A 66,785-nucleotide genomic window follows, 5' to 3' on the forward strand; every position below is an offset into this window, starting at 1 on the left:
GGGTGAACTTTGTTTCAAATGGAAAGTCACTCTCAACATGATACAGTGTCACGACATGCTTACATTGCAAAAGTGCATTAAAACATACACTCATCTTGACTCATGAAGTTTAAAATATAGCTGACTCATTGCACAAAACTAACCTCCTACACATTTAATGAAGTGCATTGTTCAAACTTAAGTTTTTTTTACTTTAGGGTCAATGAATTATGAATAAACTAAATTGAAATGAGGTAGATACAGTATGTCCTCCTGTTTTTGTTTAGCCTGTCTCATGTTGAGCATCTGTTTCTTGCTGCTTTTGCTCTAGTTGCAAGTTTTGAGGAAGTAGCTTAATTTGTTTAAAACTATTAAACGTCATTATTCATATATTCATATCCTTCTTTTCAGAAGTAGAATAATGTTATCACTTTACTTTCCACAAGCATTTAACTATCTATGCACCCAACACTGATAATAAAATAAACATTGGTTACTCTGAAAGCACTTAAATATGATAAGTTACTATCAGGAACCAGGAGAAGTTGTATTTAGGAATTTTAATGGAGATTTTCTTATTGTCAACAACTCGCATAAAAAGACTAAAATCAACAATGAAGTGATCTACTTATGTGTTATTATGTGTTTGTTCAAATTCCTCAGCCACAGAGAGGCTTGAGAAGTCTGAAAGTGTTGGGCAACAGAAAAAAGCTTTGTTGGCTTTGGTGTGTATGACCATGTGGAGTATGACCAGCCTTATTCCATAAGGGGATGTATCATGCACATTTCCAGGTCTATATTTATATTCTGGGGCTCTACTGGAATAACTTGATGACATGATTTACAGTTTTAAAAAACTCCTTATTTATCTTATACTGACCCTTTATGCAAGCCCCTCAGTACAGCCTCTGTCTGAAACAGGCCGTTTTAGCTCCTGTCTCTTTAAGGCCCGCCTCCCAAAGAGCCCACTCTGCTCTGATTGGCCAGTTCTTGGAAGCTGCCAATCATGAGACATCGGCTGGGTCCAGAGGCTACATCAACAAACTACAGTAGTAGGATTTCACTACTTTTTCTCATTCTTTACTTGAAATGTCAACTTCTTGGGATTTATTTGCAGATTTTAGTTCAGCTTTTAACACAATACAACCATACCTGCTTGTCTAGAAATTAAAGAACATGCAAGTTAATCCTTTTTTAATCAAATGCTACACAAATCACACTGTACACAAACAATTGCAGAAGCAAATAATAATGTTATTAAATTTTCAGATGACACAGTTAATTTAAGCCTGCTGAGGGTAGATGACTGCCCCTCTGTATACCACAATGAGATATCCACTTTTAACAGCCACCACCTTATTCTAAATACTAATAAAACAAAAGAAATGGTTTTTGATCCAAGGGAGGTGAGAGTCCATGAGCCTGAGATTGTTGGCGACAGAGAAATTCAACACATGCTCCTTTAAGTATCTGGACATACTAATGGACAATAATTTAAAGAGGAATTTTCACGTTGAGTATCTGTATCTATCAAAGAATTCACTTTCTCCGCCGACTCAGACTGTTTGGTGGTTTTGGGTACTGAGATCATGTTTACATTCTACAATGCAGTGCTGGAAACCATTATCAGGTATGGCATGGCATCATGGAACGGTCCAGCTGAAAACTAGAATGGCCAACGTAGTGAAGACTGCTATGAAGGCGATAGGGAGGAGGGAGAGAACGGTGGTCAGACAAGCACAAAGGATTTTGAAAGACTCGTCACATATCTTATTCCCTGAATACAAATTATTACCTTCAGGTAGACGTTGTAGAGCCAGCAGATGTAAAAGTTTCCTTCGTCTCAACTTCTATTGCACTTCTCAATAAACAACCAGCTCAAGTAGTGACTTTTTAATGCATTGTGTGATTGTAGTTGGATGCAGTACTTTTTTGCACCAGTGCACCACTGCATTGTCTCGTCATTGAGGTATGTTTTTGTCCATGTATTGTATTGTCATGTATTGCTTGATTGCAGCTCTGCGTAGCACTTTTCCCCAAGACAAATTTCCTTCGGGACATTAAAGTTTATCTCATCTCATCTTCTCATCTTCTCAAATATATCCGTATATGTTCAAGTCAAAATCCCATCCAAAATATGTGAGTGGACGAGGCTGTTTATGGGCATCCTCAAGACGAGTTGACACCAACTCATTGGCAAGGTAGAAAAACAACTTTGAAAGCGAAGCGTTCAGAGCAGGTTGAAGCCGTGGCTTTTGACTTGTAGGGAGCATTTCTGTACACATTAACCTCAATAAGTATGGTAATAATGTAATAATACATCATCAATTGTATGTTTACTAACATTCTTTGGTATTAAAAAACGTGACGCCCCACTAGATGGGGCCTCACATTTAGAAATGAAAGAAGCCCTGTTCTGTATAACTTTTGTTTCCTTCCTGCGATGCAATGTGTCTGAAACTACTTCTTAAAAGACAAATGACATGGTGAATATACTTTTCCTATACTTTTATTCTACTACGTTTATTTTTAATTAAATGGATTTATTTACAGTTTACAAATATTGTACTCTCTCCTTCATTTCATTTATTTATAGTTACTGATTACTTTTCAGAAGATACACTCAAAACAAATGAGTTTATAAAATATGATGCAGTCTATACTTTTATAAATGAAACTACCAAACGATATACATTTGTAGAGTTAAATAAAGTAAATAATAAATATAAAATGCATAAGATATACATAAGATATAGTAAAAAATAAGTGAAGCAGAAATAAAGTATGACTCCTTTTGGGTTTCTTTTTGGAAATTTACCATATTTTTAGTTGATCTTACTACTATTTTTTGTAAGGCACTTTGTGACATCAGTATGACAAAAGTAGTGCTTTAGTAACAGATGTGTAATAATACTAGTAGTAGTCTTTCATGGTTGTAGTTACAACATGAATGACATCTCTGTTTCTTAAAGACTCAGGCTGCATGTCAACATTTTGTCATGCACGTCATCTGAAGTGGTGTAAGAGAGATTGAGACTGAAACGCGGAGTCTCTTCAGCGTCACGGTGCGGCCCTTTTTTCACTTTGACACAGCTTGTTTCCTGCACAGCCTTCAGTCGCTCTACACCACTAACAACATGGCCATATCCAGAAAAGACAGCTTCCTCTGGGGGAAAGGTACGCTTTTATTCCTTCATTTTTAATCATTACTTTACATTATTACAGGATAATCAGGACAATAATTACATTTGTAGGTTACAAACTTTTCAGCGATGTTCCTGTTTTTGCTTTCAGAAATGTTTTATTTAAAACCTACAATTAATTAAGACATATTTTATAGTTCTGTTATTCAACTTTGGTGTCATTTGCGATATGTGATTCAAGATGGATTGTTTATCCAACGTTGAAAGATACTTGCTATACTGTTAATGTTCTCTTCACAAATAAGGAGGAATTGTCCTTCAATGGCCATGAGGTGGGCAAAGTCTTACTGATTGTAAAGAGGAAGAAAAGCAGCTATTTTTATCCCTGTTCTTTTCTCACACACTGACCACTTCTCTAACTGAGCGAAGGTTATAGTTGTGATGCATGCTGGTCTGTGAGAGCTTAGGCATGAGGAAGCTTGTCCACCGTGCTGTATGTCTATCTGACTGCTTTTGGCGTCATCATCAACTCTGTGCCACCGGCCTGACTTGTCCCCCCTGCTGATGCTTTTGTTGTCGCCCCACAGCTCCACCGAAACTCCCCCCTGCAGTGAGAAGGCAGAGTGACACCATCAAGAATCACAAGTCTGAGCTACAGGATGACATTCAGGTATTGTGTGGAGAATATATACCTCCAAGGTCTTACATTAAAATTCCTCTATTATTCTTCTCCATGCACCCACTCCTGACAGCCTCCTGACAGTGTTTCACAGCACACAAAGGCATTTCATTCGCACTTTTAATTAAGATATGAAGGATTTGAAGGTTGTTTTATAACTGTGGGGGGACAAATTGGCACTGAGTCAGGTACCATAGAGTGTATGACTGTTTGTGATGTAATAACAAACCTTGGTCTCATTTTATCATCACTGTTCTATTTCTCAATTCCCTCTTGCAGAAGCTGAGGTTAGAGATCAGTCACGTCACGCCAGAAATCCACAACCCTGAACTGGAGGAGCAGAAGTGAGTATGAGAAAATTTTTTAGAGGAGCTCTTCTATGAGTCAGCAAGTACTTTTCCTCTCATTTAAGTGACACTATAATGCACTTTAGACTCCTACGCCACCAAAAATACTCAGTTTGCCAATGTCATGCAATTAGCTTTGCTGCAATGTTTATTTGCCTGAGTCAGAAGTCAAAATTGTTTCCATTAGATGCTACCTGTGCAGTTTAATCCATCACCTGCTACTCAATCCTTTTAAACGAGATGTTTTTAAACCTGTTTTGCATGGAAATGCTTTAGCAGTGGTTCCCAGTTTTCTGTCAGACATACCCTACAGCCCTGCAGATGAATTCAAGTATGCTGCCATTTATTTTTCAACCATTTATCTATCCGTTTTAGCTAACTATTTCAACTGGTTAGAGTTCAAGCTATCTGTTTTAACTATTTACCCATTTAACCCTTTAAACTAACAATATCAGCTGTTTATCCATTACGTTTAGCTAACATTAACTATTTAACCAGTTTATCCTTTAGCCTGCTTTTAGCTAGCAGTTCAACTACTTTAAGATAACTATTTCTACTATGTATCATTACTTTTAGCTAATTATTTAAATGATTTGTCGATTGTTTTTAGCTAATGTTAACTATTTAACCAGTTAGCCTTTACTTTTAGTGAGCTAATCTATTTCAAAACTATTACTTTAAGCTATATGTTTTATCTGTTTGTCCAATACTTTAAGATTAAGATAAGATCTGTTTCTCACTTCTTTTATCTAACTAACTAAACAATTTATCCATTATTTTTAGCTAACATTAACATATTTATAATAATTACTTCTAGCTAACGCTAGCTATTTTAACCATTTATCCATTAGCTATATCACCATTTATCACTTTAACTTTTTAACCAGATATATATACAGGTATTTAATATTATCAATTACTTTAACAGTTTTAACCATATATATAAACTGTATATGTATATTATAATACCTATTTATGATTTTAACTGTTTATCCATTACGTTATGCTAACTATTTTAACAACCATTACTTTTAGCTAACTTTTTCAACTGTTTATCCATTACTTTTAGCTAAGCTATATCACAATTTATCCATTACTTAATCACCAGTTTAACTGTTTATCCTTTACTTTAAGCTACCTATCTATTTCAACCATGTATCCATCACTTTTAGCTAACTTTTACAACTTGTCTGCTCACTCGCTAACTAGTTTTCATGCACTCTGAAGATGTGGTGTTCAGATGTTACAGTCAACATCATATATTCAAATTCTTTTTAAATTCAAATCAGATTTTTAAAAATGAGTTGAATCTTTCCTTAAAGATTTATGAAAGAGAAAGTGTTGTGGTCATTTATTGTAGTGCTGCATATGCAGTAAGAAAAGACATACTACGCACCAGTTTTGACAGAAATCGGAAATGGTCTTGTGACATTCTGGGAAAGACATATTTAGACTTCCTGTTACTTTTGTCACTGCTATGAGGAGTTGATAATAAAATATGTGATATGACACTCCATTTCACAATAACTGAATTACTGGCATGATAACCAGTTTCTCAGTACTCATTATGCAGAGTGGAACCTTTCAGTTCATTAATATATAACTAAATTATTTGATTGTTAACATGTAAGCAGCATTTTAATCCCGCAGCCGTACAAATTTTATTTGCTGATTATGTGTTTTGTGTCTAAAATCTGAACTTGCAGTGTAACCAGCTGTCTATTAAATGTAATGGATTAAAAAGTAAAGTACAAGTACCTCAAAATTGTGTCTAAGCACAGTACTCTCCACCACTGGTTTTGAACTGTTAGGCAGGTAAAATGATTAATCTGAATGAGTCACATTGAGCTGAAAACTTGAGATGTTTTGTAGGTTGAAGTTTCTTTATGTTCATCTTCTTGTAAATATACACACATTTCCAAAAATGATAAATAAAAACTCCAAGAAATATGTAAATATTGCCAATTTAACATTTCTACAACAAAATAAACAGTTAGATGAATATATGTCTTTGACATACTGTACTAAAGGAAATCAAGAAAATATAGTCACAGTAAATAGTCCAACTACAACCAATGAAACATGCAGTCCATTAACAATCGTCTCTATTTGAGTTACCGATCAATTTTAAAAATCAATACATTAGTTTATAATACAAATACTCATTATATATTTGCAGTTGTTTGACTGTTATTTGTCTTCTGTTGCAGTAAAAATGTTGCGAGGAACAGAGGATTCTTACATGGGAAAAAGAAATTCAACATGGACCCTACAAAAGTGAGTTTTTTAGTGTATATAAAAAGGAGAAAATGTTGGTTGATTTAGTGGTTATGGATCCAGAGGATTTCTTCTGTCTTTGTTCACAACCAGTTTTTGTCATTTTAACATTTTAAACTCAATCTGAGCTGGTGAACAATGTGTGTGCCGTCAATCAGACAAAATATTTAATTAGGTCACTTGTATACTTGTGTACTCAGATGGAGATATGTTGGTTGTTATGTCCTGTCACATTAAAGGTACAGTAGGTGAAAGTCTGCTTTCACTAACTTCAGCTCCTCTTGATCTGAAGGTCAACAGTAGATGATAACTCAACACAGAGCGGATGTAGATTAAAGCGGCGTGTGCGTGTTTGATGTGCAGAGGTGCAAACTGTGCACAAGCACAGACGCAGATGAGCAATAGCGAGAAAACCACATCCTGTTCCCTGAAGCTGCTGCCCCACTTCACCACATCGACCTCCGTCTTTCGTCTTCCTTCCTCTAATGTGTGTCATAAGAGAAAAAAAAGACCTCGGTAGAAACCGAGTCCCCTTGCCTGTGGCTGCTCTGCTCTCAGGCCTGAGGACATGTATGAGTAGGTGGAAGAAAAGTCTTCGGGGTTAAAGGTGTTAGAAGTAGAATTGGTTTGAAGAACTACTTCGCAGGCGTAGACACTCAGAATTAAGTGTGATATTTTGATAATATGGCTCTGAGCACCCTTTGTAATTAAGAGATAACAGTATGCAGTATTCATTCAACATTTCTATTATTCTGTTCTGGTGATTAGTGATGACAGTGACTCAAATGTAGAAGAAGAAAACCTTCTTGATGTGTGTTATGACTAACAAGAATTTAAACAGTGGTTTTGTCTGACATTTATATGGAATCTTTTTTGTCAAGTAAGTAGAAAAACACATAAAATATCAGATTAAAGGACTAAACATTGTAACATTTAACAATTCTGCTCTATTTCAAACCAAAACTGTCAGGCTGTACCATTAAACTCCGAACAGCCATTCAGCACAACATAAAATGCAAGTTCCTGTGTGTAAACATTGCTGATTTGCATGCTCTTAGTAGTAATACGTTCATTCAAATCTAACTTCACATCCTTCCTGTGCTGCAGGGTGTTCAATACCTGGTTGAAAATAGCCTGCTGGAATGGCAAGCAGAGTCAGTGGCAGAGTTTCTGTACAAAGAGGAGGGACTGAACAAGACTGCCATAGGAAACTTCCTCGGAGAGAGGTATAGTACACACACAACTGGTTAGTTTGATAGATATATCTCGATTTAAAAGAGACATAATTGAACTCAGATGAAAGTGGAGGTTGAGATGTACTCTCTCAGCAAAAACCTTGTCCGCCTTGTCAAAAAAGCCAAGTTGTACTCATTTCTTAAAGCAGCTGTTTATATTCTGAAGGTTGAGAGAGAAGCAGTCCGTCATGAGGTTCACTGATATAAAAGATAACTGAATGAACAGGCCACAGAAAATAGTGATATACACACACATCTCCTGATGTGTGTTTCATACCAGTGGTGCCAGAGAGTTCAAGGAATAGTTTGGTTAATATGCTTGTTCGCTTTCTTGCAGAAAGTAAAGAACGAACAGATGCACTTCTATTTTCTCTCTCTTCTATTTATTTGTTCTCTGTGCGCTGCTGTTGAGTTGTTAGGATTTACTCAGTTTTTTGATTTCTTTATTCTACACTTTTATTCCTTTTTCCCCTTGATCCTCATAACAATATCAGTGTTTTTATAGTTACACATGTAACTGACCTGACCTGAAGCGCATTTTTACACTTCAAGTGTATTTTCTTTAGTTTTACGCACGTAACTACAGTGATTGTGTGTCGGGCTCTAAATGCTGCTAAAATCAGGGTGACCTACACTCAATATTGTACCTGAACGCATCCTGTGTAGACAATGATGGAGAACTAAAGCTGCTGCTGCTCAGCAAACATGATGCTTTAGCTACCCAGCCTGTGTACACATTGTTTTACTGTAAATGAGAATGTAAATACCACTCTTGCATCACTACAGTAAATATGATGCTATAACCAGCAGCCGGTTAGCCTAGCTTAGCATAAAGACTGCAAACAGGGGGAAACAGCTAGCCTGGCTCTGTCCAAAGGTAAAGCACCTCTAAGGCTCATATTATATCCCAGTTGTTTTATTCCGTACAAAAACCGAACTGTAGTAACTGCAGTAACTTCCTTGAGTCCCCGCTGGTTGCTTGGCAAACCTCACAATGACAATTCCAGGAAGTTACATTATGTAGGATGATCTGAGTCTTAGCAAGAAAGCAAATAAACATATTTCCCAAAATCTTGAACTACTCGCTTCAAAACGTGCAGTGAATGTAGATTTACTGGATCTGTCACAGCTGTTCTTCATTCCAGTTCATTTTCTTAACTGTACAGTGTCAATCACTGTAGAAACAGAAACATATAAAACAACTCTGTTTTAGAGAGTTAATATAAGATATATATTGGCTTTCAGTTTTATGATCTACTGTGAATTTTCACTTTGTGTTCTCCTTATCTCCCATTTTCTTCATTTTCATACAGGAAGGACATGCATCTGGATGTGCTGAAAGCCTTCGTGGGCTTGCATGAATTTTCAGACCTGAATCTGGTGCAGGCACTGAGGTTTGTGGCATAAAACTCACAAGCAAGCGTGAAAGTCAGCATGAAACCTTGCAGCAGTTTTACTTTTAGTCTTGTTTTAGTGATGATGTGGAAATCCTCCTTCCTTACCCGTATGCACCTGACATTTTATTCATGTGTTGTTGTTTTTTTCTACATCTCTGCCAACTTGCAGGCAATTTTTATGGAGCTTTCGTCTCCCGGGAGAAGCTCAGAAGATTGACAGGATGATGGAGGCATTTGCAACCCGCTACTGTGACTGTAACCCCGGGGTCTTCCAGTCCACAGGTACAAGCACAAAGAGGCTTTTGTTTCGCCTCATTCAAGTCCCATCATTACAACGTATATATTCACTAACACGTGTTTAATTTCATAGATTTAAAAATAAAACTCTCTAAGGCAAGTTATGTTAACTTGCCTTAGAGAGTTTTATTTATTTATGTTAAGAAAAAGAAATGTCTTCTTTCCAGAAAATATGAGTGAATGTTTCCCTCCCTGTTCAGAGCAAACAGATTATTCGACATAAGTGTTTTTTGTTCAGGCAGAATTCACAGATACCTATTATTTTTTAATGGGGGCAATTTATACAACTGAAGCTGCAATAATGATGCACAGCTGAAGAGAACTAACTGTGGTTTTGGTTTTTTTGCATTCTGTGTGTGTGTTTGTGGTTGTATGACAGACACATGCTACATCCTGTCTTTCGCCGTCATCATGCTCAACACGAGTCTCCACAACCCCAACGTGAAAGACAAGCCCAGTCTGCAGCGGTTTGTCGCCATGAACAGAGGGATCAACAACGGGGAAGACCTGCCCACCGAGCTGCTTACGGTCAGCTGCTCACGTCCTACTAATAATATCTTATTCATAATGTCCTGTCAATAAACTAAACCAGATACATTCACTCAACATTGAGATTCTGGTACTTCAGTTTCTACTTTTCCTCTTCCTGTGTTTCAGAGGAATGTATTGAGTGTGTTTACATTCACATCAGTCTTCTCGTGGTTTAAATAATTTAACGTGAAAAACCTCATTATGCAGGTACCTGCAGGCATGTCTTGATTCATCAATGTCAACTTTTGAGATGAACACATTTTGGTTCCTGATCGCCTGAACTCTGCTGCATTTGGATTCTCTAAACTCTACAATGAATTTATTTACCTACAAGTATTATGTGTGTATCCAAAGCCTGATATATCTTCTTCCTCTCTGTTGTAGACCTCAGTTGTTGTCCAAAAACTATTGAAAACATGTCAATGAACCACATTGCTGCAATGGGTGACATGTTTCTTTATTATGAAGAGTTTTGGGCATGTTGGGGAACTAATAACAGTCTAATAACAGAAATTATGTTAAGATATATCAGGTTGTGGGTACACACACAAGACTTTAGTAACTTTAGATTTGTTGACAATAAGAAAAGTGAAGAAAATCATCAGCCAGATCCTTTAAAACAACAAAATATGGAAGTGTCAAACATCCTTCTGGTGGACCAAAGGTTCAGTCTGTCTTTAATATGAGAGGGAATGATCAGAAACCTGGATAAGGTGTTTACATGCCACATTATCCTGTTTTCTATCAGAGTACTCCAGCTAGCTCCAGGTTTCTCAAACCAGGACATGATGTTTACATGTGCAATGCATAACCAGGATTAATAAATCTGATTTCTACAGCAAAATTGATGCATAACATACGACACAAAGTGCTTGACATAGAAGCAAAGAATCACAATATTTACAATAAAATAGGATAAATAGTGCAAATGTAAACACACTCATTGTACTTTAACCCTATACAGATAACTAACACTAACCCTCTGATTATTGTGTGTCAAGCTCATAAAATATTGTTGTTGCTAAGTAAAAATCTTCCAAATCTTCCAAAATGTCAACATTTCACGAGTGTGAAAATATTTTAGCTTGTAGACATTTTCTAAAGAGAGAATCTATTCAACCTGGAGAGGATCCTTCAATTGATGTAAAAGCATGAAAATCCGCTATTTTGGGGGAATTTAATTTTATCATTATCTCCAGTTTGGGGAATTTCCTTTATTTCATTATCTCCAATCTTCTGGATTTTCATTTTTCACTCTTACAGAGATAGTTCAGAACAAAGACAAAATGTATTTTTGTCATTAATGATCTGACTGCTTCTTCCACTACTATCTAATTCAATTTTTAAGGATAATTAGACTAATAAGAACTAATATAGTCTACTACGAAACTGACATTCTCTTCTATCTTGTCCTCCAGAACCTGTACTCGAGCATCCGCAACGAGCCGTTCAAAATCCCAGAGGATGATGGGAATGACCTCACACTGACATTTTTTAATCCAGACAGAGAGGGCTGGCTCCTTAAAATGGGTGAGATGATGAGATATTTGAACCATACAGAAAGGTCACAGTTGATCATAAGGCTTTTAGAGGAGATTACGACAGAGGGCATCTCTCTAAATCTTTGTTTTCTTCGTTGAAGGTGGCCGAGTTAAAACCTGGAAGAGGAGGTGGTTCATTTTGACGGACAGCTGTCTGTACTACTTTGAATACACAACAGTAAGTATCTCTCATTCTGATGGATGTTTTTAAATGAAATAATGCAAAAAATAGCTTTAAAGGATAAGAATGATGATTTTCTATGTTTTTCTTATTGTCAACAAACCTCATGTGCAGAGCCAAACCAACAATGAATTGATCAACTTACAAGTATCGTGTGTGTATCTAGAACCTGATATATCTTATTCCTTTGTGTCGTAGACCTCTGTTGTTGTACAAAAACTATTAAAAACATGTCAGTGAGCCACACTACTGCACTGGGTGACATGTTTTTTCATCACAAAGATTACAGTCACATTAGTTTGTTTAGAAACGGCTCCAAAGACTAATAACAGCGATCACGTTTTCAGTCTCCGGAGAGTAGTTCTGTGTGTTACATATCACAACCTCTTGACTTTATACTACATTGTCAATTTCTCAAAGAACTTCAGTACAAAGTGAAGAGGTTGTGATATGTAGCACAAGAAGCTAGTGAAGCTCTGTAAACAGAACCAGAACAAGTTTCCACACATGCTCTGTGTGGTGTCTGCCTTACACAGAACTACTCTCCAGAGACTGAAAACATGTTTGCTGTTATTAGTCAGAGCCATTTCTAAACAAACTAATGTAACTGTTGTCTTTGGGGTGAATGAACATGTCACCCAGTGCAGCAGTGTGGCTCATTGACATGTTTTTAATAGTTTTTGGGCAACAACGGAGGTTTACGGCACAGAGGAATAAGATATATCAGGCTTTGGATACACACACAATACTTCTCAATTTAATGTTGTGCTCCACCAATTTAATGTTGGTTTGGCTCTGCACATGAGATTTGTTGACAAGAAGAAAAATATAGAAAATCGTCAGCCATATCCTTTAAAACAACTAAATATGCAAATGTCAAACATCATCCTGGTGGACCAAAGGTTCAGTCTGTCTTTAACATCTGTCTCCTCCTCCAGGATAAAGACCCAATTGGGATTATTCCTCTGGAGAACCTGTGTGTCAGGGAGGCGCAGTGCACAAGCAAACCGGTAGAGTATGATTTGTTATGGTATCAGAGTGTACAGAGGAGCGCTGAGCTTCCTCACAAATATTATCTGCTGCCACACAACCTTATGAATCACACAGCAGCTGCTAAATGAATTTCTAACACAAGTGCTTGAAAACACTGAGTCACGCAGCTATCACAAGACTAATAAAAATCAATGGAAAGCATATATACACACACTAACAGCGCTACGTGTCTCTCTCTATACGTGTGTTTGAACAGTATTGTCTGGAGTTATATAACCCCAAAGGACAAAAGATCAAGGCCTGCAAGACGGAGAACAAAGGCAGAGTGGTGCAGGGTAAACACCAGTTCTATAAGTTCAGCGCAGCCACTGCAGATGAACGGGACGACTGGATGGACGCCATCAGGTGAGAACCGCATAACTGTTGTTGCTGTTGTGAGGACACATGGGAGACCATGTGCCGCCAGTGTCATGTTTGTCAAGGCTTAAGCTGGAACACATGACCGCAAAGAATTAACACAGGTGACAACAATGATGAGGACAGCTACAGTGGGTCTCCAAATATTTGTCATCTCTAATCTTAAGCTACAGCTTAATGATTGATCTGTTCATGGTTTGTTCAATGAGATGTTGCATCAGCAAACAAAAAAGTAACACCGGTAACACTTTATGATAAGGGCACATGAATTAACATGTATTTATGTATTCAAGAAGCATGAATTAACTCAGGAATGTGTAAGAATTAGCAGTATCTTAAAGGAAAGGTTCACAGTTTTACAACAGTCAGGAGCCCAAATTAACACTGATCCTCCTGTTCATTACTGACCATTAGAAGATCCCTTCATAATGCACTTACAATGTAAGTGATGGGGGACAAAATCCACAGTCCTCCTTCTGTGCAAACATGTATTAAAAAGTTTATCTGAAGCTAATATGAAGCTTTAGCGTCCAAATGAGTCAAATCAAGTAGATATCTTTCAACGTTACAGTCTTTTTAGTGCCAAAGTTCCTCTTTTTGTTACTATACTTCCACCTGCAGCTCAACAGGGAAACACAAAGAGAGAATTTGATGCTAAAAAGACTGTAAATGTGTCAGATATCCACTTGATATGACTAACTCACACTGCTGAAGCCTCATATAAGCTTCACATCAACTTTTTGCACTAAATGACTGTGGATTTTGGCCTCCATCACTTACATTGAAAGCACATTTGAAGGGGATCTTTTAACAGCTGGTATGAACAGGAGGAATGATTACAGCGAGGAAAAACCTCTTTCATTGCTCATCTGGACACCTGACTGCTGTTTTAAGACACACTTGAAAAATTGTGAACCTGTCCTTTAATCCAAGAACAACATGTTAATTAATGCATCATCTAACGAATTTCAATCATGATATCTGAGTTATTAATGATGTTCATGTCATGATGATAATCAGTTAATCATTTAAGTGATTTATTTTCAGGTTTTAGTCTAAATCAAGCAATTTTATGATGTCACTTTGGATTTCTAGACATTTTTCACTATTCTCTGACATTTTATAGATGCAACAATTAGTTGATTCAAACAAGAGAAACTGAAAAAACAATCAACACGTGGATAAATAATGAAAATAATCATTAGCTGCAGCCCTAACTTGGATTGACAGTTATTGCATTAGGGGAAACAAAGATGAACAACTACATCTACTCAAACTGAATCTTCATCTTCCTCCTCAGGGCAAGCATCACCAAAAACCCTTTTTATGACTTGGTGTTTCTACGCAAGAGGAAGGTCATCAGTAACTCTCCCCCACAGGACTGAAACACAAGACATGAATGGAGATAACATCTGAGTTTGGATCCTGGGTGTGTTTGTATGAAAAGAATAAAAGCAGCACATCACAGCAGTGTACTAATTAGTAACTGACACTTCTTCAAGTGTAAAACTGAGACGAGTGAGCTATTTATGGCTTGCAGCGTCTTAGAAATCTTCACCAAACTTCTGCAAACTGCACGCACTACTGCTCCGACTTCGGGGGCTGACAACTCCTACTGACACACATCTGCTGTTCACATGCTGTTAAGATAAAATCTTAAAGTTCAAATCTTTGTGATTGAATCAGGGGGAGAAATGTATGTATGTAGCACTTTGTTAAACCGGCTCCTGGTGTTTATCACTGGAGGTTTTTTCAGAGAAAATATGACTGTTTAAAAAACAGCTAATCATCAAATCATGTAAATCAGTTATTTTCCTTCTCGGAAATGTCACCTCTTGCAGCACAAATTATTACTCAAATTAACTGCAAGTAGAGTAAAAACAAGCTAAAAAGATTTTAAGTTCTAAATGTATTTATGAATAAACTGTACAGTATTTTATTTAGTAATTATTGTGTCAAGTGTTTGTTAATGATTTCACGTGCAATTTAATGACTTTATGTTAATGAGAGAAACAAAACAACTTGTTTTCCAATAAAATGTTTTCCTGCTGAAGGTTTTGTGTGGTTGTTTGTCCAGCAGATGGAGCTAAATTATCACTGCACGTCTCTTCTTTCATCAGGGAGCTCAAATATGAACTACTACAACTTACGACATGCTGAATATTTTTATCACATTATGACAGTAATGATTATGTGAAATAAGTAAGAAGTCACTTGAAAATGAACCTGAGTTAACTTGTTATTTTCAGCGGCCTAATGATCAGATTAAGTTTATCTGATGCATAAAGTCTTTTCCTGTGCATTTCGTGTGAGATGCTTTGATACCGAGTTGTGGTTTTGAGGTTCCTGGGAGCTTTTATACACACCCACTTCCGAAAAAAAAAAGAAGAGAGAAAACATATTTACTTTTTTGCGAAATATATTTTCTAACCAGGTATTCTTCAAACATGGGAGGGTGTGAGTGTATTGACTCACCTGTAGAAAATAAACTTCACATGGCTCAATATTGCTTTTGCAAGTTTAGAGGACAGGACACTTAAAGGACAGGTTCACAGTTTTTACAAGTGTGTCTTAAAACAACAGTCAGGTGATCCATATGAGCTGTAATCATTCCTCCTGTTCATACTGGCTATGAAAAGATCCCCTTCAAAGCTTATATGAGGCTTCAGCAGTCTGAGTTAGTCATATCAAGTGGATATCTGACACATTTACAGTCTTTTTAGCATCAAATTCCCTCTTTGTGTTTCCTTGTTGAGCTGCAGGTGGAAGAATAGTAACAAAAAGAGGGACTTTGGCACTAAAAAGACTGTAACGTTGAAAGATATCTACTTGATTTGACTCATTTTGGACGCTGAAGCTTCATAATAGCTTCAGATAAACTTTTAAATACATTTTTACACAGAGGGAGGACTGTGGGTTTTGTGCATTATGAAGGGATCTTCTAATAACCAGTATGAACAGGAGGAATGATTACAGCAAGAAAAACCTGTTTCAATGTTCATTTCCTGACTGTTGTTTTAAGACACACTTGAAAGGATACATACAATAGGTTTTGGTAAATATAACTTTTGTTTGTTTATAATAACTAAACTCTACAAGGCCCCTTTAAAACCCAACATGTTGAAAAGTATTGAACTCCTCACTCTGCCACAAACTGAGCTGCACATTTGATGAAGGTGTCTGAATACAGAAATGAGCATAAAGCATTGTTATTACGCCAAATTAGGACATATTTAGTGTTTTATATGTTATTTGGGTCAAGCATGAGCAAACTCCTTTTGTTTGCCAAAAAGTCATTCAGACAAAGAAATGCACAGTATGTACATTTATTTGTTTTGGGTAAATTCAAACCCAGAGAATTAGACCTCTTATGAAAAAACTCCAGTTTTAGATCAGTAATAAGGTGCTAATTTGGGATCTGGGAGGGTTAGTGCTGTGTTACAAGTACTCACAGCAACAATCACATACAAAACTTCTGAACATTTAACCATGTATGTAACCGTGTTTCATAGCTGGAGCCTCTGAGACCTCAAATAGAAGTAAAGTATTATTTTTGTGGCAACTTCTGAAACTTGTCATCAGTTAAATTTTTTTTTAAAAAGGATCAAATTCTGTTTTATACCCTTAAAATATCTTATTCCATACATATGTCTTCCACTTTAATCTTAATATGAACATTTCTGGGAGTTTTACGGTATAAAATCATTAAAATCACTATTTGGGTTGCTGGAAAAGGTGCCACATATTACACAAACCAGTTTTTTTTTCAGCTGTTTTCATGTGTTTTATTACATTTCTGCTATAAAATTCATCTCAAGTGGTTCTCAAGGATTCACATTTTCATGTCGGTCCAGTTTAAGTGCAAAATACAAAAAGTCGATGTAGAAACATACGTGGAAACAACACAGTTTGGTCTGCGCTGACACCCGGCCGCTCAGCAGGCCGTACATTATTCACAGCCTGTACATCACACACTGACGAACGCTTATTCTGTTACCAAGGGTCCTCGGAAAGGTGACACTCTGCACAACTGATCACTTTTCCTGTCGCTGTAGCAACCACAGTAACCCACAGGCATGATGTAATCCACCCACATACCTGGTTCACACCTCAGCTACTCTGCGGTGTTCAGGTTCAAGTATACAAAGGGAAAAAACAACATATAAAAAGCACTTAACTGGAGAATAATTTAATTTAGAAAACATATAAAAACAACATAATGGCAATGTTTTCCTTTGCTGATGCACTTTGGCTACAATGATGAGATGTTCTGGACTTTTTCCTCATGTGATTGGTTAAACTACAACAGGACTTTCACCCAGACGACCGCAGTAGTAACAGGCTGCACTCGTTTAAAGTGGATGCAGAAACGTGACATTGTGACTGAGCTGTTGCAGCATGTTTAACCAACAGATCCTCAGATGCTCTTTTTTTAACTCCAATGACAGACCGTGCTCTTTGTGTTTTTTTGATCTCATGACTGTATGCAGTTCTTCTTTTGATGCCGCCGGCGGCTTTTGAATCCTGTTGACAAAAAAAACAAAGAAAAAAGACAGATTAGTTAGGGTGTAAGAGCCTTTATCAGTAAGATAAAAGAAATGCATATCACAATATTTCTTGAGCATAGAAATAGAAATGCTATTCTGGATTCTTCTACTCGTGTGATGAGTTAATGAAATTCGGTGGAAAGTGCAGATGTGGTGCAGATTTAGACATTTTTTTCAAGACACAAATTATTATTTAAAACAGTTTTTTTTTTAGAGGATAGTGAAGCTTTGGTGGAGTTGTGCACTCTCTGAATGCTTTATATTCTATACTGTGTGGTATTTCTCGCACAGCTTTTTGTGTTAAAGAGGACGTATCATGCACATTTCCAGGTCCATATTTTTATTCTGTGGCTCTACTGGAATATCTTTTAATAATTTACAGTTTAAAAAACTCCTTATTTATCTTATACTGGCTCTTTATGCAGCCCCTCAGTTCAGCCTCTGTCTGAAACAGGCCCTTTTAGCTCCTGTCTCTTTAAGGCCCGCCTCCTGATGAGCCCACTCTGTTCTGATTGGTTAACTTCTGGAAGCTCCGAAGGCCACATAAACAAACGATAGTACTAGGATTTCACTTCTGTTTCTCGTTCTTTACTCAAAATGGAAACTTCTCAAATACATCCATACATATTCAAGCCCGAATAAGATCCAAAATATGTGAGTGGCGAGAAAGGCTACGGAACAGACAGCCATTTGTGGGCACGTGCAAACAATCTGATGTCATCACGAGGAGGAAGTAGAGGTAACTCTACAAACAGAGCGTTGAGAGCAGGCTGAAGCCCCGGCTTTTGACTTACAGGCAACATTTTTACATATGCTCACCCCAAGTTTAACATAGACATCCGACATTATAACAGCATATAAATGACAGGAAATCACAAAAAGCATGTTATGTCCCCTTTAAAAATATATTTTAAATGTGTATATTTGAGGAGTTTTGTCTATCTTTTGTAGGAAAAAGTGCATCACTCATTTTTGTATGGTTATGATGAAACAAAGAAACAATTATATATCATAAATATATATATATATATATATATATATATATATATATATATATATCATAAAACAGACTATTTGAAAACATACCGTCTTCGTCTGCTGTGTTGAGGGTCTGCAGAGATAAACTCCTCTGAATGACCTTTGAAGGCTTCTTGATCTTCGATTTCAGCGGACTTGGTTTCTCAATGATCTCAAACGAGTCCTCCACCTCATTTACTGCGACTCCATTGGTCTCTGACACTTTACAAGGAGGAGGCGGGGTCTTCTGCGGAGTGACTACGCCTTCCTCTATAATATCTGTGCTGTGATTGGCTCCTCTGCCTTTCAAGAAGTTCCTAAAGGAGCTGCGTTTCTTTAAACTGCCCGGCTGAATCTTCTTCAAGCCTCCCTTTTCATCCTCATCCTCCTCCCCTGGACTCTGCGGGCGGTCTAGCTCCACCTTTTCCCCTTTGTCCTTGTGAATGAAGTTGCTCTGCAGGCCGTTCCTCTGGCTCAGCCCACCCACCAGCGAGTCATCAATATGACAGGTCGACAGGTCTTGTAGGGAGCATGTTAGACCCTTACTGTTCCCAAAAACTAAAGAGTACTTTGGATTGTGGTATTTATAAGCAGGAACCTTCATGTCGACCTGTCTGGAGTCCCCGACGGACACTTGAAAGCGAGATGTGGAGACGGGCAGAGGTAGGATTGGCTCCACTTTTGGCTTCCTGATGGGCGCAGGAATAGGCGGCTTGGTGATGTTGAATTCCCCGTAGAGGTCCACCTGTTCGGACACGGCGTATAGCTCCCTGAAGTCATTGTCGAAGAAGTCCACGGTTTGCCCCGACATCACAGTGATCATGTTCCTGTCCATCCGAGAGGAACTCCAGGTAAAGCTGGAGGAGAAAAGAAGAGTGTGAACCAAAAACTGTGAAGTTTAAGTTATTAGTCCTTGGAGCCGTTTCTAAACTAAACTAACTCTTCGTGATAAAGGAAAATGTCACCCAGTGCAGCAGTATGACTCACTGACATGTTTTTAATAGCTTTTTTGACAACAGCGGAGGTCTACGCCACAGAGGAAAAGGAAATATAAGGCTTTGGATTCACACACAATACTTGTTAGTAGACCAATTCATTGTTGGTTTGGCTCAAAACATGAGATTTGTTCCAGAAAAATAGAGAAAATTACCAGCCACTCTACTTGATTTGACTAATTTGGACAGCTGAGGCTTCATATTAGCTTCAGATAAATACATTTTTGCACAGAAGGAGGACTGTGGATTTTGTCCTCCATCACTTACAGTGTAAGTGCATTATGAAGGGATCTTCTAATGGTCAGTATGAACAGGAGGAATGATTACAGCAAGAAAAATCTATTCCAATGTTCATTTAGGCTCCTGTCTGTTGTTTTAAGACAGACTTAAAAAATTGTGAACCTGCCCTTTAATGACCAGAAAGTCACACAAGACCAAATCAGGTGTCAATTTCATCAAGAAAAACCTAAACAGTCATAATGAAGCGCACGTATCTCACACGAGTCAAAACATGACTTATGACACTTGGCACCAATCATTCATTCCAGCTCTGACACAATCCGACACTTCATATGGTACTCTGAAAACGTCACTAGATGTGGTTTACCAGCGGGGTCAGATGACTGATATTAGTCACTTTCATATAAGACAGACGACATGTGGGAAGTTGTGTCATCTGCAGACATCACAGCAGCTTAAGACGATGTGATGCACGCTGTATCCAAAACATTTCAATCTGCTTATTTCTGTCTGAGTCTGGCTTTTCTGCTTCCTGGATTCCAAGTTATTTACGAGAGGAAATTGAGTTTTCTGAAACATTTGCATGTGATTATAAGAATACGGTGGATTTATAATTTCTTTAAATTGAATATGAGCTTGACAACGACAGGTTTCTTTGTACATTTGTGTAATGGTCTGCAGTCTGTTGTATTGTATTTTATACAATAAAACAAGGCATTTATTCTGTTTAAAAGTATATCACAAAATTATATTTAATCTTCCTTCTCACTGTCTTAAATATTATGTTAATAAATATAAGTAAAGCATGCTGAATTGCCTTTGTTGTTTTACAAATGACAACATTCTTACACCAAACCATCCTGAACTGTATCCACATCATTATTGATCATTAAACACCATTGATGCTAAATGTTTAAATGTCTCTGTGGCAAACTTAACTTAATTTATACATAAAGCCGGACAAATAAATCTATATAATAATATAATATACAGCATATATAATATAAAGACCGTGTTACAGTTTATAGGATTGACATTTCTAAATTGTTCTATCGCTCAACACTATTCAAACATGAGAGCAGGAACCAACACGATAATCATTTAGGGTTTATGATGTTACTGTTTATTCACTGCATTTTAAGTGCAGGCAATTTCCACAGTTTAAATTTAGACTGAACTGGACTTTAGACTCATTGTTTGGGTTCACACAGACTCTGCTGATGTACAGAATGTGTAAAGTAATTCATAATAATTGTAATTTTTTTCTTTAAATATATTTTTCCCTTACTAAAATCCATATATAGAAAAGTGGTAGCCCTTCCCTTCTCCTAAGGCGAAAGTTTGCACATTTGCACATATAATGAAGGTGGAAAAATATGGAAAAGAGCATAAAGCTTTGATATTAGCCCAAACTAGGAAACATTTCATGTTTGTATGTTTTACAGGCAATGTTATGTTAAAATGCTAAAATTATTTTGTTTGCCAAAAAATGACTCACATACAAAGAAATGTAGAGTATGTTACCTGGAATTTTAAAACACTGCTTAAAAAAACCCCTGTGTACGCATGTATATATGTGTGCACATGTATGTATTGTATGTTTATTTTATTTGTACGTGTTTATACATATGTGTACAGTATATGCATGTATATACAGGTGTACTCTGTGGATACCTTTAAAAAAACAGCTCAAGATTCACCTTTTTAGACTTGCTTTTGAGTTGTAGTGTTCTTTTTATCCAATTCTAACTCTATATTATTCTTTTTTTTAAAAAAATATTATCTTTTTATATATATGTATACTCATTTGTTTTTCTTTTATCTTGTATTTTGAAGCACGTTGTCAAGTCAGACCATGAAAGGCGCCATATAAATAAAAATTTACTACACATCCGTGTTCTGTATATACAGCAGGGCTGAAATTCATGGTTGCTTTCAGTGTTGATCAATTTGCTGATTATTTGAAATTAGAAATCCTAATACACTAATTCAGGCTTTGAGGGGGTAAAACTGCGTAAAAACTGTTGTCAACACCAATCACAGATATAGAGAATATGAAAATCTGTTGTATATAAACATGTTTTACGGCTAAAGATTAGAATAAAATGTTATTTTCTGTGGTGGACAAAATCTTGTTGTGAAGTATCAAGGTGGTAAAACAATATTAAAGAGGGCTCAAAAACATGGAGGTTAAATGTCAAACCGTCGTAAACTGACAAAATTGTCAGAAAGCAGAACAAGACTGAAATATCTGCATAGTAGTTAAAGAAAGAGAGCCAAGATGACAACTGGATCCATAACAACAGATTAATGTGCAGGACTTTCCCGCATTAAATCAAACGGTAGATAAGGAGCTTAAAAAAGCATTCCAGTCACATGAGTCAATTTAATATGCTCCAAAAGTCTTTAAGGAGTCATTAGCAAACTGGACGAACTGATTTCATATTGTGTTGTAGCAAGTTGTTTTAAGATTAAACCTGAATAGCCTCTTAACAGTTGGATGTGAGAGAGGGAAACAGGCTGTCGTCATCAGGTTTAGGTCCACAAAAATAAACCTGCAAACTGGAAATAAGCTATTTAAGTTGATAAAATAGAGCAACACATTATGTTATGAGCATTTAATGAAGTTAAAATGAAGTAATGTTTGTAATTATTGTACTTTTTTAAAGGTAGCCAAATCTTTTCATCACACGAATCATTTTTCAAATTCCTTTTATACAAAAAGGTCCAGTTACAGTAGCAGCTGTTCTGGAGCTTTTGATTATATCACACAGTCTTCCTCAGCAGATGGGGAGCAGAAGTTTGTTGTGCTACATATAACAACCTTATGAATTTGTACTACTTGGTAAATTTCTCAAAGAACTTCAGGCAAGAGGTTGTGATGTGTAGCCCAACAAGCTAGTGAAGAACAGGAAACAGAACAGCATTTCTGCACATGCTCAGTGTCGTCTGCCTTACACGGAACTACTCTCCAGAGACTGAAAATGTGATCGCTGTTATTAGTCTTTGGAGACATAATCCTTGTGGTGAAGGAACATGTCACCCAGTGTGGCTCATTAACATGTTTTTAATAGTTTTTTGGACAACAGTTAAGTCTATGGCACAGAGGAATAAGATATATCAGGCTTTAGATACACACAAAATACTTGCAAGTAGATAAATTCATTGTTGGTTTGGCTCCAAACATGAGATTTGTTAACAATAAGAAAATATAGAAAAGCAAAATCCTCTCAGGTAGCAAATCCTGTAAACCATTTTTCAAAACATACTACTGATGTTTTTATTCTTATTCCGTCTTTATTAAGTTTTGTATTTACGTACGTATGCCATCTTGTAAAAGAACTTTGTAGCTATTTTACTTATGTTTAAAAATCAATGTTCTTTGATTACATAGAAAAATGTGTAACTAAACTTAGTCAACCTCCTCACAAAACCCTTGAAGCATAACATCTGGATACACTAAGAGTTCAGTTTTGGTGTTAAATCTGCACAGCACAGTCTTGTCTCAACTGTAAATGGCTTATTGTGTGTGTTTTATGGCATTTGCTGGATATTCACAGAGATATGCTCACCTGTAAGACCCAAACATGACTTTTTCTCCATCCACCAGCATGTATTTGGAGCACAGGGAGCCTGGCAGCTTGCCAAACGACAGGGCCAGCCCCGCACCTCTCACCATCCGCACACGCAGATTCTGTAAAGAAACACCCGCTTAATTACACATTTGAGCTGGCTTAATGTCACATACATAAGCCTGAGTAAACTCACTCAGCCACAGCTATCAAACATCCCCCGGCTATATCATGCGTAACTCCTTGATTTAATGATGCCAAGTCAAACTGCGTTGTCACACCTTGTGACATGTCGGTCAACTTTCCGAGGAAATAAAGAGAAAAACAAAAACCTTAAAGCCACAAGTGTTTACCTAAAGGGAAGAGAAGCAGACAGAAAGAAAGAGAGACCTAAATACTCAGTACAGGCTGGGAGGAGGCTTTCCTCTGCTGCCAACCTGGCGTGGGGTGAAGCATCGAGTTACACTCTTTGGATCTGTTCTCAGGAGCTATGAATGTGCATTTGTAAGAAGTAACAGAGCCCAGCGCTCTGAAAAGGCCTTTCACAGCCTTATCAACTGACACCACTACCGCCAGGTATTCCTGTGCTCCAGTTAAACCAGGCTGGAGCTACAAAACTCTGCATACAGCAGATAAGGTTGGGTATTGTGTCCCTGTGCAGATAAGATGACAGTCTGGCTCAGTGAACTGCTGCTCGCTCTTAATCTAGTTCAGCACTCACTTGCAACACACAGGACAGGATTAAATGTGAATTCATGGAAGTAAAATGATGACATTTAATGCACAGGTCGGTCAAAAACGACCCAGCTGGCCTGTTTTTTGCAATGTTGCAACATTACATATTCCAGGTATTTCCTCAAAAATCTTGTTTTTGATATTTCCCTGTTATTTACCTCTTTTACGTTTTAAGAAAATCAAGTTTTGGAATTATTACCCCAATTCTTCATAAGTGCACATTTTCTTCCTTTTCTGGTACAAATATAGAAAGCTGAAATGAAACAAGAAGTACCAGAAGTAGGAAAACCTCGTTCAAAATTATATTTCATATTATGTTTTTATATTTGTAATAACGCTAATAATTAAATATTCAGCCTTGGAATAGAACCTCAACAGTATGTTATGTAATTCACTTCATGTATCTAGATAAAGACGTTTACTTTGTTGAAAAACTAATATCATTGTTTATTTAGTCATTTCTGTTTCAACTGCCCTTAACAAACATTATTTCATCATTGCAGGTTAAACATCACAGCTTGACAAAACAGGCGAGTCCGTTGAACTGTGGTTAGTTCAGACATGACTGTAATAACAGAGGACTGAGCTGTGTTTTTAGACAGCAGAGATGACAGCTAAACAGTTTTAAAATGACTGACTGGAAATGGACAAAACAAAGTTACGGTGATGTAAGCACCTGCGCTGTAGCACAGATAAATTGTCATGGGAGCTGTAGTTTTCCATTTGTCTAAAAATATATATGGTTAACCCCAATAACATGTTCTGTTTATTCAAGAAAAAAAAACAGATGAAAGACAGAAATGCTGAATGTGAGATTCTATTGAGTTATGAAGCTGATGGAACAGAAACTAACTCAGGTGTGACGTCAGGACTTCAGCTCTCTATGCAGCATTTACTGTAGATCACATCTCAACTGTCATTCCCATCAACACTCACCTACATTATTTTATATCAGACATCTATATTTTAACTTCGGAAAGTTTGAATTCACTGAACATTCACACTTTATGTGGAAGTGTATCTGCTACTGTCCTACTTAGTAGCGAGCTAACATTAGCTTGCCAACATTACTGATGCCATAACTATGTAGATTAGTAGTAAAATAGCATAAATTAGAGAAAGAGACTCTAATATTTACAGGTTTGACACTTTGATTACAAACTTTAAATGAAGCTGATGAATTCAAATCATTATTTTGATCAAAATTGTGACAATATTACTATCAAAAACCACTGATTCTAATAATAGTCAACTTTGGCCCCCTTATAGAAGATTGTTGGTTCCAATGACCTATGTGTCTAAGGGTTAAAAGGCCAGTTCACCCAAACAAGGTTCTGAGATCAAAACACTTTCCTTTTTTTTTTTTAAATTTTTTGGTAGAAAATAGTTTGGAAGACTTTTCTGGAAAGAGGATGTGCTACTGTATGGTGGGATTTAAATGCCAAAATTAAAACAAATTCAATACAATACACATTGTTACATTTATTTCCATGTTATACACACATTGCATACATAAAAAGGAAATAAATAAAATACATATAACAATGTGTATTGTATTTCACTTTATTTCATTTGCTTAATTTTTTAAAACTCTTTCTCGTTTACTTTTTTTTTAATTTAAGCATTTTAAATCTTCCATACTGCTGACTTTTTCAAATGTCATGTTTTAATTGAAATTCTTTTGACCTTCACTGTGTTTCGGTGGAGGCAGAGATATCAGTAGCGGAGATCTGAAAACCTTTGCAAATAAACCTGAAACCATCTGCATGATTCAACTAGAAGAAAGTGCAGGATTATGTCAGGGCTGTACAATGTGATATGTCGCATATGCTGTCTGTGCGATGAATGAATTTACCGCAGTCATACCAGTGTGATACAGTGTGTGCATGTGAGACAGAGCTGCCTGTTTGTGTGAAGTGAAGGTTTGTGTGCCTGTTGGTGTGTGAGGTGAATTCATGGCACATAACTGTTCTACTTGGGATTAATCCAGTGATTAACAATCATTTCCCCGGCTGCTTAGAGTCCATACATCCAACATCAATTCCCACAATTCCTAGGGAACAATCCCATAATTCCTATTCGGTTGCCTCTACCCCGTTTCCTCAGTGAGTCGAGCTAGCTAGATGACAAGAAAAAAATTAAGTGGTATTTTCCTGAATAAATAAAATGAGTTTAACTTATAGTTACATTTATTTCAGAACTTCCTGAACTTGATGCCCTTCGTCTGTATGTAAAGATGGACGCCATGACAGCTGCCCAAAAGTGAAGCCAAAACATCTCGATCGCCCCCTGGTGGCTGGCTGCAATATAGGTCATAAGTCCCGCCTCCTCCATGTTACAGGATGGGACATGAGCCAAACTAAACAACAAAGTGCACGTTATCACACTGATGTTTGTCCAAGTGCTCATTTTTCTGATAAGTTTGTCAATTAGTTATTTGACGATATAAAAAGGGGGAGTGACGTCATGATTGACAGGTGTGACAGCCGCTCTCTAACTTTCGTCTTTTGGCTTCATTTTTGCATAGCGGCAGGAAGTGGAGACGTGTTGTTCATATTTATATACAGTAAATGGTGATGCCAATCTCCTCCACTCAATGTAAGCAGGGATTTTTAGCACAAAATCAGATTAAAAACAGGACCCACAGCAGCCTCCATGTCTCCACCGCTGAAAACTTCATCCATATCAGCTCAGAAGGCTGCCCATTGGACGAATTCAACCCTAGACAGGTAGCAGCGAAATGGACACTCTCTTCTAAGAGGGCCAGGATGCCAAATAAGAAAGAGTGGCCAGCAGACAAGCTAGATCTGTGGCACACACACACACACACGCACACATACATATACAGGAGTTACTGGTTTAAATGTTATATTGCTTGTTTTGTATTGACTTGAATCAGTTACATTCTGCTAAAGCACAAACAAAATCTTTTGAATTCTAGTTTTTAGCTTCTCATGTTTGTTTTTGTTCTCTTATTAGTGATGTATACATTTTTTAAATTTAATATAAACAATATTGTATGTATGATATAAATTCACTGAGATTTGCTCATTTGAAGCGTAATATATTGATGTTTTGTGTATGGTTGTTATGTCCCTGCAATTTACCATAAAGAAAATGTTTGTCTGAAAACATTTATTGTTAAGGTTTGGATTTTGTGTGTCCTGTATGCAACACTAATGTCCTTTTCCAGTCACGTAACTGTCTAAGTGATGAACTGCACTATTTGTGGTTATTTTTAGAGATGGTAACAGACGTTTTATGCTCATGTTACAAACCTATCGACCTCCGTAGCACCAGCGCTATGTGCAAAATAAGTTAAGATTCAGCTTCAGGTTTTATGCAGTCCTTTAAGTAACCTGGAATACAGAGGTTACTGAACATTTGAGGAATAAAACTATTTTATTGGGCTTTTTATTGTCATGTTTTTACAGGCTTACAGGTTTTGTCCGACCAGATCAATCATCTCTGTGGTAATATTGTCTTTTACTTGTCAGGAATTTCCAGACAAAGAGCTTGACACATGATACAGAATGTTTTAATCCATGATAATCACTACAGCCACTGCCATTCTGGCCCACCAAGGTGCTTTCCCTCAAACTTTCCATGTTAATATTTGCTTTGGGTATTGTATTAGCGAGCCTCCTCCCTCTGATACCTCTCTCTGTAATGCTCTCCACTGTTTGCGGAGCTCACTCACCCGCAGATGCACTGCGTTTATCTGGAGCCGACTGCACATATCCAGGAAGTGGGGCACTCCACTGGCCTCCAGCACAGCATAGACGGCCACCCCGCGTCGTGACGAGACATCGAGCAGGTCCTGGAGGATCTGCAGGTCCGTCAGGAGGTCCATGACTATGGCCACCACCTGAGAAACACACAGGAGGAACATTTCAACAGTGAAGACAATCAGGAAAATATCGTACTTTTGACCTCAGTACATTTACCTGACAGCTGCAGTCACTTTCCAGATTAACATTTTACATAAAAAACATAAAAACTGACATTATGAACATCGTTATTGTACATTCTACAGCAGTGTCTGCATTCAGGACCATTACGTAACAGTGCAAGACCTGACAAGACACAAGATATACTGTATGTTTTATTAAACAAACACAATGACTGATGCAGTGGAGCGTTTTACAACCACACTGGGTTTTTATATCCTTGACTACAAGGCTTGTGGGGCTTTTTCCATTTCCTTATTGCATCTCTCAGGTTTTCCTGGCAGACAGGCCTACGTGTGACGGCAGTTTGGTGGATTTTTAAATGACATCAAACATTAAAAGTAAAGCTTATCTTTACAGGTCATTAGATCATGTACTGAGAAAAACATCTGCTCAGGGAAGGCAGTCATTTCAGTGTAAATCTGCTTGTTTTCAGGAATTAAAGTATTATTTTTCACTAGGTTGGTCCACCACTTAGATCTAGACTGATGTATCTCAACAATTACTGGATGTGAACTGACATTCATGGTTTCCAGACAGTGAATCTTTATCACTCTGATGATCCTCTGACTTTTCCTCTTTTGAGTGAAATGTCTCAACAACTGTTGGATGGATTGCCATGAAATTTGGTACAGATATTCATGTCCCCCTCCGGATGAACTGTAATCACTTTGATGATACTTAAACTTTTCATTGAGGGCCACCATCAGGTCAAAATTTTAACTTGTGCGAAACAATGGATGTATTATAAGAATTGGATACTGGACCCCAAGATGTCACTCACCTGGAGCATGAGCCAGAAAAGGTTCAAGCTTCCAGGTTTGCTTCTGCCTAGTGGGCAGGAACAACACTAGGCTGGGAAGCCAATGTGACATAGTGTCCAAACTGTGTAATTACAACTTCTGGGTCAAAAAGCTTTTTTTTTTTACTGCACACAATCTGTTAAACGGTGAATACATTTTTCTGAGCATCACAACCCCTGCAAAATGACTCATTTTACTATCAGAATTTGATCTAAATGATTAAATTATTTTATCCCCATTCAAGTGAAGAAGGAGTCAAAATTACAGAAGCTTGAGGAAGCCCATTGAAACACAGTGGACACACGGCAGACCGCCGAGCAACTTTCATATGAATCTTTGAAGGTGTTATCCGGTTCTCCTGCGGCCCATTGAATATGCGTAGTCGTGATTTTCCCACTGGCCCCGCACACAAGTTGCCACTGGTCTCATAGACTTTACATTGGGATGATGTCACAAACTTTAAAATCACTTTTCCATGCTCTAAGAAAGTTTTATAAATATGAAAACCTCATGTATTAAAAATTCATTCATGTATTAAAAGACTAATAATTGACCTTGTTTGAAGTTTAAGGTTTCCTGTCAACAGTTTTACAGACATCTCTTTTATAATAGTAGTCTATATGGAAAATGCTTTTTGGGCCACTGTAATACTGTGAGTGGCCACTGGGAGTGGTGGCTCCGTATCCAGCTCTCTGAATACATCTATGTCCAATACATTTTAGCATGCTAACACACTAAACAACTAAGATGGTGAACATGGTAAATAGCGTTGGTTAACATCAGCATTGTGACTGTGTTAGCATGCTGATAGCATGACACCGTTAGACTGGTTAGGATACTGGTGTAGTGATCTGGCTTATTCTACATGAAAACAAGATTATCTCACCTGACAGGTAAAACTTTTAATTGCCTTTTATAATATAAGACTTCAAGACTGCGTGTTGATTTAATTGACTTGTTGATGTAGTCATTTCCTGCAAGACTAGTCTTACTCTTGAATGTAGTTTTACCAGAAACATAATCATTCTCCACCTATCACATAGAGATCCACTTGGCTCATGATCGACAGCTCATTTAGATATAAATCACACAGCTGGGCTCTTATATCTTTGAGATAATCTGAGATAAACTCTTATAGTCATTTTCTGCTTCCAGAATTAGCAAGCGTGAGTGTGAGAGTACACTATTCTGTAGGTACATATGAGTGACAATGTGGAAGTACTCTCTAAAGTACTTGGCAGGCTTTCAAGAGTAGATGATTTACTTCACCTTTAGAGAAGCAATCTCAGCATGTAATCAGTTAATTAAGCAGTCAGGGCTGTGAACAGGCTAATGTAAACATATATTAAAGAGGATTAACTTCTGTGTTGAAGTATGTTCGGATATTTTTCCATAAGAGCTCTGCAGCATTTCCGCTTTCAAAGAGCGCTGACTAACCAGTCGTATCTTGTCCTCCGCACCTCAGAAAGAGAAACAGTGATGCTCATGCCAGTCGAAACAGACCATATCGCTTTACCGTGGAACTATGGCCTGTGGCACCATACCAGTCACAGGTGAACATTCCCCGCTTTAGTTTAAGTCCGCATACCTGGGAGGTCAACCAATCAAAGGGAGTGGATCATGTGGGAGGCTGAATGAGTCGTTGTGAAACTGACATTTAGAGCTCCCGGGCCTTCATCTGCACCATGAATGATTCAGCTTGTTAAAACTTGCATATGACTCTCATTGATGTAGATTTTCATTATTGTTGCCCTGGGTTTGGTTAACCCTTCACTGGTTAATGTCTTTCTGGAAAATTCTTAATATTGTTCTGTATATATTTAGGTTTCATTTAAAAAAAAAAAAAGTTATGTACTTACTGCAACTTTAACTAGTTTAACTAACTAATAATTCTACATACTTCTTTGGTTATGGGAGGGAAGCGTGAGAGTACCTTCAGCATATTTTCTGCTTTCTATTGTGCAGTTCATAGTAAGCAATTAAAAGAAAATGTGGCTTTGGGCCCAGGTGCAATTGTGACGTTTTACATTTAGGTAGTTTTATATTAACCCTCTCGGGAATACACAGTGAAGAAAAGTATATTGTAAGTTAAAGATTAGCAAGTTTTCCAGTTTTATATGTAGTTTGTAGCACTCAAATGTAATGAAAATATCAATACATGAGCACAACAGTTTTACCTGTAATTTCATCTGTATATTTTAACTTCAACACAGATATTCTGGACACTGCTGGATGTACCTACAGGTAGACCACATGTTAAATCTCACACTAACACTAAACTGCATAGGCGCATGATTGACAGTCAGTCCTGCAAGCTGAAACATGAAGTAGCTCTTAGCGGATCATGATGATAGAAATTTTATGTACTAAGTCTTAACTGTCACTTTTATTTTTATTTCCACATATAGCACAGATGATTGAGCTAAAGTGTGCTTGTTGAAACCTGTCTGAGGCTTGAGTCCTGAGGCCCAGAGCTACAGACGTCTTCTATGGTTTAAGTTAAAACCTTTAAACCTGAAAACGTTAACCTGAACTCCACAAATCACAAATCACAGCATGGCTAACATACATTAGATGAGAAGATTGATACCATTCTTGTATATGGTGGTTTAATAAGACGTTACAACCAGTAGCCTGTTAGTTTAGCTTAGCACAAAGACTGGAAACTGCTGAAGCAGCCGGTGGAGACTTCCAGCTAAGAAATAATCGGAGAATTAAACCCCTGTGAAGTGTTGTTTTTACACTTTTTTGTACGGATTATACAAACAAGATAAAAACATGTTAATTAATGAGTTTAGTAGGTGGATTTTGTTGCCGTTGGACTGCGTCAGGCCAGCTGTTTCCCCCTGTTTATTGTGTTTGTGCTGAGATAAGCTGACTGCCTGGCGGCTCCAGCTACATATCAAACAGACATAATCAATCTTCTTGTATATATCCACCAGACAGCTGAATAATAATACTCTTTTCGTTTCTTTTTAATTACAATATGCTTGGAAGTATTGATTTACACAACAGAATTTTGTAAAAAGATCCCAAGATATGATCATATCAACATCATAATTTTATTTTAAAGCCCCAAAGAAAGGGAATTTCCCTTTAAATTACCTTGTTTTTATTTAAATTGATGTCTATATCATTTAGAGCTACAACAGTTAGTCGATTAATCGATTAGTTGCCACTATTTTGATAGTTGATTAATCGTTCTGAGTCATTGTTCAAGAAAAAAAATGTCCAAATTCTCTGATTCCAGCTTCTCAAATGTGAATATTTTCTGGTTTCTTTAGTCCTTTATGATAATAAAGTTAATATCTTGGTTTGTGGACTGTTGGTCGGGACAAAACAAGACAGTTATTGACATGTTTAACAATTTTCTGACATTTTATAGACTAAACAACTAATTGATTCATTGAGAAATCGAGTCGACAGATTAATCAATAATGAAAATAATCCTTAGTTGCAGCCCTAATATCATTATTTTGATTAACACTCAATTAAAAATGTGAACAACTTAACAATATCACTTTAGTACAGCCTTTGTTTACGGTTCAATTATGATGAAATAAATCTAATCCATAACACAAACATTTAGGCAACTTTGTTTTCTTATCAAACTGTCTTTTATTGATTACGTTAAAACCTTTAAACCTTCAATGTTAAGTTAAATTGTCATTTCTTACAGTCTGTCAGATGAATTCAGAGTGAAACCAAAGACAGGACACATGCAAAGCAACAGTCATTGCTCTCAGCCTGAGGTTCTTTGTCTCTTTCACTTGTGAGAGACGGTCACATGAGTCCCTGCAACCAATCATTTTAAAATGTTAGAGCAATTATTCTGCTGCTAGCCAAGTCAGAGAAGTTCACCATGAAGTGGAAGAAGCTACTGATTGTTTAAGTTTTATTACGTGGTTAAATATTTTCATATGGCAGAGTAATAAAACACGTTTTCCTTTTTTGTAGGGCAACCTGTAGACTTCAGGTTCAACACTGTCGTCTTTGTGGGAGCATTTACACATAAACTAAGGCTTCGTAGAGCCAACTTGCTTTTCAAGTTGCTCTAAATTCATGAACACACACCTGCAAACTGTTATTCATTACCAATCAATCTGTATTTCTGGATTAATCATTTATTATTTTACATGTCAGAAAAATGCCCTCAGAGCCCTGAAGAGTCTTAAACTGTTATTTGGACCCAGAAGAGAAAGTAGAACCAGTGAATTTTGGGTATTTTGGCTTTAAATTTGCTTTAAATGATCAAAATTGTTGCAGATTAACTTTCTATCATCTACTGACTAATCAATGAATCAACTAAATGTTTCATCTCTGTGGAAAATATTGACTTGAAAAGAAAGCACCAAAAAACTTAAGTGACACTATTATCAGCCATTTTTTACTATTCAGTTTAAAAAATGTAATTATTTTTTAAACTTGTTTCACTTAGAATAAATGTTTATTATATTTTATTTTTGAATTGGGTACTTGTGTTTTCTCTTTCCTTCTATTTTTGATTGATAGGCACAACACCAAGATAAATTCATTGTATGTGCTTGGCAATAAACCTGTAGATAATTGAAACTGTTTACAAATACAAATCAACTTATTTTCCAGGAAATTTACACTTGAAATTGTTGATTTGTGCTGGAAACAGGTTGAAAATGGTAAATCAAAGAAAACTTTGCCAACATGAATAGAGGTTAGAATAAACATTAGAATAAAGGTGAAGTTACCCTGTATGATTCCTGTATGAGCCTCCTTACCACCTCCTTGATGTGCGGGCCGTGGTCTTTGGGCGGCTCGGTGTACACTGACACCCGGGTCACCCCCTTGTAGACGCCGCTCCTGCCCGACCAGCCGATGTCCAAAGACGGGGCCTCGGTGTCGGACATCTGGGGCCAGTAGGTGGAGTGGACCCCGGAGTCCGCGCTGGAGGACCCTTTGGACTTCTCATTGTCGCCGGTTTCAGAGTCACTGTCCGTGTCGTACTCCTGAAACATTTTCCGCATGTATTTAATTTCCCTGGCGGAGAGAAAGTCCTTAGTGTTGTCCTCCTGCAGCCGCATCTTGAAAGCTCCGTCTCCGTTCCTCAGCAGCTGCTCCAGAGCGGCTCGCTGCTCCTCGCTGTAGTAAAACTCCGGCCGGGACTCCGGGATCTTCTCGTTGACGTGCTCGTCGTCCAAGCACAGCAGCTGAGACTCCGCCATAGCGGCTCAAAAAAGACAAAAAAAAGTTCCTCCTCCGGTCCTGCTCGTCTTTACCCGGCCGTTGTTCTCCCAAACAGCGCTGTGCTACCTGTGAGCACAGGTGAGCCCGGTGACGTGGAGTCTCTCAGGTAGAGGCAGGAGGCGGGGTTAACTTTACTGGGACTCATTAATGAACCAGTATCAAGGTAGCGACGTTATCAAAGGACTCTGTAATAAATAATCTTCGGTTCAGTAAAAAAGACTGTATATCTGTAATTACCTAAATTGCCTTTTTCCCCCTTTATCGCATTCTTTATGTCAGTGTAACCTTTTTGTATGGAAGCCGAAAACGGCTGTGATTGCTTTTTTTTTCTTTTTAATACAATTATCTCAAGATAACAAACCCCTCAACACACTCAGCTTCATGGAGTTAAAGCATCACAGTAAAAGTACACAAGTATAAGTACACAAGTATCATCAGCTTCATGTAGTTAAAGTATCACAGTAAAAAGTATAATCAGCATCGGCTTATGTTATCTCGAGATAACGAGATAAATTAACCCGTTATCACAAGAAAATGAGCTTTGTTATATCGGGATAACAAAACAGTTAGCTCGTGATCTCGTTATAAAGTCATTAAAAAAAATAACTGCAAGCACGGCCATTCTTGGCTTCTGTATTTTTGGCTTGTGACCCCATAAAATAAAGCAAACACTACCTCGGACCCTTCATCAGACCTCTTTTGTTTTATTTTAATAACTTTTAGTTGCTTAAGGGGATAAAATACAGTAATTCACAATAAATAAAGCAAAACTGAGAGGAGAGCTTGAAAAAAGAACATTTTTGTGTGTCAGAAATATGTTTTTTTCTGTTGTCCTACCCTGTCCTATCATCTCACGACCCCTTAAATTAATCCATTGACCCCTTGTGGGGGTCCTGACCCCAAGGTTGGGAACCACTGCTTTATATCATTATGTGTTGTTTCATTATAACTGCCTATATTTGTTCTCAGGTCTCTCTTTAGCAAAAAAGATCTCAATCTCAAAGAGATTAAATAAAGGTCCATTACATGTAAAAGTCCTGCATGACAAATCCTACTTCAGTAAAAGTACATAAGTATTATGAGCTTGATGTAGTTAAAGTATTGCAGTAAAAGTACATAAGTATTATGAGCTTGATGTAGTTAAAGTATTGCAGTAAAAGTACATAAGTATTATGAGCTTGATGTAGTTAAAGTATTGCAGTAAAAGTACATAAGTATTATGAGCTTGATGTAGTTAAAGTATTGCAGTAAAAGTAGTGGTTTGGTCCCTCTGACTGATATATTATTATATATGACATCATTAGATTATTAATAGTGAAGCATCAGTGTTAGAGCAGCATGTTACTGTTGTAGCTGCTGGAGGTGGAGCTAGTTTACACTACTTTATATACAGTTAGCTAGTTTAGTCCAGTGGTTCCCAACCTAGGGGTCGGGCCCCTCCAAAGGGTCACCAGATGAATCTGAGGGGTCGTGAGAGGAAAGAAGAAAAAACAAAGTTCTGATACACAAATCCAGTTCCAGTTTTTGGACTTTTTCTCTAATCTTTGATTTTTGCTGAAATATTGGATCATTTGAACATTTATTGAAATGAGAAGTTTCAAAAAGTACTTCAAAATTGTACTTAAGTACAGTACTTGAGTAAATGTACTTAGTTACTTTCCATCACTGGTTGCTATTTTTATTCACTTATTTCTTTTTTGTCTATATATGTTTCTATTATTATTTATTGTTATGATTAACTTATTAACTTACTATACATACCGCCTCTTAATGGTCATGTGTAGGCTGTGGTTACGGAGGTCAGAGAGGGTCATCTGTTAATCGTTGCTGGTTTGATCTGCGGCTCCTCTTGTCCACATACTGAAGTGTCCTTGAAGACACTGAACCCTGATTGGTCCCGACGGGCCAGCGGCTTCAATGGAGGCTCCACAACCATTTATGTGTGCTTGTGTGTGTGTGTGTGTGTGTGTGTGGGTGAATGAAAAGCACTTTGCTATAAAAGAACAATATAACTGCAATCCATTTACAATCAGTCACTTAAGAACATCAGCCTGTATATGTTATTATCACAGGGCTTTACAGATAAGTAGAGGTTATAATGTCCAAAATGTGATTAACGTAACACCAGAACTCGTACTATAAAATCTGATTTTCTGCTGTAATTTACACTTTGTTGGGCTATGAGGGCAACTTCTGTGTATTAAACATGAAAATTATTTTCCTTTATGAGTTGATGAAGAATGCTCCGTTGCTTTTGGTCACTGTGAAGCATCTTTTTTCGGGTGCAGATGCTACATCCTTTACAAGATCCGGCCCCCAAATTAGGATGCAGCTTAATCAGGACTAGACTCTAGTGCAGCTTTAATTTTCAAGGTCAACTCTCCTTACTTGTGGTTTTGCTATTTTTTGACTCTGGCTGACATCATGCAGCTGGACAAGATCCCTCAGGTGAGTAATTGTGCACACACTCACAAACTAACCAACATAAATCCCTTCATCTACAACATCTACTGTAGCTTATGGGAAACAAAAAGGACATGAAGGAGGATAAAACTTCCTGTTGCTGAGTTAACATTAGATTTAAACATGAAATCGGTGATAAAAAATAATTTTATTTCCAAGTCAGTGAGCTGCGAGGAAGTTACACATCTATGTTAAGCATGCAGACTTGTTGAGAAATCCACTAATTTTCTTTATACAACACATGTGGTATAAAATGAGACTACACTTACAACATGAGCAGAAACAGTCGGGTTACAGTCGATTCATCAGCAGACTGACCAACGAGCATTTATGCAGCAAATAAATACCTGCTGACAGATATGTGATAATAAAAAAAATATATAGAATACTCCTCAGCACCATCTGCAGCAGTTACACAGCTCCTGTGTGCCAGTTAAACATGTACCAACTTTTAGGAAGTTCTTGTGGGTGTGTCTCTGCTCCTTTGTAAATAATTGAGACAAAAACTGATCAATAAACCCCGAACAAGAAATGTGGCTGAACTGTATATGAGAGTATTATCCGACAATGCTAAGTGACTCATAGTCCTTTGGCGTCTTGATGAAGTTCCGATTTGTGGTTCAGAGATTTGATGTGTCACCGACTGCTCGGTGTTCATATTCGAAAACACATTTTCAGTGCCGTTGCACCTGCAGAGCAAGTCTGTGAATAAGTGTCGGCATAGTAAGTGCATCGCCTGGGGTGTTTTCTCACAGCTGTATTGTATAGTTGGCAGGAAACAACCCGCTTCTACCCCGCAGCCTTCCTTTCCACCACGACGGATCCGAGCGATCCAGCACTTCGATGATGTCACCGGCGGAGAAACCGAGTTCGTCGTCTTCCTCGGCTATGAAGTCGTACAACGCTTTCACCTGCATCGTGGATGCCCTCTGTGAGACGGCAGAGACAGAGAAACCAAACACTGATCAGGAACTGACAGAGAGCTCAGTAAACACAAACATACATGCAGTGTTTTTTAAGTGTTTACCATAATTAAATACTGATAAAAACATCTCAGTGAATAGAGATGTATGTCCTCAAATTACAAACAACTCTTTCAAATTACTAATTTGTGTAAATTTATTTAAATTGTTCCCTCTTGCGCCCATAAAATACTACAACATGCTCTCAATTTACAAATACGGAGGGTAGCGACATGCTTTGTCAAGGGATGTCAAAGATAAAACAACAGTGCTAATGCTGGCGTGGCTGTGATGTGTTAACTGGTTAAGAGATTTGGGGTTGATGTAATTGAAAACCTTTGTATGTAGAAGAGAAAGGACAGCGAGCTGACCTGAGGCAGAGGCATGGTTTCAGATGTGCGACGGGGAGGATAAGCGGAGCTGATGGGGCTGTTTCTTCCTGTGTGACCGATGGTGTGAGCTCGCTCCTCAAGGCCAACTCTCTTAGCCTGGAAAAGAAGGAATAACACTCTACTTTACGTCTCTGCTTAAATCAAAACCAATCAGATATTATATGAGTCATAAAGGTATAGAGCAGTGATTTCCAAGCAGCGGTACCTCTGAAGCTGTAAGACGGTAGTATGTGGAAAGATTGTGCAGTAACTCAGCTAATTTGAATTCAATTTTTTGAAAATATAGCTACTGCATATCCATAATGAGTCAGCTGCAACACCTAAACATTAGAGTGTCGATTGACAGTACATGAAAAACTAGTTAGCAAGGGAACAGAGAACAGTTAGCAATGGTAGTAATGGATAAATGGTTAAAATAAATAGCTAAATATAATGGATAATTAGTTGAAACAGATAACTAAAAGTAATGGACAAATGGTTAAAAGAGTTAGTTAACTTTATTGGATCAACAGTTGGAATATCTAATAGTGAACAGGTTAAAAGTAAAGGTTAAATGGTCTAAATAGTTAGTTAAAAGTATCCCAGATAGCATACAGAAGTGGGCCACTTCAGGCAATAATGCAGCACTGCTGGCCTTCTTCTGGCCCGGACAAAATGGATGTGAGCCTGAAATGGCCCACATTTAAAATAGCAAATATGGCCCAAATATCCCAAATCAAATGTGGGCTTTTTTTGGTAAAGATGCGGCGCTCTCGGCTTGCTTGTGGCCCAGATGTGGGAAACAGGGGTGGACCTCCCAAGTGCCATCATTCCACACGGTATGTGGACCGGATGAAAGTGCCAAAAGTGTCGGGTATGAGCCAGATCTGGGCCAGAGCAATTTTGCTATCTGGGATCGTATTAGTGAGGCTGCAAGCAGAAGATATAGTTGAAATAGTTCTATGTTCTAAAGGTAAAAACAGTTAAAAGGCTAAAAGTAAAGGATAAATTGTTGAAATAGACAGTTAACAGCCCTGGATTAACAGTGAAAAGGCTAAAAGCAGAGGATACACGGTTAAATAGATAAAAATAATGAATCAACAGTACTAGTAACTGTGAACAAGCTAAAGGTACTGATTAGAATGGCTATCTAAAGGTAATGCAGTGAAAAGGCTAAAAGTAGTACATGGTTGACAGTTAGCTAAAAGTAATGGATAAACAGTTATGGATTAATAGTAAAAAGGCTTATAGCAGAGAATAAATGGTTTAAATAGTTAGCTAAGATTAGCAGTTAAAATAGTTAACAGTTAAAATTAAAAAGACTAAAAGCAGTAGGCTACATGATTAAAAGTTAGCTAAAAGTGATTGATAAATAGATAGCTACAGTTTTGGATAAACAGTGAAAAGGTTAAAAGCAGAGGATACATGGTTGAAACAGTTAGCTAAATATATAAATAGTTTAAAAAGCTAAAAGTAAAGGATAAATTGTTGACATAGTTAGCTAAAAGTAATGAAAAAATCATGGTTGAACTTGGTAACTATGTAAAAGTGCTGAATAAATGGTTGAAATGTTCATACTGTAATATCCACTTTTATATAACTGATAGTGTTAAATTTCGTCCAGTTGAAAATGAATTCAACAGAACAAATTAAGTACTTGACGGGGTGTTGATGAGGGGTTGATCTGACAGTGTTAAGTGAAGGGCGAGTGTTTCAGAAGCACTGCTATAGAGTGTTTACCAGCTGGTTGTTAGGCTGATCTGAAGCTCTGCGTGGTGTCACGGCGATGGCTGCAGCTGCAGTACGCTGTTCAGGCAAACTTCCCCTCTTCACCTACGAGAAGGAAACATGCAGGAAGTAGATAACAGCACACTGTAAAACCAAGCTGATGCATCAGGAACTACAGCAGAGTAATAAACAAGACGTTGGGTGTTAATTTCTATTTATATGTTCGTAAATTAAACATTTAATCTCATTTGCACAAAAAAGGAGGGGTCCATGTGAACTCAACCAGGGCAGGTTTTTACAATAAAATAAATACATCCAAAACTAAGCCAAAACAGTTTAACCTTCATGGAACACTGCAAACATTTTAAACATGTTTGTTCACTGTTTTACATGAGACGTAGGCCACAATATTTCTCTTAAATCTTAAAAACTGTTGAGCAGATTTGATAAGAATACAAATTCATTATGTTGCTATTAAAAAAAACAAGCTTTAAACAGTAATTGATATAAAAATCTGTTTTTTATGTGAGAGGTAGAAATTATAAATGTGACAGCATGTTGAATATTTAGAGCTGAAGTGAGAAGTAATATTTTTATTTAATGTTTTATTTTTATAGGAACAATAGCATTATAACCCATATAGAGCTACTGCAAGCCTGCAAAATGAGGTTGAGCCTGTTTATCGAGTGACAACATTAAACATTTCCTGGTTGCAGCTTCTCAAATGCAACATTCGCTTGCTATCCTCTATTTTATATTGTTTTGAAATGTATAACTTTAGGTCTTTTTACAGTATTTCTAATATTTTAGAGAACAACTGATTAGTGAAACCAAGATGTAGTTGAATACTCACACAGTAAGATAGTGAGATCATAATAGCAACATTCAGATGCAGAATGATTTAAAGATAAGATGCAAATAAAATGTATTTTGATAACTATGGTCCTTTAAACTGCTCAGTTTCATCGACAGATCTCTGTTGCTCGTTTTCTCACAGAAACATATCTCTCCTCCTCCATATCTTCCTCCTCAGCTTGCCTTGATTCGTTCTCATTAAAACACGTCTTGTCTCGGTCTCCTTTTCTATCTTCTTTAGTTTTATTTCCTTCTCTAGCACGTCTCCTTTACAGTCATTGAGGGGACTGTTATCAGTCACTCTGCCTCTGTGATCTCTGCACTGTTTTCTCCTGTTGCTCTCTTTGCAGGCCCGTCTCGTTAAAACCTAAGGCTAAACATCCCCCTCATGCAAAATATAATGATCTTCTCAGTTTTGACAGCGTGGCTTCAAATTGTTGCTGTATTTAACAAATCTGCATTCAGAGATAATGATGAAACTACACACGGAGAGAAGTAACACATGAAAGATACTTCTAGATCATGTTTTTTGGGGCCTTTACTATAAAATGAACACTTGAAACACATTTTGGCATATTCAAATTTAAAAAAAAAATTAAAACCCAACTATCTGACTATCTTTGAGCTAGATTTGATTTGATTTGATTTTGTTCTGTCATAAAACAACAAACATAACATAACATGTTTAGCCTTTTACACAGAAAACCAGAAAAACACGAGGACCAATATATATAAATAAAACTAAAACAAACTGTAAATAGCATGAACTGTAGCATAAACAAGGTGTTTTGCATAAAATGGAAGCATGAGAGAGAATTGTCCATTGTGGTTCTGGCCTGTTCAGAATCATGATAAAAATCAAGTTTGCTGCTCTTCTGTCATATATTACAGACTCAACTGGGAGTTGTCACATGCACATTTGGTTATTATACTGTATAATACTCAGATTGTACATATTTTAAAAAATTAAATATCACCATATGTCTACTCTTTCCATTTTACATTATATTGATTGATCAATTAATCACTGTTATCTAAAAGGTTAGATAACAGTGAAAAAACTTGTTAAAGCCCACCGTGACGCCTTCAGATGTCTTATTTTGTCTGATCAACACTCCAAATCCAAAATATATTGAGTTTACTATCAAGTATGACACAGAGAAGCTTCAAACAGTAAATATTTGATATTTTAGCTTAAATAATGACTAAAACAATTGTTTGATTATTGACTAATCATTGCAGCTCTATTTATACCCAAAAGAACCAAACTGTATTCATACATTTAGACATTTCTACACTTGCCCTGCTGCTATACTTTACCCCATTCACAATATTTAACAATTATAATTATTTAAATTGTTCTATACTTACAGTGAATTGTATATTATTTTGATCTATGCATCATCTTATATTATACAGTCTGTAAGCAGATTAGTTGATGCTCATAAAGATAAATTTCATGCAGTCAGTCTGTCATAACATAAACATTTTCTTGCAACTAACAAACTATTTCAAAATCTTTAGACTTCTGAGCCCTTTTTGAACCACAAAATAACCAAATCTATTTCCATGAACCTTTACATACTGTTCAGGTCAATTTGTGGTCTTTTGACCTATTTTTTTTTTTTACATTTGAGAGCAGTAAAAACACTTTAAACATCTTTCTTTTGGTGGGAAATTATATGACTTTTCATTAAGTGTCCCTGAATATACATAAATGGAGATATTTCAACTTTGTTTTTAATTTTGGTGCAGCTGTTTCATATTTTTGTACATATTGTAGAAGGTGTTCCGGGTTCAATTTGAACCCATATAAAAATGATGCATTCTTCACCTTCAACAACATTCATTGAAATCATGAAGGCTGTTTTAGGTAACACAGGATCATAATTTAGCGTGATTGTGACTGTGATTGTTTTTACTGCATAAACAAATAGTGTAAAACCTAAAGAATACACTCTCTCTGCTCTCTGAAAGCTTAATTAAAGATTCATTATGTGTTTATTAATCACTGAGATGGTATTTATGGATAAAATAGATTTGTGGTTCAGCTGTGGTTCACTGTAAGAAATCTAGTTTGAGCAAGTTTACTATTTGAGGCAAAAAAAACTTCAAATGAAGCTGAACGACTGTGGTGACAGAGAACAGAAAAGTGTCTTACCGACTGAGCCATGGAGGGGCTTTTATTGTCCAAGCTGCCATCGTTGAGGTAGATCTCCCTGGTCTTAGAGATGGAGGTGCTCTTGTAGAACTCTACCAGCTTGTTTAGGGAGGTGAACTTCTCAGACCACAGGAAGTACTGGCCTTTGTTATCCCTCATCACTTTGAAGTGCTGAACGTCACTCTCATGTCTGAGGGAAGGTGAACAACTACATTAACACCTCATCACTCCCACAGTTTCCTTCATTCCAGATATTCAGCTGTTTGCTCAGCTGGATTGTCCTCTGCTGGTCAATGTGCAAAACTACAACATCAAACTTCATTAGAAACACTGGTGGTCAGAAATACTAAAATGATCCCTGAACACTGGAAGAAATAAGTACCATTACCTCAAAACTCCACTTAAATATAGTACTTGTGTTCTTCCCTTGGTGGTGTGTTGCTTCTACAGACAGTCTTAATGCTTGACCCCAACAGTGAGGGGATCTGGTGGCTCTGTTATGCTTTGGGGGGCATTTTGCTGGTATGGTTTGGGTCCACTTGTCCCCTTAGAGGGAAGAGTCACTGCAAATCAATATAAAGTTGTCATCACCTTTACCCTATGATGGGAGTGGTCTCTTCCAAGATAACAATGCCCCAATTCACAGGGCATGAGGGGTCACTGAATGGTTGTGAATCATATGCTATGGCCTTCACAGTCACCAGATCTCAACCCAATTGAACACCTATAGGAGATCTAGGACTGACGTGTTAGACAGCGCTCTCAACCACCATCATTAAAACACCAAATGAGGGAGTATCTTTTGGAAGAATGATGTTCATCAACCTTTGCATTGATTCTACAAGTGTCTGGAACTCTTTCTGGAGGGATGAACAGCCTGTTTTCAGTAGCTTCGTCACCATCTTGACTGTACACGCCTGGCAGAGATCCACATCTACTGAGTTTTAAATGTATGTCAAGCTGTGATGTCAGAGTTAAAAAAAAAAAAAAAAAGAAAGCAACAGCTACCTTCTGAACTTCCTACTGCAGATGGAACAGTACAACTTCACTAAATGTGACTTTCCAGGAAAATGGTGACAATAAAACACTCAGGAATCTCCATGCCCTTTGTCAAAGGCCTTAAAACTCATTAAATCTGCCCCTGATTGAGCAACAACAAGTAAAAACAAAGAACAGAGTTAAATCGAGTAGGTGATTAATCCCTCAGCGCGGTGAGCAGTTTTCGCTGGTAGTCTGAATGACGGCAGCCGCACTGAGATTACTAAACCTCATGTTGGAAAGCTGCCGCAACCTCTAAAATACTGACTTGTTTATACCAGCACTTCTGCAGATGTCTCCTTCCAGTAAATATGTGAATTCTTGCAGGGTTTGCAGTGAATTAGGGAAGCTAAGAGGGCAAGATGAGTCAGCGTTTACTTGTTTTTATTTAAGATGAAACGTTCGTTTACTGTCACTGTTATGAGTGAGTGTAAATGATTTCAGCAAGATTGTTACTAAATTAAATCATATTTCAACCACATTTTTATGTTTTAAAAATAACCAAATCAAGAATTACCGGTAGAACGGTAATAAAACTCTAAATTTGAGTATGAGAGTATGTTGTTTAAACTGTAATCAATGCAAATTTCCCTGAAATATCTTCAAATCTGTTCAGTTTGAGAGGTTTGATCATCTCATCACTAATAAAGCTTTTTATATAAACTCACAGTATCTGGTGAGGCACGTTACAGTCTTGCTGTGAACACATTTGCACAAAACCGTCTCACATGACTAACACTCATGGCATTCTGGGTAGTTACACATTAACATTGACTAATTCATCCTTCTGGCTGATGAGTTAGTGAAAGACAAGGAAGTTTGTTTTGTCACAGAAACCTACATTTTGACACGAAGCTTACACACCTGGTACTGAACCGATCACCTTTACAGCCTTTGTCAGATACTGTAAAGGCTCACCTGCATGTCGGTGACAAAACTGCAAGGCCTTAAATATTCAACATAGACACTCATTTGAACAATTTATAAATGTTTTTTTCTTTTAAGATGATGTTTTGTGAATTTTAAGGACTGTTTTAGAGTTTGCTAAAGCTGGAGTTGTGCTTCTGCAGACATACACGCCTTCATGAACAGATAAGAGTGTTATGGTTAACTGTGCATCACAGGGGAGCTGAAGCACACGCCTCTCAAATCTCAACAACTCCTAGTGCCGTTCTGCATGGCAAGCAAACATATTGGTTGATCTAACATCCTGTTGAGAAGTTTTATCTATTTTTACATACATTTCAACATAGAACTGCCTCAAGTGATCTTCAAGCAGAGAATAGGAAACCAACATCTGTTTGTTTACACTGTCACCGGGGCGAAATTGATCTCTGTTTCCTGATTTCTTCTTTCATTTCTCTTATGCTTTGCTAAATATGGTTATGCGCATTATTCCCCCAGAGAATAAAAGAACCAAACAGTGAAGAAAGAAGTATTCAGATCTTTTACTTAGAAAAAGTACCAGTACAGCAATGTAAAAATACTCCATTACAAGTGAAAGTCCTGCATGAAAAATCCTACTTAAGTAAAAAGCATTATGAGCTTGATGTAGTTAAAGTATTGCAGTAAAAGTACATAAGTATTATGAGCTTGATGTAGTTAAAGTATTGCAGTAAAAGTAGTGGTTTGGTCCCTCTGACTGATATATTATTATATATGACATCATTAGATTATTAATAGTGAAGCATCAGTGTTAGAGCAGCATGTTACTGTTGTAGCTGCTGGAGGTGGAGCTAGTTTACACTACTTTATATACAGTTAGCTAGTTTAGTCCAGTGGTTCCCAACCTAGGGGTTAGGCCCCTCCAAAGGGTCAGCAGATAAATCTGAGGGGTCGTGAGATGATTAATGGGAGAGGAAAGAAGAAAAAACAAAGTTCTGATACACAAATCTGTTTTCAGTTTTTGGACTTTTTCTCTAATCTTTGATTTTTGCTGAAATATTGGATCATTTGAACATTTATTGAAATGAAAGCATGTGAGAAGTTTAGAGGGAAAAATCACTATTTGGTGGAGCTGTTAACAACTCATAGACATGTGAAATGTGACCCCGACTACACACTGCTTTTTGTAAGACGTCAAAAGCCAAAAAGGTTGGAAACCACTGGTTTCATCTTTAACAATGTGTTGTATTTTAAAAGCTTGTTATATTATCCATTGTGTCAAATCTTCATCTGAAAAGTAACTAAAGCTGTCAAATAAATGTAGTGGAGTAGAAAGTACAATATTTCCCTCTGAAATGTAGTGGAGTGGAAGTATAAAGTAGCATCAAATATAAATACTAAAGTACAAGTACCTTAAAACTGTGCGTAAGAACAGTACTTGAGTAAATGTACTTAGTTACTTTCCACCACTGAAAACACACACGTGAACGTCTCCAAACATCACCAGTAAATGTTCTATGTTTAACGTAAGATAAACATAATTTACAGTACAAACAAATACTTCCAAGTTGTTTTGTTCATGTTTATGAAATTGAACAGAACAGATACAACCCTGAAAGTTTTTTTTTTTATTATTTATTTTTGCTTCAACCAGAAACTTAAAAGGATGTTTTTGTCACTCACTTGACAGAGATGGAGAAGTCTCCGGGGGAGCTCTGGGAGCCTCTGATAACAAAGTCTCCCACGTTTTTGTACCTCAAGAGCTCCTCTGCGGCGTTGCGACTGGCGTTCTCCTGGAACCATCTGGACACACAGAGAGCAAAATGTTCCTGATTAACCGATGTAAACCACACACACCTACAGCCAGGGTCACAAACCTGTTGTAATTTCTCTTCTAGCAGAGAATTTTGACACACAAGCCTAAAAATGACAAACGTAGAATTAAATCTTTCCGTTTTTTGAGAGCTCCTAATTTAGCCTCAAAATTTCTAGCAAGGAGTCGTAGCTTAGGAGTGATTTAGGAAAATTCTCAGAGCAACTCAGAAACTTTAACCTTAGTGAGGAGGTGTAGTTGACCTTGTTGCTCAGTAGTGACACATTTTTTTAAAAAATATGTGATTGGTTGATCAAAACAAAACAAAACAAAAAAATTAATAAATAAAAATCCATTCTTTGTGATAATGAGCACAGAATGGGCAGTGAAATTGATAAGCTTAATCATAGAATTTAGTCTCTATTAAGACAAGACGGTGTAATTATAAATACTATTTTATGTAATGAACATCTCTGTTGAATAAATTCTGAGCCATACTCTAAAAGTAGCCTGTTCACATGCTGATAGTTGTATTTATTTGCTTACATTTATTTACCATGCTTGTAATTTTAGTACTTAATCTATTTGATATTAACGGGGGAAAATGTCTCAGCTTTCATCAGTTTCTATGATTGCTGGTCAGTCTATAGAAGAAGCAGCGTTGGTTGGAGTGTAAAGCTTTTTCCAGCTGTCAGCAAATTGCAAATTTTTCACAGTTTCCAAATATCTCAGCGTTGTGATCACTTTCCTTTATATCATTATAGTTTTATTGCGTTGGGTGGGAGATGTGAACGCATCTCCAAAGAGATCTACCACAAACTTTCTAATCTGTAGCGTTTCATTAACTGACTGTAATTCACCGTTTAGAGAATATTTCTCCTTCATCTTTCTGCAATTTTCTCCTCTGCGTAAGAAACTCTTAAACCTCTTAAAAGTCCTCCTCCCTTAACGGTTTTTCATCTTACGAGCTCTCTTACGGGCTGAGATGCTTTGTGTTTAGCTCTTATCTTTACCAGGATCTAGTCTTCGCTGTGAGGGGAAATTCTTAGAAAATGTCATAATTCTAATAATTTTCTTATCCTGGTTGCTTATGAAAGGGAGTTTAGCATCAAAAAGTCTGCATTAGTCTAAGTGATACTGAACCAAATTTACAGAGACACAAACATAAAAATTATGTTTTTTCCTGCCTATTTTTTTCACAGTAGTTTTATTGTTGTGTTTGCACCCTTGTTGTAAAATTAGCAGCTGTTGTCGGTGTGATTTTGGGATCTTTGCAAGTAGAATCATGAGGATTTGTGTTTCCAGTGATGTATATTTTGATGTGTACAAGGTTTGGTTAAGATTCAACTGGAGTCCATCCCAAATTAGATGCCATGTAGCAGATTTCATCGACTGTAGCAAGCTAATTAAGCTAACGTTATCTCCATGAGTTGGTTAAAAACACTGGCTCTCTAGTTGTGAACGCGGCATTTTAAAGTTTGGTTACTACTGTAGACAGTAAATTAGTTAAAGCAGATAAACACACTTATCCACACTTTTGCTGAATGAAATTTCATTGCAACATTAGAAACTGTTGTCACTGTAATATTTGGATTTTAATGGTTTGCACAGGTAAAATCATGAGGATTTGTGCTTCCAGCTGTGTATGTTTTGTCAAAGTTTGGTGATAAATTCAACTGGAGGTCGTCCCAAATTAGTTGTCATACCCCCTTCCACTGCTTGTTAAGAGGTTAGTAGACCTGTCCCTCACCTCGGCGTCTGCATGTCAATGTAGTTTTGTGGTACGAATCCTTCCAGTCCGTTCATCTCTGCCTTGTACCACTCATCCTGTGGGCTTAAAATCTGAACAAAACAGAAAAAGAAAGAGAAGACATGTCACACTAATGTAATAAAACGTTTTGTTAGAAAGATTCATCATCCACTTGACACACACTGACCTTCAGTATATCGCCTTTTCTGAAGCTGAGCTCGTCGTCTGCTGTTGCAGAAAAATCATACTTTCCTCTGGCTTCCATGACGACAGGCTGAAGTGTCAGAAAGGTTTAGCAAACGCAGGAAAGCAGCAGAGGAATGATCTGAAGGTCCTCACCGAGAGTTTCTACGCAGGGAGGAAGATGAACGTAGGACATTTTAAATATTCATTCTCAACTCTTCAGCAAAGAGTCAAAATCTGTAGAGTTTGTAAAGGAAGCAAGTTATTATTTCTGTTCTGAGCAGCACAAGAAGCAAGTGTTGCAAAATGCGCATCAGAAATAAATCTGATCTATGAGATCAGAGACACTTCTCTCTTTGAGGTCTGAACATGCTGATGAGATAGTACCGTTTTTACAGTGAAGATAGAAGAACGTTAGGAAGTCACAAGATGATTTCAACACTGCTCCAAATATACTCTTAAAGGACCAGTGTGTAAGATTTAGTTGCATCTAGCAGAGAGGTTGCAGACAGCAATCAACTGAATACCCCTCCCTTCCCCTTACAAGCGTGTAGGAGAATCTACGCTGGTTGCAAAACTTGCAAAAAACGCGAAAGGCCCTCTCAAGAGCCAGTGGTTAGTTGTGGGTTACCGTAGAAACACTACAAGGGCTCGTTCTTATGCAACGAAAGCACAATGATTCTGATTACAACATATTTATGACTATCATATTCCATTTCTGCCAAGTCTGTTCTGTAAGATGCCACTAAATTCTACACACTGCACCTTTAAGACCGAAATGACTATACTTCTAACTATTTGCTTTTTTTTGCAGCTTGTAGTCTCTCAGAATAATAATTCCTAATAATAATAATAATTCCTAATAATAATAATATTAATAATAATAAATAGCCAGTCTAAACATTAAAAGAATAATTATTCTTTCAAAGTGACATCTTTCATACAAAGTTAATGCAATTCAAAGTGTTTACCATGCGATCGTTAAACTATTAGAGGAATAGTTTGACATTTTGAGAATCAGGCTTTTTCTCTTTCTTGCCAAAAGTTAAATGAAAAGATTAATCTCGTTTGTTAAATCTGCACAAAAGCCGAAGTGTAGAACAGACATGTTGTGGTTTTACAGCCGGTTACAGTATTAGTCTGACTGTGTCTTGGCTTCTTGTCTTAAATGGGATTTTTCACGTCAGTGTTTGTTTCCAGGTGTTGGGGAGTATTACTGTATATGTGAAAAACGTTGTTTCAAGTCTTCTATGTGTCTCCAGAGGGAAGCTGCATGAAATCTGATGTGTCATGTGATGTCACTTGAGTCAGCGTCGGTTGGGACGATAAGTTTGTAAAGTAAAAGAAAATCTCTTGCGTGGTGTTAGAAAGAAGTCAGGTTACCAGACACAGATGGCGGATCTGCTTATTATAATCGACTTTGGGCTTGTTTTTCTGTAAAGTTGCTTACAAATATCGGCAGTCGTGGGTTGTGGTTTTTTGGGCTTTTTTCTGAAGTGTAGTCACTTATTTGGACTTTCTCCCTGTTTGTCTAACGTTAAATAAAGTTTAACTGAGCTCCATCTAAGTTGTCAGATATCGCTGCCTGCTGTCTGAACCACTCAGGTACCAGCCGACACCCTGGTGGTTCACCGGTTAGTGCTCGTGCCACGTTAGTCTGAGTCCTTGCTGCAGCGGCACGGGTTCGATTCTGACCCAGACCTTTTCCTGCACGTCACCCTCTCTCTATATCCCATCCCTCCTGTCTAATAAAGTGAAAATGGCTTAAAAATAATCTTTAATCCTTAGCAGATGTTTTCAATATATTATTTAAATGTTTTTTTCTTAACTTTTATTTCATTTATTCATTCCTCACTGTTTGTTGGTCAGTTGGTTTTGTTCATCTTCTTACAGTACAGTATATTTTATAGTATATTTTTGAAATGGTTGCTTATAAAGTGCAAAATAAATTCATACATTGTCTATATATATATAAACTGATCAAGGAGCCTCTTTCTCTCACATTTGCTTTTTTGTTGTTGTTTATTTGTGTTTTTTGTTTGTTTTTTGAGAGCCAAGTCGCTTCTTTGGGCTTGTTTCCATAGACCTGGGGCCAGGTGCATAAAAGATGCACAAATATCACACATACACCGTTTCATTTATTAACACTTAATCTGTGCACCTCACACATTCTTCATACAAGGCGTCGACATTTTTCTAAAGTGATGTGAGGGTGATGTGATGAGGAGGAGATGAAACATGAGGTGAGAAACGGAATTTTTTTAGTAAAACATTGTGTTTTAGGGGTTGATAACAAGCTGCACTGATTGTGTACATTTACATTTACAAAGCGATTAAACAGCCTTTTAAATGTGTGTGTTTCATTTTATCATTCTTCAATATACTTGGGAGTCAAAATTTTATTTTTCTGTTAATTTTCTTTCTGTTTTATAAGTAGTTGTGACACTAACATTGTGAAGTCAGTTTAGATATGAGAGCTACAAACGAATCATTGCATTTCTGAGATGGTTTCAAAGTCCATGTAATGAAATAATGATATGGACGCTATAAAGAGTCGCAGAGCAACGTGTAATAACAGCTGTTCTGGCTGTTGGAGAACCTCGTCCGTGCAACACAATCTGTGAAACTGCACTTCTTCTTTCCCATTTGGTGGAGCAGGCAGCGAGTTGAAAACAGCTGGGTGTGTCTTTGTCCATTTATGACTAATTTTGGGAATGGAAAATGCACATAGTTCTTCAGTGACTGAGATTTATAAAACACGTACACACGGCTTTATAGATCTGACAAAAACAATGAGTATGCATATTTCTGGCTTTGTGCATACACACAGTTTTAGTCATGAATCTACAGTTTTGTTTTTGGTTGCTTGTTTTTCTCATGACATCTGGAAACACAGTCACTAGACGTCTGTAGCTCGCTCCTCGTCTCTGCTGGAGGCTAGCAGACAAAAAAAGAAGAATGCATGAAATAAAAAAGATGATACCTCTGGTTCTGCTGCATCGATTTTGATCCTTTCTGTCCGTCATGAGTCTGACAATGTTATTAGACTGCAATGCTAAATCAGCTTTTCCTCCCCTGTTTCAAGTCGTTATGCTAAGCTACGCTAACCAGCTTCATATTTACCGCACATCTACCAATTTCTCTGAACAAGCATATTTCCAAAACTGTTGAGTCTCCTTCAGGACGATAAGAGCAATAAACAGTGAAGCAGTACCACAAAGACAAAACTACTGAGATATGAGATTATACAATGAATAAAAATGATGAAAGTTATATTAAATACATTAAAACAATAAAACAGATACCAAGGAGCTCATTGACAAACTTAAATCAGAACATAAATTAACAAAGTACATCTAAACATAACTTAGTGCGCAGATGGGAAAGGTACTTCTTTTTTTTTTTTTTTTTACACAATAGTCTTTTTAGTTTGAGTCAATAGAGAGGAACAAGATGTTAATGGCACAATTTATAAGCAACTAAATTACACACACACACACACACACACACATAGATACCAGCAGTGGCTGTTATTTAAAACAACCAATTATGATTCAAGTTCCTGGTATTTATACGGTCTGTGGTCACATGCCATGCAGCTATCAGGTTACAAGCCTCGACATATATGAAGGACATGGAAATGATAAGTGGAGAGTAAAGGAAGTGGAAAAATTCATTTGTAATTTGTATTTATAAATTAGGAAGAGATAAAAAAGCCACTTCTCCATTTGCTACCTACAGATACACAAACAGGACGGGAATGTGGAGGTCAACGCACCATTAAGGAAAATTTAATTCTCCAATTAAAAGTTTAACTTCTGAAGCTCTGTATTTAAATCCCATGACAGCAGTTACTGTATCTTGGGTGTGACATTTGGTTATTTTCCCACAGACATGAATAAAACATTCATTCTGTTTGTGGTTACGGAGGATGTGGTGAGATATGAAAATTAAAAAAAAACTGACTACCTTAACTTCACTCATGCAGCTGCAAGTCTACAACCATCCTCTTGAACCTAAATGTCTACACACACATAGGCTGGAGCAGACAGTGCAGAAAAGAGCCCAATATATCCTAGAGCTGCCATGATCAGTCAAATAATAGAGTTGTTGATCGACTGAAAATGAATCTGCAACAAGTTTAGTTGTTGATTCATCATTTTTCAAGAAAATATACCAAAAAATGTACGAGTTCAGCTTCTCAAATGTGAGAATGTGCTGCTTTTTTTACGTCTTACATTGTAGTAAATTGAATCTCTTTGGATTTTAGACTGTTGGTCAGACAAAAACAAGACATATCTTAACTTAACCTTAGGCTCCTGGAAATTGTGACAGACATTTCTCACTTATCATGATGTTTTTAGACCAAACAGTTATTCACAAAAATTGCTAATGCACAGGGAACTGTGAACTACGCCATGGCTTTCAGGGAAACTCACTTTTTTTTTGTCTGGTGGGAAATTTTGGGTAAATTTGCGAGTGAACTTCCCTGTTTTCTTTTTGATATGTCTGTATGCTGACTACAAAACAGAGAAATGAGTAATAGTGAGACGCGGAGTGATGTGCAGACTGAGGGGCACGAAGAAAGTTTGTTGTTTTTTTTTTCTCATCTTTGAGTTAAAGTGAGTTAAGTTTATGATGTTGTGCCGCCACACTTCAATGCATGCCAGTATCTCTGTTAAAGTGAATTAGTGATGAATCAGCCTCATGCATGAATCATACATCAAAAATAGCCTAATTTTACACATGATCCATGGTGACGAAGATACAAAAAAACAGAAACGCATTGCAAAAATAGCATATTGTCAGTATCTTAGAGATCCCCCGAAATCTCATAAATCATGTGTTCAGGGGAGGTCATGTGTTATTACGAGAAGCAAAGCTCCTCCTGGCTCCCTTAAAAAAAGCTTTTATCATCAGTTAATCAACGCACAATAGGTCTACAACTAATGATCATTGATTCATCTGTCAATTATTTTCTCGACTCATCAATTAATCATTTAGCCTATGAAATGTCAGTTGTAGTAGGAAGTAGGAAGTAGGAAAAAAACATTCTACAGTCTAAAACCCAAAGGTATTCAATGTACAGTGATATAAAACAGAGAAAAGCAGCAAATCATCACATTCGAGAAGTTGGAACCAACACATTTTTGGCATTTTTGCTTGAAAAATTAGTGAAATCAGTTATCAAAATAGTTGCTGAGTAATTTTCTTCTGATCAACTACTTGTTTAATCGACTAATTGTTGCAGCTATAATGGACAAACCTGTTAAAGATAAACCTAATTTCCTGAATTTCCTGGATTGAAGACAGAGAACTTAAACATAGCAAAAATTCACTGAGTGGTTTAAACCTTTAATCTTTGTCAATTAAACCATTTAACCACGTAAGAGCAGACCTGATGAAGCTCTGAGGACCAAAATGTTGTAAATAAAGTGAGTACGAGTGATTTCTTTGGTTCTTCTAAGCATCAAATTCATGTGTTCATTCACTTATGTTACACGCATTTCAGCTTAATCTAAATACAAAAAGTTTAAAAAGGATTTATGGTTTTACAATGAAGGGACTCTCCTGAACCAGCCTCAGTGTCATTCCCGCCACCAGTGATGACTATGTGTTTGAATGCAGAAATAAATAAAGAGGAAATTAGGTACAATTTTAGTGCACCAGGCTACTCATGAGTGACTTTAGGGTTTTTTAAACCTTATCTTATCTTTAATATCTAACTCAGTGGCAACATGTTTGACTCTCCTGCTTAAGTCAACATTTAATGCTAGAAGGTCTCAGATCAGCTTCCACATGATAACATCAACCAGAGGACTGTTCAATCATGAGTCCGCCACATGAATGCTTTTTCTCAAGTCTGAATTTACCTGTGTACATTTGGCATAACCACAAAAGAAGAGCGCTGACGGTGAGCTGGTCAACATGACTTAAATAAAGTGGTTTTCCTGAACTGCCAGTTGTGTTTCTTTACTGTGCAGACAAACAGGCCATGATACGTACTGTCAAAATACTTCAGAGTAGAGCAGCAAATAACAATCATTTTCATTATCAGTTAATCTGTAGATTATTTTCTCTATTAATGTTCATCTTTTGATCTATAAAATGTCTATAAATAGTCTTCAAACTACTTTTACAATTACCTGTCATGCAAGAAAAAGAAAAGCAACAAATATTCACATTTGATGATTTAAGCAAACAATTGATTACAAAAAAATTGTTGCAGATTATTTTCATTATTTACAATTAATCTGCCAATTACTTTCTCAATTAAAATCTGTTCAATTTTGTTTATAAAATGTCTAAAAATAGTGAAACATGCCCATCACAATTTCCCACAGCCCACAGTGACATATTAAAATTGCTTCATTTGTGCAACCAACTCTCCAAAATCCAAATAAAATGATGAAACAATTATCAAAATCGTTGCCAATTCATTTTTTGCTGCTAGTATGCAGCATTTTTTTAAATGGTGATGACAACCAACTGCAATTAATAGTTTCAGTTGTAAGATGTGTTGCTTGCACTGTTGCATTAAGTTTCAGTGTCAAGACGGTTTTCTTGTTCTCATTCTGCACCTGCATAATAATCTACAAGGTCTGTGTGCAGATTCCCATGAAGAGAAGAATCCTTTTTTCTGCAACAGTCAGACTATTTCCTTTAACCTGTGGCTGGCCTGAAACCTACAATGCATCAGTGGCTTACCACCCCATTGAAACGTCCTGTTGTTAGAAATAATAAGACGACCAGTGAAGGAAGAAGTACCCCAATCTTTTAATTAAAGGGGACATATTATGCTTTTTGTGATTTCCTGTTACTTTTATACTGTTACAATGTCGGATGTCTACGTTAAACTTGGTCAAAGGTCCAAAACTTGAGGTGAACGTATGTAAAAATGCTCCCTGCAAGTCAAAAACCAGGGCTTCAGCCTGCTCTGAAAACCCCCTTTGCAAAGTTATGTCTACTTCCCCATCAAACTGATGTCAGATTGTTCGCACATGCCAACAAACATCTGTCGTTGCTAGGGTTGTTCCATGGTAAACGGCTGCACTCATATAGTGCTTTTACCCAAAGTGATTTATAATGTTATGCCATTCACTCACACATTCACTCACACATTCACACACTGATGGCGGCACGCTACCATGCAGGGCGTTGGCACAACCATTGGAAGCAATTAGAGGTTCAGTGTCTTGCCCAAGGCCACTTCAACAGGCGGACAGGAGGAGTCAGGGATCGAACCCTAACCTACACCCTAAACCGACCTTCTGATTAGTGGACAACAGGGTTTGTTCGCGGGTTGTTCAGGATCTGATTTGGGATTGAACATGTAAGAATGTGATTAAGAAGTTGATAAATGGAATAAAGAACAAGAAAAAGAAGTGAAATCCGACTACTGTTGTTTGTTTACGTAGCCTCTTCAGCCCGTGGAAGTTTCCAAAAGCTGACCAATCAGAACAGAGTGGGCTCATCGGGAGGGGGGCCTTAAAGAGACAAGAGCTAAAACAGCCTGTTTCAGACAGAGGCTGAACTGAGGGGCTGTATAAAGGGCCAGTATAAGATAAATAAGTTTTTTGAACTGTAAATAATATTTCAGTAGAGCCTCAGAATATAAATATACATCTGGAAATGTGCACGATACATCCAGCAATATCACAGTGAATTAATACTCTGTTACAAAAGTTGGATTGTCATCACTGACATCTCAATTAATTCATTAGTTGATCGACAGAAATGCCAAACATTTAATAATTCCACCTTCTCGAATATGTGAATTTACTGCTTTTACTTGTCTTGCATTGTAGTAAAATGAGCAATTTTGGATTTTGGACAGACAAAACATTGATGATATTACTCTGGGCTCCGGTCAAAGCAGTGATGGTAGAAGTACTCGGATCTTTTACTTAAAGTCCAACTGAAATCATCCTTTAATCATCCCTCTTTGCAGTCAAAAATAATGTCAACATGTTTTTTAAATGCATTGTTAATAGTCTTGTATTATTAGAAGAAAGAAAAGGTGTCTGGGGGGAAATATCAGCCCACTTCATGTCTCAGCCAGCTGGCAGGCTACCGGTGTTACACCGTACAAGTCACAGTCAACATACTGCTGTAGCTACAATTCATGAACAGACAGTATTTCACTAACAGGTAGGGCTGGGCAATACGGACAAAATCAAATATCACTATATTTTTTACCAAATACCTTGATATCGATATTGCAACATTAATGTAGGGATGACTATTGGTGCTTTCACAAAATATTCATACAATGAGATTTTTAAATTATCATCAGTAATGTGGATATAATGACTGAATGGGTAAAGGCAAAGAATAGAACAGCTAGAGCATTCTGGTAAGTCAGAAAATTACATAATTTTACTGTAACGCAGCCTTTAAAACCAGCAAAAACAACACTTATGCTATATCATGATATTACGATATCCAAACTCTAAGATGATATCTAGTCTCATATCACAATATTGATATAATATTGATATGTTGCCCAGCCCTACTAACAGGGATTTTGAAGAGCAACAACCAAACCAGCATCTAATGGTCCGAAGTGACATTTTCAGGTATGTTTACATGCTGTTTAATGCGCTGCAGCTGAGCGGCTAGCTAACTGATGTTATCGGTGCACTTTTACACAGTGAATGTTTGTCTGATGGTCAAGACGTGTTCATGTTTGTAAGTTAGATAAGGAGACTTTAACAGGAAAGCTAATGTGGGTTGTTGTTCAGAGTCTGTGGCTCTTGTGTTGCGTAACAGGATGCTATCAGGCTCAGTGTGACCGTCTGCTCCGCCCATAGCCCCTTTTACACAGCCTGTTCAAGGCGGGAATGTTGTGTCGTTATTTCGCCTCGCTGTTCTGTATAAAAGGTACAAATACGTAATGGGGGGGCGTTGTTGTTCCGCCATTAAACCGGCAGTGGAGGTAGTCACATAGCTGGATTAACATCTGTGTAAAAGGGACAGCCGGCATAGCGGGACAACATACACTAGACGCCAGATTCCTGAACGCTGGTGTGCTATCTAAAATCACACAAGGGGGCGACATTGTGCTGGCTTTGTTTGGTTCAGTGTAAAAAAGCAAAGCCGGCATAATGACGGGTCTTCTTTACTGCAATATTGTGGGATCTCTGTATAAAATGGGCTCATGATAGAACAATGTTATCGCTTTATTCAAAGATTTGAATTGCTGCATGGAGATAAGGACTCCAGGTACATAACTGGATGAAGGAACTGGGGATGTTCAGAGCGCCCAGTACTTGTATTTGTATCTTTTGTTGAGGCAGCAAAAATATTTGTATTTGAATAAAAGAAAAAAAAGTTTTTGTTTTTATTACACTTCTGATTTTAGGATATTTAAGTGTTAAAGTAAATGTTCATTCTGCAGAAAAAAATGTACCGCTCTACTTTAGTCCAGTGGTTCCCAACATGGAGGTCGGGCCCATCTAAAGGGTCATGATGGTCATAATCTGAGAGGTTGTGAGATGTTTAATGGGAGGGGGAGTTCTGCTTCACAAATGTATATTCACTTTTTTTCTCTAATCTTTGCTTTTTTGTGAAATATTAGATAATTTTATCTTTTTGAACCTCAAACAGTTTTTTAAATGAAACCATTTGAGGAGTTTAGAGAGGAACCGTCTCTTCTGAAACGTTGCAAAGGGCCTCAGCGACACTGATTTTTGTGAGAGGTTGTGAGCGAAAAGGATTTAATCTTTGACAATTCATTTTATTTTATAAGCTATCATATGTTTTTTTTTAAGTGGCAACAATAAGTCGATCTACTGTTTTGTTAATTGACCCTTTTAAGTAATTTTTCAAGCAAAAATGCCAAACATTTGATGGTTCCAGGTCCTCAAATGTAAGAATTTACTGCTTTTCTCAGTCTTACATTACAGTAAATTGAATATTTTGGGGATTTGGACTGTTGGTCAGACAAAATGAAACATTTGGAGATGTTAGACTGGGCTTCAGGAATTTGTGATAGGCATTTTTTTTTACAGCTTCTTGATGTTTTATAGACCAAATGATGAACTGATTAATTAATCAAGAAAATAATTGATTTTCAAATGTAAAATCTTAATCTAAAAAGTAACTATAGCTGACAGGTAAATGTAATGGAGTAAAAAAGTATTCTGCCGCAAATGTAAAAAGTAGCACAAAAAATGCCTCAAAATTGTACTGAAGGACTGTACTCGAGGTAAAGTATTGGGTCACTTTGCACCACAAGGTCAGAATCAGTCTACTTGTGGCCGACGCCGATCAGCTCATCCCTCAGACATGTTATATTCCATCACAGGGCGTGTAACATGTTTTTGAGGAGGAAGTCTTGAGTAATTCAAGCAAAATGCAACAGATTTTTCTGAACTAATGACATTGTGAATTCTTTCTATTAGTAATGCCCCATATTAACCCCCCCTCCCCTCGCCCACACACCAACAATAGCCTGTAAAACCACTTCCCCTAAGTAAAGAGAGTAAAAACATGCTAGTGAGGACCAGAGGAGCCAAATCAAACAGCAGGATCCAGTAAACCAACACATGCATAGCAAAGGAATGAGACCAGAAATTAAGATTTGACTTGTGCTTATTCATGATACAAGTGGCCAGATCTGAGTGCAGCTTTTGTGGGTGACCACATAACCAGTTATTATCAATTTAAATGATCTATTCAATCAATTTAAAATCCAATTTGTTATGTTTGATGAATTAGCTGTTATAGAAGCAGCAGAGATCTCCATAAGGGCTTGGTTCATTTTTTTAATAAAGCATGTATTGTAAGAAATTACAGTATTTTGTTTAAGGTGGAGATAAACGAAAGAGAAGTGAGAAAGAGGGAGAAAGAGAAAGAGGAAGAGACTGAGCTGTTTCTAGAATCTACCATATTTACAAGAAATTGTGGTGTTTGGTTTTTATAGAGTTTTCTGGCATTTGATCAGCATTCTTCAGCATACCTTACCTCCTCTGCGGAGTTGAGTTAAACTTGTGTGAAGTTTATTCTAAGGCTGGCCTCTTCTCCCTCCGAAGTGTGAACACGGCAGCATATTTGTGAGCCAAAACACAAAACGCATGAACAAATAAAAAATTTTTTTTAAAAAAAAAAGCAGTCCTGGTTTTTGGTTGAAGGATGTTTTCCTGGTCGGTAAACTGGATGAAGTGGAATAAAAACGGCGAGCGAGCTCCGTGTGTGTATCAGCTCTCCGCGGTCGTCGCGCCTCTGATCTGATGCTGGTCCTGTGCGTCTCCCAGAATCAGCGGTTCAATGTCACTTCCGTCATCACGTTCAAAATACAACCCCCACGTGTTGCAGCGCCTTATGCGAGTCTCCAAGTCAGAATGTTTAACGTCCCCCTTGCACTCAGATATGTGTCTTACTTCTTGTTCCGTCAGTTGGATATTTGAGCTTCACACTTGAAAGTTTCACATCTTAAAGGGCAGGTTCACAGTTTTTCAAGTGTGTCTTAACACAAGTCAGGAGCCTAAATGAACACTGACGCATGTTTTTTCTTGCTATAATCATTCCTCTTGTTCATACTGACCATTAGAGGATCCCTTCATAATGCACTTACTACTCTTATGTGAAGCTAATACGCTACAACGTCCAAATGAGTCAAATCAAGTAGATATCTTTCAACGTTACAGTCTTTTTAGTGCCAAAGTCCCTCTTTTTATTACCATACTTCCACCACAGCTCAACAGGGAAACACTGTCCGAGGAAACACAAAGAGGGAATTTGATGCTAAAAAGACTGTAAATGTGTCAGATATCCACTTGATATGACTAACTCACACTGCTGAAGCCTCATATAAGCTTCACAGAGACTTTTAAATGCATTTTTGCACCAAATGTCCACAGTGTGTACATACTTACATTGAAAGCTCATTTGAAGGGGATCTTCTAATGGTCAGTATGAACAGGAGGAATGATTACAGCAAGACAAACCTGTTTCAATGTTCATTTGGGCTCCTCAATGTTGTTTTATGACACACGTGAAAATAAAACCTACAAACGTGTACTCGTGTACCTACAAGCATGATTTGTGACATCACAACTAGTTTGCCAATTGTGGTCCATTAGGCAACTTGAAACCTTGAAACAGATTTTTCAGTCAAGTAGGAGACATCTTGTGTCCAGCAGTTAAACTTTGGGAATTAAAAGTATTTACATATTCATAGATTCTGGATTGAAGGAGTCAGAAGGAGTAGATGTCAGTTTTAGGATTAAACAGCAAGGCACATTAGAGCTGCCACGACTAGTTGATTAATCGATTGTCAGAAAATGAATCAGCAATAATCAAGTCATCGTTTCAGGTATTTTTCAAGCAAAAATATAAAATATTTGATGGCTCCAGGTTCTCAAATGTGAAGATTTGCTGTTTTTCCTTGTCACGTATGACAGTTAATTGAATTTCTCAACATTTGAGACTGTCAGTCAGAAAAAACAAGCAATTTGAAGACATCGCGTGGTCTCTGAGAAATTGCGAATTACATTTTTTCACTATTTTTTTTGTCTAAATGATAAATCAACTAATCGAGAGAATAATCGGCAGATAATGAAAATAATCATTAGTTGCAGCCCTATTACACGTTTTGGTGGAAAACCATATTATACACAGATTATTTTGTTTATTTTCATTTAATCTTTATGTATATAGGTCTTTCATAAAAACATTCTGTTAACAGTTAAATGAAATCACAAGTAACAAGGATGGACAAACCGAACAATATAAGATGTGCTGGCTCAATGAAAGCAGTCACAAGCGGGCTGAACATAATTATTGAGAAGATTCTTGAAGTTACAGAGAGATGTAAGTGTTTTGTATTATTTATATTTAGTATTTTTATGTCTTAATACAAGATCTATAAGTTGAAAATATATGTTTCCATGTTAACTTTTTCATAATTCAGTTATTTAAATGTATTACGCTCCACAGGGGAAGAGTAACCTCCCTGCACACTCATATACATATACATATATATATACATATATACATATACATATACATGTACATGTACATATAGATGTGCATATACACAATGAGACACACATTGGACAAAACAGAGATTTTTGTATGTGAAATGTCACAGTTGTAGACAAAGTGTCACTATTAAAACTGCCTCACTCAGCCAAATTCTTGGTTAGTAAGTGTTTAAACAGGTTGATCCAGTTAACCTGACAGTGTTAAAGTGATAAAGTGAGACAGGGGGTTTCAGGTTGAGCGGGGCAATACTTTGCAGCACAAAAAGCATTGTCAATTTACTGGTGCTGATTAAAAAATATACGTAATATTTTGATTTTCCTACAGAAAATGGCCCATGCACTGCAACAGAAAAGAGAAAGAAGAATTAAAATGAAACATTAAGAGGAAGAAAGAGGTGAAAATCATTTATGGAAGAGAGAATAACAACAGCTAAGAAGAGGAAATGGAGGCACTTTTCACAGCTATGTCCTCGAACTATGTTGACCGCAGGAGTCAGTGTGACTGACTGTTGAATACTAACTAAATGAATGTCATTTGGATTAAACTGAAATATCTGAATAAATGTTTTGTATTTTTTGCTCACATGCATGATAATGCTAAAGGAGTCCCACTTTACCAACAATGTCCCACTCAAGTAGGAAGTTACCCTTTGGCAAAAGATGGTGACGTATGACTTCATGTAGAGTGACTTGTTTTCAAGTAAATCAAACAATTTGATTTCACTGAAGGCAAATTGATGAAAATCTATTGAAATGAAATAATAAACGAACTATTTATAACCTTTCCAGACAGCACAGTGTTTTATTAAAGGGTCATTTCATCCAAATCCCAACAAAAACACATTTTCTTACTTATCTCTAGTGGTGCAGATATATCTGAGACAGTCTCTGAGATTTCTCAGTGCAGTGGACATGAATGCCTTCTAGTTAATTTCCAGTTTGTTCATTTTATGTTGCAGATAAGAAAAATACGACAGTTTGCAAAAGAGACAGTTTCCTGTATCACCATGTCTCTCTCTGCTGAATGTGATGCAGCTTCCTCATCCTTTCCTCTGATATTTTTATCTCTTACCCCCCCAGCCCCCCACCCCCCACTCCCCCATCTGTAAAGGCTTCATCAGCGGAAGGCTTCACTTCTCAAATAATTTAAGAGAAAATAAATGATCATTTAATTTGTAACCACGCTTTTCATTCATAGTGACACTCAAAATACTACTCAGCACTTGTGAGTACAACTGATTTATATTATGATTATTATCATTCTGCATGAGAATAATGTTGTGAGATACTAAAAAAGCCAATTTCATAACTGTGAAATATTCAGTTATGAGTTTCAACACTAAGTATTTGCCTTAAAAAAAACGATATGAGCCAAACTGTATGTGCCAAACAAAAACAACAGTCAATCTAATGAGGTGCATTTAAGCCTATAGCCTTGTGTCTCTCTAACATGCTTCAGTCTAATACTGCGTGGTAACTCCCATCAGGGTAAAGCCACTGTGACTGTTCAGCAATATGCAATAATCTTAAAATCTCTTTTTTACGAATGTTTCCTCTTTCTGTTGCTCAATGAAAGCTAATTTGACCCGAGGAGGTACAGAAGTTAAACTCACCTAAGCACAGTTTACAAGCCTTTTAATTAGCAAATTAGACTACTCACCTATTGATTTATCTCTTTAAACAACCAGAAAAGTAATTTTTGTATGTTTTACTGCAAAATATGATCTCCTATAGCAACAAAATTCACTTTTCTCTATTCAGTACAACATGAAAATCACCTTGCAGAGATTTGAAACTTGCTTGAGGTTGTCTATCAGAATCTATCAGAATGCAGTAAAGAAATAATACATTTGTGTGATATAGAAAAGAACAAATAAATGTCCAGTCTGTTCATTCATCAAAGTATAAGGTTTATAGAGCTTGTGTCTCATTATAAGGTGAAAGTATAAATGGACGATTCCGGTTTATTTCAACTTGATGTATTTCCTGTAAATGTATGGATCGCACTAACTTTGCACTCTGGTTATACTGATCAAGACAAGCTGCACAAGTCTCCAGCTTTCCAAATAAACATATTTCTACATGAATCATTTCAAACGCTTGTGTCTGAGTCTGAAAGTAAACAATAGCAGACCTTACGGCTGCAAAGGGATCTACATCCATGTTTATTTGGAAAGCTGTCCTTGTTTCTCCGAATCTCTATAACGGAGCTGGTGACTGCAAAGTTATATGAAAGTATGTATGATCTTAACTGAAACATGCAAAAGACGCTCAGACGCGGATTTTGGAACTTTTGTTCTCTAAATATATTAGCCTACTGACATTTTTAGATGCTTTTTTTTTAAATCGGCTTTTGGTTTTGTTGTTTATCTTGTTGTTCTGTAGCGATGCTCAAGACAAATTATCTGTGTATATTTATCTGTATTATCATCTAAAATACTTCCGACATGTTAACTCAGTGCGATTCTACTTTACTTAATTCCTGAGGACGACTGCGGAGAAGCTTTTCATCATGCTGAAAAGAACAAGAAACTCAATATATGTGTAATCAAATGGCTGCACTGTGATTTTATGATAATTTCCCGCACATATAATATCAATTATTTACTTTTACACACTGTATTTCACACTGTTAAAAATACTACAGTGGAGTCATTATATATATGGTAATGCTGACGTTCTGCTGGAAATCAGTCAACACAATCTTAATGGAGTGTTATTGTACATGACAGAAAATCATACTCAAACTGAAGTCTATGAAAATATTATCATGTCATTATTGCCACACATTTCCTCTCAGAAACATTTCAACATCCTGCAAAAACGAGAACATTTGAGGTATGAACTCTTGACAGAAGTAGTTCATAAAGCTCTTCTTCTGCATGTGGCAGAAAAACTGAATGAAACTGAGGGATAAGGTGTCGCCATACTCAATCATAAATGTGTGTCTGTCCTGTTTTCATCCTATAAAAACACGAAAATATCTTCTAATGCTGTGTACATATACATTTTGTTCAATTTACAGTAACAAGACAATGATAATGATGACACTACATTATTAATGTCAGATGAAAACATGCAGTACATTGTCAAAGGATGCATGTAATCATACATGCAGGGTATAAAAACAGCCCCTCCCTTCCTCTTTTGCTATATTATCTCACACGGGGGGGGGGGGGGGGGGGGGGCACGTCTGGTAGGTGTTCAGCAGAAATAAATAACTAGAGCAGATGGATACTGTGCTGCACTCAGCATGCTGTCAGAGCCAGAGAGCAGAAACAAGCAGTTTGCAGAAAAGTCTAAAGATGCATGTCTGACCTGAATCGTGACATCTACAAACCGCTTGTTGCGCACAGCAGCTGCAGGTGGAGCTCACTCACATCCGCCTCGCACACTGTTGCTCAATACCACAACACTACAAAAGCTGTGTGTGTGTGTGTGTGTGTGTGTGTGTGTGAGAAACAGAGAGAGAGAGAGGGGTTTGTAGTGCAGGTGTTACTTGTGGCCAACATGTATTAACTTAACATTAATGACACAGTATGTAGCCTATTTGAAAGTGCTAGAAAAAAACTCTATATTTGAATAAAAGTGTCCATGACAACATTTCATTACAAGCTGGAATAAAATTAATATCAGCAATAAAATGTCAATTTACTAATGCTTTAACTTGTAAACTCCTTAATGCTGTATCTAATCTGGGACATGACATAATTTGATCTGTTAAATATGTAAACCAACCAGTAACTGCAGTGATCAGATTAAATGTTCTGGGAAAAAAGAAAAAAAATATACTGGAATAAATATGTAAAGCCTCATGTACTTCAAGTATTTTTATTTGTTTTCTTTGTTTGCACCTTTATAAAACATATTTGTTACAAAAAATATATGTTCAAAAGATAAATTCGCACGCATGCAATATAAACAGACACTCTTACACCCACATCATATACTCACACATACAAAAATAAAACAAAAGCCTATGCAAAAGAGATAGGAAGTTGAGAGCAGATACAATATTTTGGGTGATGAAATATTTACCTCTTGCACTACTTTCACCTCTTGACAGTTGATGGTGCAATATGCCTTTTACAATTTCCCCATTAACGTAATACACATCATAAACATCGGTGGCAGTATTGCATTTAACATTCACATCTGGTGATATTCAGATGCTGGTGTGCATCACACACCTTCAAAAAAAAAATGTTCCTTGTTATCGTGGTGAGATGCTGTGTTGCAGTTCTGCTGTTTTATCACTCGATGGCGCTCTTGATAAACATGTGAACAAATGAGCCTCAGTTGGGATGAAGCTTCAGATCCTGTTGTCTATTTCAGGGTTGCAAAAGCTTTATAAGGCTGTTTTTGTTCATATAAACCCTATGAAATATAATCATTATATCAACTATGAATAAACTATATATAAACAATAAAAATGTGTATTTTTTTTCCTTTAACTTAATCTGAAATTTATTTTCTATTTTCATTCAGGAATTTATTCATATAGTCATCAACTCTGTCTGCAAGTCTTTCTGTAGACTTTTTATTTTTAATTTAATTCAGGCCAGATAAAAAATGATCACCACAATCAAAATACATTTTCAAATCACAGACAGTCCCTACATCCAACAAGGCCTCACAGCTCTGTGGGTTCATGATTTTAATAATAGCTAGAAAATATATGAAATGTTGAATCTGCATTTTGATTTGTATCAAAACACGCAGATATATAAAAGCATAGGATACATAAACCAAATTGTTTCCAATCAAATGCTGTTGTCCGTTACAAAATGTTCCAAAATTCTTCTGTTCCAAATCCTGGAAATTAATCATTTGTTGCTTGGTCTATCTTTCTGGTATAAATTTTTAACTAACTAACTATCCAGGATTGACAACATTACCTCTTTATTGGGGGTAATAAATCAATGATAGACCAAAAACTTTTCTAATCTGAGACAGGTTTGTCTAAAATTGTAATATACATAAAACACCCTCCCATTAGTTATATTTCTAATAGATTTGGCAGCAGTTAGTTGGAACTGATTAGAGACAGTTTCAGTTGAGATTTTCATACCTTGCCACAACAGTAAAGACATACCGTGGCTTCATATTTCTGCTGCACGTGATCACACCACCACTGGTTTTCCTCCACCTTCTCCTACTATAATGATAGTCTTATCTTTTGTGGCAATGTCTTGTTTTGTTTCTGGCTGTGTGCATCCAGTAATCACCAGGATTTATTATTTGATTCGTTTTGTCAACACTCTCAATAGTACCCACACAAAGGCTGAACTAATCCTCATCTAAGCCTTCTCACTCATCCTCCAGTATACGCCAAGATGACATTGGCACCATTTGCACCACTGATCACTGTTGTATGCAGGCTCAGATGAGCATTGTATAACTAAACTTGAAAGTTCAACATTCTAAGCTTCATAAATCATGATTATTTATATTATCACTTAGCTTGTTGTATATATTAAAACAAGTGCAG

The 66,785-nt window shown here is 37.0% G+C and overlaps 3 protein-coding genes across 5 annotated transcripts; 1 reads left to right on the forward strand and 2 right to left on the reverse strand.

Annotated features, from left to right (window-relative positions):
• The first annotated feature begins 3,017 nt into the window (after positions 1–3,017).
• Positions 3,018–15,070, forward strand: LOC122967234 (cytohesin-2-like). The gene is made up of 13 exons (XM_044331766.1): positions 3,018–3,156; positions 3,710–3,792; positions 4,081–4,145; positions 6,359–6,425; positions 7,533–7,651; positions 8,974–9,054; positions 9,227–9,339; positions 9,734–9,882; positions 11,304–11,415; positions 11,528–11,604; positions 12,546–12,617; positions 12,857–13,005; positions 14,318–15,070. The coding sequence occupies exons 1-13, from the start codon at positions 3,117–3,119 to the stop codon at positions 14,400–14,402; spliced, it is 1,212 nt and encodes a 403-aa protein (XP_044187701.1). The 5' UTR covers positions 3,018–3,116; the 3' UTR covers positions 14,403–15,070.
• A 2,120-nt stretch (positions 15,071–17,190) lies between these two features.
• On the reverse strand, positions 17,191–34,209 carry fam83fa (family with sequence similarity 83 member Fa). The gene is made up of 5 exons (XM_044331760.1): positions 33,601–34,209; positions 27,824–27,991; positions 23,389–23,510; positions 18,651–19,438; positions 17,191–17,541 (listed from the first exon to the last, which is right to left on the reverse strand). The coding sequence occupies exons 1-5, from the start codon at positions 34,072–34,074 to the stop codon at positions 17,492–17,494; spliced, it is 1,602 nt and encodes a 533-aa protein (XP_044187695.1). The 5' UTR covers positions 34,075–34,209; the 3' UTR covers positions 17,191–17,491.
• Positions 34,210–36,688: 2,479 nt separating this feature from the next.
• On the reverse strand, positions 36,689–59,581 carry grap2a (GRB2 related adaptor protein 2a). 3 transcript variants are annotated; one of them, XM_044331774.1, is made up of 8 exons: positions 59,269–59,581; positions 48,310–48,470; positions 48,123–48,214; positions 46,243–46,362; positions 42,637–42,826; positions 39,633–39,725; positions 37,893–38,009; positions 36,689–37,488 (listed from the first exon to the last, which is right to left on the reverse strand). In XM_044331774.1, exons 2-8 carry the CDS (start codon positions 48,385–48,387, stop codon positions 37,309–37,311), a joined length of 870 nt encoding a protein of 289 aa, XP_044187709.1. In that variant the 5' UTR covers positions 48,388–48,470; positions 59,269–59,581; the 3' UTR covers positions 36,689–37,308. The 3 variants fall into 3 exon arrangements, with proteins under 3 accessions (XP_044187709.1, XP_044187708.1, XP_044187710.1); XM_044331773.1 differs by having other exon boundaries at positions 59,274–59,573; XM_044331775.1 differs by lacking the exon at positions 59,269–59,581 and adding an exon at positions 48,693–48,808.
• Between the last annotated feature and the right edge of the window lie 7,204 nt (positions 59,582–66,785).

Source organism: Thunnus albacares, chromosome 17 (assembly GCF_914725855.1).
Source record: "Thunnus albacares chromosome 17, fThuAlb1.1, whole genome shotgun sequence".
In the NCBI taxonomy this organism is placed as follows: Eukaryota; Metazoa; Chordata; class Actinopteri; order Scombriformes; family Scombridae; genus Thunnus; species Thunnus albacares.

Bases quoted from the DNA above. Each gene is read 5' to 3' on its own strand.
- fam83fa (XM_044331760.1), bottom strand. From the start codon at position 34,074: ATGGCGGAGTCTCAGCTGCTGTGCTTGGACGACGAGCACGTCAACGAG. The intron at 27,992-33,600 runs GTAACTTCACCT...TGTGTTTCTCAG, and splicing joins TCATACAGGAATCATACAGG to GTGGTGGCCATAGTCATGGA. The intron at 19,439-23,388 runs GTGAGCATATCT...TTTCTCCTCCAG, and splicing joins GTCATGTTTGGGTCTTACAG to CTTTACCTGGAGTTCCTCTC.
- LOC122967234 (XM_044331766.1), top strand. From the start codon at position 3,117: ATGGCCATATCCAGAAAAGACAGCTTCCTCTGGGGGAAAG. The intron at 12,618-12,856 runs GTAGAGTATGAT...GTGTTTGAACAG, and splicing joins CGCAGTGCACAAGCAAACCG to TATTGTCTGGAGTTATATAA. The intron at 13,006-14,317 runs GTGAGAACCGCA...CTTCCTCCTCAG, and splicing joins GACTGGATGGACGCCATCAG to GGCAAGCATCACCAAAAACC.
- grap2a (XM_044331774.1), bottom strand. From the start codon at position 48,387: ATGGAAGCCAGAGGAAAGTATGATTTTTCTGCAACAGCAGACGACGAG. The intron at 48,215-48,309 runs GTCAGTGTGTGT...TGTTTTGTTCAG, and splicing joins GAAAAGGCGATATACTGAAG to ATTTTAAGCCCACAGGATGA. The intron at 46,363-48,122 runs GTGAGGGACAGG...CTGTGTGTCCAG, and splicing joins ATTGACATGCAGACGCCGAG to ATGGTTCCAGGAGAACGCCA.